We start from the raw sequence: 70,033 nt of genomic DNA, 5'->3' as shown, positions 1-70,033 counted from the left end.
GCGGAAGAAGTTGCTGCATTCAACAGTGAGGAGGAGGCTTTTCAAGAAGATAAAGATGATTATTTGTGATGCAATTGGAGAGAGTGCAGATGAGGTTATAGTACTTCTATTGCTTCTGAAGAGCTATGTTAGTTAAAACAAGCACCCACAACTTCCAACCAGTTTTTGCCTGAACATATCATGAAATGTTAGTTTGTTTCTACCAGATGGAACGTTCCGTTGCTGATCCACTGCCACTATCTGGTGAAGAGCATGAGACATTCACAAATGAAGGGATGAGTGATGATGCTACAAGCATGAAAATGCAGGATCATTCCATCAATCTTCTTGCTGATTCTTGCCAACTGCTTAAGCTCTCAAAGCAGCTCCAAGGGAAATATTTTGGGCGCCTGCTGAACGGGCACTATGCTCAAGTGTTTTTTAGGCAAAAACTCAGGTCCTCAATCAAGACGGACCTATGTATCTTTCAAGTCCTTAAAAATGGCAGAGGAGCAATTTTTGGGAGGGGTATTCAAAAGGATCTGTGATTAGGTATGACTGCTGAATGGCAAGTACACTTAATATACTCTTTTCTGCATTCACAGATCCTTGATGAACATGTACAGTGTAAGGCTATTAATAGGTCATGTGCAGGTTCTGGAGTGATAATTCTTGTACATCCCATTCAATCAGAGTTCTGGCCTTTCCCCTTTTTTATGTAAATAAACTTTCCAATTGGGACTAATGTTTTGCCACCTACAGCCTAGGACTTCAAGACTCTCTCATCCCTCTAACGAATGTAAAGGAAGCTGATCTCTGTACATGTTTGGTTTAAGCAATGAAACTTCTGTTATCACTTTAAAAAAAAAAGAATCTAATGTAACTAACATTTTACTTAGATTCTATAATAACAATATTTTCAGCAGCCCTCCGAACTCTGGTTTTGCTGAAGCCTTCAGCACTGGGTTTTCACTTTTTATTTTTTATTATTATTTTTAAATAATTGAACCTTTACATTTCACCAGAAAGGCCTTATAGTACATAAGAACCACGGAAGTTAAATCAAAGGCTTCAGATACATTTAGTAAACATGTTGATACCAGTTTTTTGGGAAAATAGTTGGGTAGTTTGATTAACAGACTGTTAAATTACATATCATTAAACCTTTTTTTTTTTTTTTTTAATTTAATATTTGAACTTTTTGTCCCATTGATCTTTGCTTCGAATCCAAAATAAAAGGGATCAGCTAATCTAAACTCCAAGGGAGTTCCCTTTTGAACCCCCCACCCAAAAGAAAAAGGTCTAAAATCCAAACTCCAAAGGAGGATCATGGTAATATTGGAGGCATAGTTATTCTGGGAAAAAAACAATTGTGCCTGGAATATTGTTAATAAAGAATCAACCCAGGAATTTCTAGGATATTACTCAAAAGAATTCACACCAATACATGAATGCTTGAGTCTATTGTCTCAAACATACAACTCAGGATCTTGGGGGAAAAAGGAAGAAATACAGAATGAAACAGAGTAAGGCATCACTGTGTAACGACATATGTATCCTTGTAGCTTCCAAAATTCTGTTTTAGCTTCTCTCGGCCCACCTTTCTGCTTGGTTCTTCACAGTTTCACTTCTCATAGCCTTCTACTTTTGGTGGCATTTAAGAGGGTCAAGAAGGCACATTCAATAATATATAAGCGAAGGCAATAGGGCAATGGAAATGCAGCCACCACATTCCACAGATGAAACAGATGCATCAGCAGCAGGACATACCAATTCTGGTTAAGAGGAATGAATTAGAAGACAACATATCCTCTTTTTCCTCTTCTGCTATCATGATTACAAATGAGTTGGCAAGGACGACATACAAGACGCTGTTGAAGTGTCTAACCTAAAAGCCTAATCTATTGACCAGAGTTATCCAACTGGTATATGAACTATGATGTCATTCAAGGTCTCATAGAATTTCCAGCCTGGGGTTTTTCCAACACTTCCCCATCAAATGCTGCTCCACTTTGGGTGGTAATACATGTGACATATGTTCCACTTATTTTGAGTGACTAACAAGATTTATTATAACGCAGTGCGACTCGATGAAACCAATACCAACTAATGCTTAAGCCAAAATTAAAAGCTTAAATCATTAGGTGGAAATGCTTGAAAAACTCCCAAGGTTCCAAGGTTTTCTAAGGTGAGATTTTCCCAAGACAACTAAAAGCCTAAGTTATTATCTAGATATGCTCAATTGATATATGATGGAATCCAAATTCAAATTTCCAAGGTTCCAGAGTTTTCTGAGGTAGAACTTTTCACAAGACAACTAATTGGATCTTGCAGGACAATGGGCAGATATAAATATTAGGTGAGAATCTGAATCAACCATGCTGTATCTACCTACTTAAACTCCACAAGTTATATAATAAGCCAGATGGTAAAGCAAGAAAACAATCCCTAGCAGGACGCTTGTGCGCCAGTAGGAATTTTTGGACCAGGAAGATCCCATGAGGAGGACTCATCAATTGCTAGGAGTCAACCAGGCAGTAACTACCTACTTAAACTCCACAGTTATATAATAAAGGATGAAAACAATCCCCAGCAGGCGCTTACGCGCCAGTAGGAATTTTGGGACCAGGAAGATCCCATGAGGATCACCTGCTAGGCCAATCCTTCATATGCATATAACAGATGAGGCAATCAATAATGATTGTTAGAACTTCAAGTAGAAGGCATCAAAGAATGAAAAGGATCCAGTAAAGATTCTAGACCCTTTATGGCATGGGAAAATCATAAATAAAGGTTTAGTGAGAAGTTAATCATCATTTTACATGATTTCTATCAAGACTTGGGTTTTCACCACATTCATCCCTAATTTGAAAGCCATGAAATACAGAAATACCAAACACTGAAATGAATCCAAAAATTTGGAACAAGACATGGTGACACTGAAACAAAGGAAAAACAAGTATACTATGATGGAAAATAGTGTATACTAAAACAATCTTATAGCAAGAGTGTATTTTTTTCTTCATCTTTCAGTTGGGTTCTTTATGAGTGCATACTTTGTCACAAGCACAAAAGATCCAACAATATGCAAATACTTCTTCTAGGAGGGATAACCACAACAAGTCCTCATATGATTTCCCCTACCAGATATGCTGCAAACTTGAAGAACTACACATCAAAGCTCAAGTACACCTTCTCAACTACAAAATCTACCTAAAGGGGCTAACTCATTTGAATTGATATAGCATAAGATTCTAAAATATTTATGCTTTGGCTCTTTCTGATGCATACAATATCATTTGAGAGTTCAAACTCTTGACAATTTCTAGTTTCTTAAATACAGTTCTGCTTTGAGATTAAAAATATTTTGCAGCTGAAAGAGGCAAGATATATTACTTCATAGTACATGCTAAACCAGAAGAGTTGGAAATGCATAACAAAAAAGAGTTTTTTTCAAGTCCATTGAAATGATTGAGAGGTCAACATCAATGCATGATTAATGTATAAACTCATGATAACTCATATAAGCAGATTGATCAAATTGAATGGAAAAGTGCCATCAGCATTAGGCTGTCAAACATAAGTGAAGACTATTTATGTTAAGATCATAAAGGCAAAGAACAGTCACTTGAAGAAACTATACAATGTTGGTTACCAACTGATAGAGATCATTGAAACCATAATCATGTAACAATTTCTTGGCACAGAAGTTCAAGCTTTCAGGTATGAAGGTACATATCAATATCCCAACCAGTTTCACTTCAGTGGGTAATGAATAACACAAACGCCATTTGAAGTTATGCTGTTTATTAAATTTCAGTGAACCATGGGATCAACATGAACACAGAATACAAACATTTTAAACTGCAACACCTTTTCAACCTTCTCAATTCAATGAAGGGCGAGGAAAAACAAAACTGTGAAAATCTCTTTTACAAATAATCGTAATCGGGTCCTACCCATTTCTCAAACTATTCTCGCATTTCGAATAACTTCAAGACCTCATCTTCTCAAATCCGCATTGTCTGTTTCACGAAAAAACCCACCAATGAATTCTCTTCACAGACCCAAATAAAATATGCAACACAGAGTAATCAAAATAAAATTGATAAAAACGCTACCATTGTTTTGAGGGTTTATCGAGCGTTGATTTATCAACAGATGTAGCCGCTGAGTTTGCAGATTCTTCAGCTTCAACAAGCTTTCGGAGTCTCTCTTGAAGAACTCGAACCCTGTCCTCAGTTTTCCGAAGCTTTCTCCATCTATATGTGGACCATAAAGCGAGTCCACCATAGACGAAGACGTAAGAAGCCCAAACGTAAGGATAAGTCTCTGCGTGTTCTCTGATCTTCCGATACTGTTCTTCTACCTTCCCCTTCCACTCCGCTGGTGATGACAACTTCGCTATTTGCTGTTCTTCTTCTTCTCTCTTCTCTTCAGTGGCCATTTTGTAAGATACAGTTCTGCAAGTCCTTTTCTTGGGTAAGAAGACTCAACTGTGCTTTAAAACTCGGAGAATCGACTCACAAAGCCGGCTATTATCTCCGAGTCAACCCACCGAAATACCTTCACATCAGTTTACTTCGTAGTTCATACTTCGCAGACAAGAACAGAGAGAATAGAAGATAGGGTTTTATTTGGGTGCGTTTGTTAACTCTCTCAGAGAACGTTTTCCTTGTTTTCGTGTGCTGTGAGAACAGAAAACAGTTGAATTGTTTTTAATAAACTGGTTCGTTTTTGTGTGCTAGAAAAACGGACAAAATGAACCGGTGATTGCGAAACATGTCCGAGTTGCTTCTCTGTTTTCAAAAACAATTTTAAAGAAACTGTGCCCGATAATTCACTGCAACTCTGAGGTCTCTCTTGTCGATATGCTTAGGGTTCAAACTGGTTCTTCTTCTCCTCTCTAAGTCTCATCTGGCGACACTTGCATTCCAACTTGGGGCGAGATATTGCCTTGTTTGATCGTTTTTCACTGCACCTGAGGTAAGACTTGAGACATTCTTCCTCTTACTGTTTTAAGTTGTTGGTTGCGTCTCGTCTCTCCCCCAATCTCTCTCTAATGAGGCTGTAGCCATAGTTTAGATAATGTGAAACTAAATTTGAAACGTGAACTGACTCTTAAGAATAGGTTGGTTCAAGCTGAGGGTTTCAATTAATCGGCTTGATTTTATTTTTAATCTGTCTAATTAGTTATGATCTAGCATTGGGCTTTTCTGAAACCAAGACTATAAAAGAAATTGTCAGTTTTGATTCAGGTCTGCTTTGAATTTTGCATGCATACATGACCTGAAGGATTGGCGCCAATTCTACCATTCTCTATTCCTCCATATTCACTTTCGTCAATATGATCTGAGTGAAATTGAAGAGCCTTTTATGACGCCGTCACCCTCCTTCCAACATTTCTCTGAATCTAAGGAAATTATCTGACATTTAATGTTGCTGTACTCCTTTTATTTTCTTCTTCCTTTCTTGATATTTTGCCTCTGCCGTGTTCCATAAAGTATAACAACCTTTTTTCTTCTTCATTCTTTTGATTGGGTAACTACTTACAAACCCATCTTACTTAAGTTTCTAATTTATGGGGGGAAGAAAAAAACAAGTGAGGAAGAACATATTTTCTTAGCATATGAGCATAAGTATGTTGGCTGGGAAGAGGTCAAATCTTCTAAATCCTACATGTAGACTTTTCCTTACCCACCAGATTTACATAGTATGTTGGCTTGAACAGTCTTCCCATTTTCAATAGCCATCAGGCTCAAGGTGGTTTGGCCTCCTGATAAATTTGAGCGACCAATGGAGAGAGAGAGAGAGAGCCAATCTTCAAGGTGGGGGGAGAACAATTCTTTTATTGTCAATTATTTCTAGCCTTTAAGTGAGGGCGCAATTGTCCTGTTATGAATTGATAGAGTCATTTTAAAAGTTGGCAACCAAAGTAAATGAGCGCTAGAAGGTTTACCTAGTTACTTAAAGAAATTGGATTGAAAAGGAGTGAGAGTTGGCTGAAAGGCTTAGAGACTTGAAAACCTTTCCAACTTTATGAATCCTAGTTTCTATCCATTGTCAGTTTAGTTTCTACTTGTAACTAGGGAGTTTATCCTCGTCTCTCGTTATTTTCAATATGTCCTTGTTACTTCCTAGATGTCCATCCCACTACATCATACCGTCTTGTATGATTGTCTGTATATTTCCCTGAGTTTTAGGGTTTTTTGTTTGTGGTACACTCTGTTTGTGCCGCTCCCCTTCACCTGCGTTTAATTTTAGTGCAACACCATCTGCTTTGTCACCTTCCTTGTTTATGATCGAGCCCTGGTGTTTGAAATAATCACTTTACTAAGTTTCTCATTTATTTTTGCCATTTCATTAGCCATCCTATTGCAGCTGAAGTTACACAATATATACTTTGTCTTTGTTTTACTTATCTTAAAACCTTTTAATTCTAAGGTTTTCTCCATATTCCAACTTGTTGATACTCCTTGCCTTTGTCTAATCCATCAATGCAATAACGTCAACAAAAAGCATACATTGAGAGACTTGATCTTTTTTTTTTTTTTTTGGATGAATAAATAATGAAATTGAAAACAAAGAAGGTACAAGAGAAATCAACCTTCAAGAAGAAGGCCGGAAGGAAGATCTGAGGCCCTAGGAGACAACAATGAGCCTGTTCCTTGGGGTATCATCAACCAGGGGGTGGGGAATGGAAATGAGTCTAATCGAAACATCAAAATAGATGGCATTCCAAATCATATCTAAAGAGCGGGATTTGGGTTTCCATCTTCCAAAATTGCGCTCCCACCACAAATGGTGGATAGTGGCACAGAAGACTACCTTACCTATCCGGTCACAGATGGAGGAGCTAGAAAAGTTTCTTAAAACCTAAGACTAATCTTGAGCAAAGCCAAAAGAACGCTTTGAATGGGGCCAAATGGAAGCTAGGGCTTTTCCCCAGAGGGGACTAGAGAAAGGGCAAGAAAAAAAATAGGTGCTCAAGGTTTTTTGAGCCATTCCAACATCGGAGGCAATTGGGGCTAGCGGGGATGTGGCGGCCAATGAGGAAGGATTGGGAGGGCAAGGTTGAGGGTCCTCTAGAGGGTGAGAGAATGACGGGGAATGTGGCCTTTAAACCTAGCCAAAGGGGGCTAAGGGGGCTTAGGAGAAGGGGTACGAAGAAGTTTTCAAGCTAAAGAAGTGGAAAAGATTTTAGTTGGGGACGGGAGCCAAACAGTGAGATCAAGAGGGGAGTTCAAAAGGGAGGGAAGAGAATTCGAAACCAGTGTGAGACTGGGTGGGGGGAGGGGCACAGGAGCCATCGGTGATGAAGGTGGAAAGGTGGATGGATTTGGGGATACGGGTGTCATAAATAGCACGTGCACCAAACAAGGTGAAAAGAATGCCCAACGGATGCCACGGGTTAAGCCAAAAAGAGGTGGTATAGCTAGTGGAGATAGAGGTTGAGATAACAGGGAGAGCACACGATCTCAATAAGAGAAGCTTTCTCCAAATTTATGATGGGTTGGAGGGCATAGGGACGGTCCAAAGGGAGTCGAAGCGGAGAAGATAAGAGTAGACCCAATTAACCTAGATGGAATCATGCTTGGAAGCAAATTTTCAAATTAATTTAAGGAGACAGGTCATGTTGACATCAAGAATTTGACGGATTCCCATGCCACCTTTGGAAATTGGACGACAGATGGTCGACCAGCTAACATGGAGAATAAAGCGTGTGGCTTCCGGACCCTTCCAAAGGAAATCACTTAAGAGGGACTCCATGGCGTGGATGGTAGATATAGGGATGGAAAAAATTTCACACCAATAGAGATAAGAGGATTGGAGAACAGAGCGAATGAGCACCACTCTACCAGCGAAAGAGAGGAGCTTGCCTTTCCAAAGTTGGAGCTTCTTACGGATATGGTCTAGCATGGGGGAGCAGTCGTGACAAGTGAGTTTGCCAGGGATATAATCGGGAGACCTAGGTAGACAACAAGAAAGGAACCTGGCTTGAACCCCGTGAGATGGAGGAAGGAGGTGCACAACTGATCAGAGACACCAGAAAGAAAGAGGGTAGACTTGTTAAGATTGACCCTAAGGATAGAGAGGGAATCGAAGAGGGAGAGGGCTGAGAGAATGGAGGAAATGGACATGTGATCGGCTTTGGAGAAGATCATTAAGTCATCAACGAAAGTAAGGTGGGTGAGATTAAGGGATTTGCATTTGGTAATAGGGGAGATGAGAAGCTGGTCAGTTTTAGATTGGAGGATGCGGGAGATAACCTCCAAGGCCAAGGAGAAAAGATAAAGAAAGAGGGGGCATCCTTGGCGGATACTAACACCAGAAGGGAAGAACCTAACAGGGGAGCCATTGGGGATAATGGAGAAGTGGGGGGTGGAGATGCATATCTCAATCCAATGGATAAAGGGAGGAGGGAATCCCAATGGATAGAGTCAAAGGCTTTGTGGACGACCTTAAGAAGGGCAGCAGGGGAGTGGGAGGATCTGTCAAATCCACAAACAATCTCCGCATAAAAGAGGATATTATTTGCTATACTATGGCCAGAGATGAAAGCGGGTTGGTTCGAACTCACAAGGGAAGGCATAACCTTTTTGAGTCTATTTGCTAGAATCCTAGAGATGAATTTGTAAAGGAGATTACAAAGAGAGATAGGGCGAAAATTCGAAAGGGAGGAGGCTCCCTGCTTTTTGGGGATGAAACAGAGGAAGGTTTGGTTGATGGAAGAGAGTTGAGACGGGTTAAAGAAGAAGCTACGTATAGCACGTACAAGGTCTTCCTCGATAAAATTCCAAGTAGTAAGGAAGAAACCCATACTAAAGCCATCAGGGCCCAGGAGCTCGATTAACTTTATGGGATTGGATGGCTAAGAGAATCTTATCAGGGGAAGGGATAGCATGGAGAGAGGCAAGAGAAGAAGGGTCAATGAATTTATTGAGGTGGCCAGAAGGGAGGGGGGAGAGGAGACTAGAAAAGAAGGAGATGACCTCAACCTTGATGCTAGGAGGATTAGAAATCCAAGTACCATTACTGGCGAGGAGGAAAGGGATGGAGTTGAAGTTGTGGCGAGCTTTAAGCGATTGGTGAAAATAAGCGAAATTAGAGTCACCAAGCTCAAGCCATTTGATTCTAGCTTTCTAGCAGAGAAAACTTTCTTCTTGGGAGGTAAGGGAGGAGAGATCCAGGGAGAGGGCCTTCTCATCTTCTGCCAAGGAAGGGTTAAAAGGGTCATCTTGGAGGAGGGACTGAACCCATAAGAGGTCCAATCTACAAGAAGAGACCCTAGATGAGATATTACCAAACGAGGAGGAATTCCAAGAACGGAGATCATCCTTGGTATTGCGGAGTTTGTGAGCAAAGGCAATGAGGGGGAAGGAATGACAATGGACAGGCTTTAACCAAGCCTTTTTGACTATAGGAATGAAGGAAGAGTTAGAAATTCACACGTCAAAGAATTTGAAAGGCTTGGGACCAAAGGAGGCAGGGGGAAGAAGATGGACGAGACAAGGGGAGTGGTCGGAAAGACTAGAATGGGAGAAGGAAGTGTGGGAGGCAAGAAAGCAAGAAAGCCAGGAATCATTAGATAGGAAAGGGATCAAGTTTAGAAGCAATTTTGGTAGATCCTACTTGACGATTTTGCTAAGTAAGGGGTAGCCCGACCAACGAAGGTCGGAAATACAAGAGGCATCGATGCATGAGTTGAAAACATCAATTGTGGCAGGGTCAGGGGGAGAGCCTCCAACATGCTCATGAGAATACTGGATAATGTTGAAGTCCCCATCAATACCCCAAGGAAGACCCACAGTGGAAGAGGAGATAGAACGGTTATCCTCCCAAAGGGGGATACACTCGGAGGCTCGATTGAAGCCATAGACAATGTTAGAAAGAAGGGGGGGGGGGTAAAGTATGGGCTCAATTCAACAGCTAGCTATCAATCGCCTTTTCTTTCTTCGTGCTATTTTGGATTTTTGAAAAAAATGGTTGAAAAGGCTCATGTAAGGCTACAAAGTGCCACCACGGGAAAACTTAAATTGATCCTCCCAGTGCTTTAAAATTACTTGCATGTTACATCTAATATTAACTGAGGTTTTGTGTTACGAGTTTTAGCCTGAAGATGGATATACTTGCATGTCATGGCATTAATAAGTTATAATCCTTATGTTTTTATTTTATGAGTTTTAAGTGCCTCGTTTTTATTCATGTTGCAGTTTGATCATATTGCCATTCAAAGACCACCCTTGTGGTATCAAAACCCTTTAATGTCTACAGGGGATATTGACTCTTACGACGATAGAAGTCCGTATTATTCCACTGAATCCTCAAACAAGTACTTGGTTTGATCACTGCATGCAGATGAGGGTGTATGTTTGAGATTGTCTTTCCTTCTTTCATGGTCAATGTAGGAATTTGATGTGTTGGATATGTGAACTCCATACCAGTTCTTTAGTCCTAAAAAGGTCTATGCCGGGGCTGGATCTTAGTTTTGCTTGGGTTTCTTTTATGCTGCTATCTCATCCAAGCTCCTCCTGCAATTTGGAAGTCAGATTGTTTCAGCCATTCAAAATGAAAGGTAGTCATTTATTTCTTTGCCATTGTTTGTTTCATCCCCAAATACTTTTGATAACCGGTTCCAAATTGATGTGGACAGATGTCCTTTTAATTTTTTTTTCCTTTTTTTTTACGGGGATCTTAATCCTCAGTATTTGATTATTTTGAGTGTATTCAATAATGTGAAATTGCATAAATTAAAGGGGATCTACGCTGGGGTTGGATCTTTGTTTTGCTTGGTTCGGTCTCCTTCTTGGGTTTCTTTTATGCTGCTATCTTATCCAAGCTCCTCCCACAATCTGGAAATCAGATCGTTTCAGCCATTCAAAATGACAGGTATTCATTTATTTCTTTGCCATTGTTTATTTCATGCACAAAATACTTTTGATGACTGGTTCTAAGTAGATGTAGACAGACATCCTTTTAAAATTTTCTTTTGGCTCTTATTCCTCAGTGTTTGATTATTTTTAGTGTATTCAATAATGTGAAATTGTTTAAAATCAAAGTGGACATACAAACATCAGGGGTGGAAGTCCCTTTTCCTTTCCTCTTTCGGTTTAATTTTCAATTCTTCCTATTAGTTTAAGAAGATATGCATGTTTGCTGGTCATAGACCATTGGCCATTTTCATTGAGAATCCTGGGACCAATGTTTTTTTACGCAAGCAAGTCTAGAGGATATCTCATTACTAGCACCAGGTTTGCCACATGGAAAGTTGATGTGAAACTTCAACTGTGTAGAGATCCAGAGATTGATCTAGGCTGGCCAGATGTCTAATTTCAAACTCAGATCTACTGATGTAACCACGGATCTAGGGTTGGGGGTAAAACTGGAATTTCCCTAGAATGTGGCTGCCCAGGAAATTCCAGCAAAGGATAGATAACAATCCAAGCCTGATGAGAATGATTTTCAGATTCGAATTTTATCGGTTCTTGAAACTCAGATTTGAATTTTGAATTTTAGGGCAAGCTAGGGTTTCGGCTAGGGTTTGGGAATGGTCTAGGGTTGGTTGTCTTGCAGTTCAGATCTGAGATTACTGCTGTGTGCAATTCAAAAGTTATTTCAGAAAGTAGGGGCTGGAGTTTAGGTGTTTAAGATTTATCTGGAATTTCTCTAAATTCTGCAGATTTTTCTTGAAGAAGATGGAGTGCCGAAATTCTAAAAACCAAAAAATAGGACTGCTTTGGGGAAACTAGTGTTAGGACTGATACCTAGAGGATTCTGCAATTCTAATGAGGGTAGAATGGGTTTAAACAGAGCAGGGAATAGGGGATCCTAATGGGGTTGGGATTTGGAGGCAGTGGAGAAGAAGGAGAAAGGGGGAGGGACTCTCCGGTTGGAGGAACTGACTGGGGCTGCAGGAGATTGAAGGGGAAGGGGCAGGAGTGAGTTGTGATGGAGTTGGGGGGTTGGTCTAGATCAGACAAGGGGGAAAGGGCTGGGGAAGGTGGCATAAGGCAGGGGAGGGTGTAGGAAGGCTTGTGGACAGAGATGGGGGCTGGGGCTCTTGGACTTAAATACTTGCTGGAGTTGCTGACTGATGCTTCTGAGCTTGAAGATGGAATGCTAGAATTGAATTAGAAAGCTTCAAAGACAACTGCAGGGTCCCCCCCTTAGGAACCCTCCCAACAGTCAGGCAATTAATTTAAATTCTTAATTCATCAAATCTGAAAATAACTTACATGAAAAGGCTATTTATAGCATGAAAATAAGACTTACTCAAACTGGGATCTCCTTACTGATGGGTCCCATTATATATAGAACTGGACTCTTTATCAACACTTAAGAAAATGAATAAAATTACTACGAGTTTTCAACCCTTAGATTGGAAGCTCACTAACATACTTTAAGTTATCTTTTAAACACATGCTAATTAGATAATTCAAGATTGAAGCAAACAACTCAACTCAAGATAAAATACTCAAAACAAATCCTAACTGGACTCAAACTGACTTAACAAAATTCTGAAATAAATTCTAAATTAACTTCAGGAGTAAATTAAGGGCTAAAATGCCCAAAATTCCCCTCTTGTGGGGTTCAACCACTTTATGGAGGCTTCTTTGATCCTTCTTTGGGGCCCCACTTAGGGTTTAAGCCAGGGGGCTTTTTTGTTCAGTGTTCACATCATCTAATTTCATGTGTTGGTATATACCCCTGTATAAACTATCCATTTCCCTTTAGAAAATCTTGTCTTCACTGGATTTTCAAAGCTTTTTTTTTATATGAAAAGAGTTTTCAAAGATTTATTTTGCCAGTTGGTCAATGTCCGTTTGAGGTCTAACCATCCACAAAATTTCATCTCTCATAATGTGTTGTATGAGATATTTCCATTGAATCTCTAGACCTGCTGGACTACTTGCTGCATTAAGAAAATATCATTACTAACAAATGAAAAACAGTCAGTCTAATGACACTGCTTCTTCTGTTTACTCGTAGTCCTCAAACATGACCCTTTTCAATATGATTTTACCCAACAAACCTGCTTCTTGTAAACCATGCATCTCTTAAAACTGGTTTACCTCAAATTAGTATGAAAATTAAAAATATTGTTTCAGTTTTGCTTTGTGACGACCTCTCATTCGAATTTTACTTATTGCCAGACTTTGTTTTCTTTACACGTGCATTCGCTTTTGTATGTGTGTGAGTATGCAACACACAGATGCACACTCTTTTACTCTCTCTTTATGCACATGTATTTGCATATGTATTCTGACATCTTCTATTTCAGGTACTACTGCTTATTGGTTCCCTTGACACTCCCAGTGCTCGTAGTTGCTGTTTATTTCCATTGGCTTAGTATGAAACTCTTCAAGCATGCTTGATTTATCAATTTGTGTCAGGTTTGAAACTAGCCCATTTTGATATTTTCAAGTTCCAAGTTGAGAACTAATGAGAAAACTATTGTACTCATTTTGCCTTTCCTTGCCTTCACCTGGCTTTTGATTGTCAAGTAGTGCATCTTCCCCAAAATGACCATTCCCACTGAAATACTTTTCCATTTTTCACTACAACGCCTTACTTCTTAATATTTTTCGTCCATTTTTTTCCCATGTAAGCTTTCTTCAAGATGGGAATTAAAAATGAATGTGGTGATCAGTGCAAGATGAAAAAATAGTAAAATTCATGGTAGGTCATTATTTAATCCATGAGAGGGACAAAAAATTTGGGACAACCAAAAAAGGGGGCGGGGACTATCTTTGTAGGTCAGAGGTTGCGCAAAAGGAAACATTCTTATTGTACTCTGTACATACAACAAATAATCCATTTATATTCTTTAATGACTGTTTCAGGTTACATGCACCCAAACTTAAATGGTTGGCCTTTTCTCTTTCGGTTGGGGTATCAGGCCATCATTAAGCTGACAATATTGGGGATCATTTTGTTATGGAATGTCATGGCTTGCAGGGAAATTACATAGCAATTCATTTGAATTAACACCTACCCTTCACATCACAGCCATGCTCTTGTGGGTCCAGATGGGAAATTAAAATCGCTTTTCAACTCGATTTATGCTGTGTTGCTATTAAATGTTAGACATACAGCTACAAATTATTAAGTCAATCCAATTTCAAAGAAAAAGTACAAAAATAGAGTACATGCTGCAGTATCGCATAAAAGAAACAAGTTGCAGGCAAAGTCCATTGAGGTGCAGTGCCTTACTGTTTCAGCAGAAGCTGCTGCACATTTGTTAGGGTACATGGTATTTAGCTGTTGAAGCAATGAACTGCTGTTGGCAGGTTCACCTGTTGTGTTGGATGAAGGTTAAGCCTTCAGGACTGGTGTTCAGCTCTTGTATCATACTGGGAAAGCCTCATTGTAAATGTTATACCTACTGGTTTACGTGCTCTGCACATCCACCTGTAATATTTTCTCTAATTATTATGCCCGGTGTACATCCAGTTAAGGTTGAGCTGAATCCTTGCTTCCAGATTATTAAGGTCCTACCATTGTATAACCAGGATTTAGCTTAACTCTCAACAGAAAGGCTTATTCAATAGAATGGTCAATGTGTTTCTGTTGCCTGCAAAGTTGTTTTGAGTTCTTTAGTAGGTTGGGCAAATTGTTCAGGGCTGTACGGGTGACTACTGCTGTATTGTGCTGTTAAAAGATAGTTATTTATATAGTCATTGCTGCCTATGCGTACGATGCAAAATGGACTCGGATAAGTACTGCAGGAGCTCATCTTTGGTTTTGAAGTTGTTTGGTAGGTAGAAGTTAGCAGTTTCTTGGAACAAGTTAATTTGTACCTGCAGGGCTAAATTCATCACCTGCATGATAAACCCATTGCATAAGAAATTCCTAGAACCTCCTTATAATTAAAATGTTCGTCTCAAATATTATAAACTGAGATCTCTACTTATGTAAGTTTAATGCCTTAATCTGAACTCTATACTGACACTGTTTCCTGTTGCAGTGTAGTTTCTTGCCAATGTAGTTCCTATTTCTTGGAGGATGTCAGTCAATCCAGAGGCATGATTTGTTCCTAGCCACTGAAAGACTCGGAACACCAGGTACACCTAGAAATGCAATGCAATTAAAGACCATGGGGGAAAAAATTAATCAGATCGAAAAGGGTGGTCAAAGTGATTAGCTACGAAACTAAAACAAACATTACAGCAAATGACAAACAACTAGTATGAGGATAATGATTTTGTTAAATTCTTTTGTAGATCATTTAGAATAGTTCCTCCCCTCATTTCGATGTAATCACTCCTCTCCCCAGTTTGTTAGCCATAATGTGCATGAACCACTAACAATGTTCTGTGGTTTTGGATCATGTGGTCAATTTTATTTGTCTACTTGCCTAGAAAATCTGCAGTAAGTGTTGCCATTGCTGCATATGCTTGTTGGACCATCTGGGAAGTCCATGATGTATGGATTGTAGATCACTTTCACAAGTGTGTAAGGAGTATTATTGTGGCCACAGTTGGGAAGTGAATGTCCAAATATAAAAGTAGCTGGGGTAAGGGGACTTTGAGCATTTTGCTAGGAAGAGAAAAAGAAGCAAGGCGAAGTGACAGTGAGATGGCAAAGGTTTTAGCCATGTTCTATTGCATATTTCTCACATGGTTTTTGCAGCAATGAGAGGCTCTGATTATAATTGTTGTTTGTATCTCAAAAGTGAAAATATGTACGAATCAATGACTGGGTAAAACAGGCGCTTCAACTTCAGTGCTGCCGACAGTCGAGTTTCGATCTTTGGCAGCAGGTGCTACACCATTAATGTTGCAAAACAAGGAACACTGACAATTAGCTTGTACTCTTGTGATCATTTCTATTATTTCTTATCTAGAAATTCGTTGGTTTTCTAACCAAAAAAGATAAACACAATCCTCTCTGCTGGCTAGAATCAGCCCTTGAGATTTTTAAGATGAGGAAGTGGATATGAATTGGGTTTTGTTGGTTCTGTTAAATCCATTGGAATTGATGAAAAAATTTGTTGAGATCGGTAAAATTTGGAATAATTCCCGGCAGATATGCCCTACCTGATTTGATTTGAATCTTTAGATTAAACTGGTGAAAATAACAATAAATGAAGATTTGATCCTTAGACCAAATTGGTGGAAGAAACAATAACCGAAATTTTTTCTTTGAATCCTTAGACCAAACTGGTTAAAGTAAGAATAAGTGAAAATTTCTTCTCCCTTAGTATTATTTGAATAGACCAAACTAATGAAAAGAACAAGGAATTTTCCCCCTCTCTCCTGTGTATTTGCTCTCTATTTACTCTACTCCTCTCTCAAAAGCAAGGAAAGAAATTTCGGATATTTCGCCCGGTTCGCTACCCACAATTACTGAATTACGCCGATATCTCGGCGATATTTCGCCCCCTATAGAAATTTCGCCCTAATTTTTTTTGAGTATTTTTATGCAATAATTTTGGTAAATTTGATGCCTATCCTAATCTGATGCAAATATGTGGTAAATTTGAATTATTTCCTAAAAATTATTCCATTTAAATTCTCTTACCTAGTCACATTTAATATGTTACCTTATAAAGCGTACATCATTAGGACATAATTGGAACGATTATCAAATCACTCTGAAGATTATTTTATAAGATTCATTACTAATTTAAATTGTTTCCATAAATTATTTCATGTATACACTCTTCCCTAATCACATTTGGCATGTTTGACTTTGATAATTTAAATTATTTCTTAATATATATTTCCATTTAAATCTCCTTCCTAGCCACATTTAATGTGTTACCTTCTAAGGCCTAAATCATTCGGACATAGTTGAAAAGATTAACCGACGATTCTATTACAAAATATCTTCATAATTAAATTGTTTCCATAAATTATTTCATGTATATATTCTTCCCTAACCACATTTGGCATGTTGACTTTTGAGGACTAGATCACTAGAATATAGTTGGTAAGATTGCTCATTAATCTTGATGATTTTACTATAAAAAGTTTTTCTATTTATAAGTTATTCTATGTAGATTTTCTTCCGAATTACATTTAACACATTAACTTTTGAGTCTTGAATCATTGTGATAAAATTGGTAAGATTGTGATACAATTGCGAGAAATCGCCTAAAAAGTGCAAGAAATAGTATAAAAAGCATACACAAAAAAAATTAAAAAAATATTTTTTTTCCGAAATATCGCGATATCTCGCGATATATCCCCAGATATCGCCGATTTCTCGGCGATATCTGGTAAATGTCGGTTTCGCCCCTGGTTTCGTTTCGCCAGGGCGAAACTGGCGAAATTCGCCGAAACTTCTTTCCATGAATAAAAGTATTACCTCTAACATTTTAAAATTACTGAATTACTCTTTCATTTTTATTTGAACTGGAATTTTTTCTCTTTCTCTTGTATTTGCTTTCAAATTTTTTTTTCTTGATCAAATTCTTTTTCTTTCTTTTCTCTTTTTTTCCCCTATAAGAATTCATTATATGTGATTTAGGTGTGTTTTTATTTTTGTCCTTTCCTCTTTTTTATAATTTTTTTATTTTTAATTTTTATTAATATTTTCATTTTCATTTTTCCTTCAATGTGTTCTTACAAAAGAGGGGGAAATTGAAAAAAAATATGTAATTGACGTTGATAAAAGATGGAATAAGAACAAAATATATGTAATCACATTTAATGAATTCTTATAAAGAAAAGAAAAGAAAAACTAAAAAAAAAAAAAAAAATCTATAAAAGATAGATAAAGAACAAGTAAAAAAGTTTAAGAAATACATTCAGGTATGGATTCCTACAAAAAGCGAGAAATTGAAGAAAAAGAATAACAAAAAAAACTTGAAAAATCAATATAAATGTTTAAAAAAAAAAAGAAAAAAGAGCGGAGGGGGGCAATTTGGTTATTTTAAAATATTCGAAAAAGATATGTAAAATTACACTTTTTTTGGAGAATCAGAGGTAAAACTTTTGATAGGGAGTAAGAATAAATAGAGCATTTTTCACAAATTTTTTTATTTTTTATTTTTATTTTTTTTATTTTGCCCACTTAAGTGGCAAATATTTCAGGCCCGATTTATTAACTTGAAATATTCTAAAAAATATTTTTTTTATTTTATTTTACAAAACCTTACTTAATTTTTCAAATTAACAAAAAACACTCTATTGCTGGTAATTTTGAAGTCAAAGTTAACAGAAAATTAATATTGGGTTTTTTGTAATATTTCAAGTTGACAAAAATGGACCAACTAAAATATTTACTACTTAAGTAGGCAAATAAGAGTTTGGACCCAACTTGAGAGGGCAAAATGAAAAAAAAATAATAACTAGAGAGTAAGTATAGAAAAACATAGAAATCTTCCTTAACAACAAAACCTAGAATCGAATTGAACCGGTTGACATGCATCCCTAAAGAGTTGCATTAATTTGCATTGACCAAAAAAATGTAGTTGTGTATGAAAATTCCAAGAAAAAATGTTTTTTTGAATTCACTGATTCATGACTTTCCATTTACTGATAACCTTTTCAGTGCCATCTGAAAACTAGTCATTTATAAGTGTCCACATCCATTTTGGAAATCCAGCTTGACAGGAACAGAACCATTCTCATACCTTCAAGAGTCAATGAATGAAAGACTGGTAGATGTAAATTGGTGTAAGCTGGAACTTGAAACCTGGAACGACTAGTAATCTTCTGTATTTACCTCCTCAACAACAAGTCATAAGCTGCAACCTTGATTGCAACCTCATCCACCATGAAAGGACACTCTTTTAACTGTTTCGGTTGCAGTAGCACATGCTGAAATCTGTATATTGATTTTAATTTCAAGGATAAGAAATGATTAGAGTCTCTCTTTTTCATCTATAAAATCCTTTGGGCAAATCCTGAATATGCATGAGAAGCATGGGGAAGACTTCTTCTGTGTCCCTTCTCTCAGTTTGCTTACTTCTTTCTCTCTTCCAGGCAAAGTGCTCAAGTCCACTTGCCACTGCTCTTTACGTATTTGGAGATTCACTTACAGATAGTGGCAATAATAATTTCCTTGCAACGATCTCGAAAGCAAATTATTACCCATATGGCATAGACTTCCCAGAAGGTCCAACAGGCAGATTTACCAATGGCAACACATTTGTAGATTTTATAGGTAAGCAGTGTGTCTAGTTGACTAGTTCATCTAATGGGAAGAATGTAAGTTATTTGTTGCACTGTGATTTTAGTTTTGCAACTGAAATACTTGGCATTTTCCTCCTGATCTTATTAATCTTTTTTTTTTCTCTTGTGGTCTTTGTTGAAGCTCAATTTCTTGGGTTACCTCTTGCTCCTCCATACTTGGGTCTTTCAGTGGCTCAAAAGAGCAAAACGGTTACTGGAATGAATTATGCTTCAGGGTCAGCTGGTATCCTTAAAGAATCAGGAACTGCAGATGTAAGTTGATAGAGTGTAAGCTTTTAAATTTGAGATTTAGACAAGAAGAAATTGATGTAATGGGTTTACTGTGCAGGGGGAGGTTCTAGCCCTACCGACACAAATTGAGATGTTTCAAGAAACTGTTGAGCTTTACTTACCAGGGAACTTCAATACTAAGGATGAACTGTTGGAGTACTTAGCCAAGTCCATTTTTGTTGTAGATATAGGCAGTAATGACTACATCAACAACTATCTCCTACCAGAAGAGTACATCAGTAGTCATCTATACAACCCAGAACAATTTGCAATCCATCTCTTAGAAGAACTCAAACAACATTTGCAGGTAAGGAAACCAAGTTAACCCTTCTACTGATATAAGTCTTTCTGTTAACATTCTATCAATCATCTGGGCTTCACTTGTACAATGCCAGGACCTTTATAAGCTGGGAGCAAGGAAATTTTTGGTATTTAATATTGGCAAAATTGGGTGCACACCAGGCATGAAAATTATAGAGAACATTACAAGTGGATGTGCAGAGCATATAAACCAAATGGTGTACCTTTACGATGAGGGTTTTCCCAGTATGATACAAGAGCTGAGCAACAGTCTTGAGGGCTCAACTTTTGTCCAGGGAGACATTTTTACCACAAGCCTTCGCTTAGGCCAAAACCCTTTTAAATCTTCCCCTGTAGAGCTCACAGACGCAGAGCCCTGTTGCCTTGCAAAGAATTCAACTTTCCTATGCTTCAAAGATGTTCCACCTTGCATTGATAGAGACGATTTTAGCTACTGGGATGAAGTTCATCCAACACAAGTGGTGAATCTGGTTATTGGGATTGATTGCTTTAATGGCTCAACGTTCTGCAGTCCAATAAATGTGATGGAACTTGCATTGAAAGAAGAGGCTTCGTTGCAGAGTCTCTTTCATTCTACTTGAGTGTGTAATAATTTCAATCGTTGCAAAGTACTTGTCTCTCCTTCTTGAAGTCAATATCTATCAATAAAGTGTAGCCACCCATCGACCAAAATCTTGATTCAGAATTCCAGATAGTGAAAAGCTTTGCTTCAGGCATTAGCCTCGTGCAGTTCGACATTGAATCCTTGTGACCCCTACAATGTAATCGATGAAATTCCTCTACCACACATTGTGGAGTTTTCCATGTCTGTACCCCCTTGTCTAAATGTGGATTTAGCATTTGTATTTTTTGAAACAGCGACTGTATTGTACTTCTTTTCTTCTTTTGTCTTCTTTGGCGACTTTGAATGACAGATAAAATGTGTTTTTTTCACACAATAAGGACAAAATCCACTTCTGAGTGTTGTCAAAATAGATTAGAGATAAAACTGTTGGATCCATCAAGATTTATATAATTCTTATAATAATTAAAGCATAGGTAATGAATAAATCACGAAAGCATGGATAAATAAATACCTCTAGTGTTCTTGTTATAGATTCACCTTCTTTGATCCTTTGAATCTTCCGAAGCTTTTTACTATTTGGAATCCTTTGTTTGAGAGTTTGTGGAAACAATCTCAAACCCAAATATTACCATGACGGTTACGGGGACCCAAGAATTTATTTATAATATAAAACCCTAACCTTTAACCACTCCCATAATAGTAAAAGTTAGTAATACCCCTAAATGAATATAAGCCCAGATAAAAGACCAGTGTTAGTTAAGCCCACAAATCGAACAGAAATCCCATGTGAATTGTCGTCCTAATATGTGCTAGAGAGGTGTCAGAGGATCCAGACTCTTCATCGTGTCCAATTCAAACCCCTCTCTCCAATGTCACCAACCCCAAGCGGCTTCATCGGTTGGTTTCTCAGGCATTGCAGAAGAAGGGAGTAGAGGGCTTAGTACCCATAAAAGAGAGGTGTAGGGAGATGTAAAATTGACAAAGTGCCAAAATAGAAAAGAAGTTTGGGCCAGGGAGACTTGTATAGTTAAGTAATTATAAAGCTATCTTTTGAGGTGTAGTCAAGGTGTAGGTAAATTGTCCTAGACAAACCTCAGTTCTAGAAAAAGAAAAAAAGAAAGCTTCAATAGACCTTAAAGCATTGTGAATAATCTTCGACGAAGAAAACATAATGTAAGCGGTTGAAATCTGCCAAGCTGAAAAGGCCTAAAAGCTTTCAGATATATGCTCAAAGTTTATGAGTTCATTGTGAACCAAAAATGAAATACACAAAATTACAGCAACAAGAAGTCATACCCCAATTAAATGAGGTAGGTTACATAGATCTTGCCTTAATATACAAAACTAATTACTTTCAAAAGAGAGAACAAATTACATAAGTCAAGCTGACAAAAATGACAGAAGCTGTGGATTATGGTTTCATGGCAAGCCCTAGCAGATTAATTGGAATACATGTTACAGGACCATAGAAACAACTAATTGCAAGCAACTTGTTCACTGCTTGTGTTGGATGAATTCCATCCCAGAAGAGATGTCTATCCCTATCAGTACAAGGTGGTGTATTTTCAAGGCATTGGTGAGTTACATTGTTCGTGAGACAACATGGGCTTGCCTTTAGAATCCCTGCAATTCAAGGAGATATAGATAAGTAATGCAATACAAGAAGAATTGAGTTTCAGTAGAACTGAATCAAAATCGCAATTTCTCACCATCTTTAACAGGTCTATGATCCAAGAAAAAGCTCGACTTCATGTCTCCCTCAACAAAGGTTGACCCTGGAAGACACCTCAGCTCTTGTAGCATTCCAGAAAATCCCTTATTGTAAGAAGAAGCCATATCATTTAGATCATCTGCACATCCCTGTTGTATATTTCTTTCTTGTATCATGGCTGGTATACACCCAATTGGGCTAAGGTTGTATACCAAAAACTTCCTTGCTCCCAAATGATATAGTTTCTGCCATTGTATATACTGATGAGATTAAGTTGTTAACCAGAGAAGCTTAAATAAGACATCAGTTAACATCTTTCAATCACCTGTAAAATTTGTGTGAGTTCTTTTACAAGAAGTGCTGCGAATCTTTCGGGGTCGTATAAGCGACTACTGTTGTAGTTTTCTGGTTTCAGATAGTTGTTGATATAGTCATTGCCTCCTATACTAATGGCGAAAATTGAACGGCATAAATGATGCGAGAGCTTATCTTTGTTTTTGAAGTTTGGTGCCAAGTAATGATGAATTGTTTCTTTGAATGAATCAATTTGTACCACTAGAGGTACATTTCTTCCCTGCAAAAGATAAAACAAAACCATCAAAAGATCGTATTCAGTGCACAAGGCTCTCATGTTTCGCAGGAATGCTTACCAAAGCAGATCCAGATTCTCGAAGAATACCAGCCGAACCTGATGCATAATTCATTCCAGTTAATGTTTTAGCCCTTTGAGCTGCTGAAAGGCCATTATATGAAGGAACAAGAGGTAACCCAAGAAATTCAGCTGCCATTGAAGATCACACGAAAACAAATCAATAAGATCGGAAAGAGAATGCTATAAAGTAACAATGGGTGATTGAGAAATCTATGAACTTTCTTTTGTAAATCATGTATGATTCATTTACTTGTTTTCTTTTCTCAGTTACCTATAAAATCAACAGAAGTCTTGCCATTGGTGAATCTTCCTGTTGGACCATTTGGGAAATCTATGCCATATGGTTTAAAGGGAACTTTTGCACTTGTGTGGAAATTATTATTATTTCCATTATCTAGAAGGGAATCTCCAAATATATAGAAAGCTGGGGCTAGGCGAGGATGATGAGCTATGCATTTTCCTAGGAAGAAATGAAAAAGGAAACAAAGTGAGAAAAGGGATTTGGAGATAGTCTTAGCCATGTTTTCTTGCATTCTAAAGGAGTTTGTCAAATGGGTTTTTTATACTGAGAGAAGAACCAGATGATCTATTTCTGCATATTTATATCTGGATTTCCTTATTACATGCTTGTTTATCCATTTCTACCTATTTATATCTGGATTTCCTCATTCCATGCTTGTGTATCCTAAGTTATGTTTGTGGAATCGATTTGCTCGATTACAAGGGTCATTGATCTATGAAGAAATGGAAAGACTCCAGTCATATGAGCCGTATAAAAAAAAAATTCAAATAAGAAAGAAGAACGAAAGACTTATTCTTGGTCAATGAAGAAAATAGAAACTACAACAACAATAAAATCTTATCCTAACAAAATGGGTCAACAAAATGAGTTTTTTACATTCACTTGGAATTTGTAGAGTAAATATCATAATTTGTTCTTTGTGTTTATTTTTGAAGTTTCGAAATATCCTTCTTCAATCGAATAGATCAAATCCTCTTTGAAACCGATATTTGACCATGCTTTCATGGTTTAAGAGCAAATTGGTCGTCGCATTTGATTTGTGATTCTATTCCACTTGATTTTATCAACCCTACCGTTATTAGCAAACATATAAATCCACTATATAGAAAAAGGGTTGCAATTTTACAGCACTTGTAGCAAGAAAATCTGTTTGGTGGTTGACGTTTCTTCTTCCTGATTCGCGATGCATTACCGGCGATGTTAGAAAATGTTATACATGATCAGTTGCACAACCAGATGATCAAAATATGAAGAGGAGAAATGTCACTGTGGGATTACTCTTTATAGAGGAGGGCTAGGGTATCATGGGCTTGTCTTAAATCTTGATTATTGACAGTGATTAGACCTAGTTAGCTGGCCTTGATTGACCTTGACAGGTTTTATATTATTAGCCATTCAGTTCTTTAAACATACAAGTAAAAAAAATTAAATATGACACTTATGACATTATACAACCATCACAATTATATTTGATTAACTAAATGTATCTTGGATTAGGTTGGAAGAAGCTTTTCAATATCCTAATGGTTTCTTCATCTGCTTATTGAGAAAATTTTTCGAAATGACGACGAACACTACACTAGCATAAACATTTTGCCAAATCGTAACATTTACAACCTTGTCTGAATAATTGATCAGTTAATCGTGATTTATTTAATTCCATATATGTTTAGATTTAATGGTCAAATTGTACTTTTGGAATGCACTTTGTTTTTGATTTTTCACATCTCTTTAAACTTCCCTCATCCATTAATATTTCCAAAATTGTTGGTCCCTTCTTATTAATTTCCTATATACACTTGGAACAATAAATCAAGAAATAATCAGACCTATTATCTAAACCTCAAGTCACGAGGTCAAAACTTTTTTTAAAGAATGAGAAAAATTACTATACCAGAAGGGGTCTTAGGCTTGTTAATTGAAGAGGGAAAGAATGAGAAAATTACTATAAATTGGATGGATACAGAATACATTCACGTTTCATAAATTATTTAGGAACCCAAAAGAAGAAAAAGAAAATACAAAGTCAATTACCTTCATATGTTGGAACATATTTAGTTACTATAAATTTGAAAAATGAGTTTGTTGAGGAGCTATTTCCACTTTTTTCTGTGTAAGTTGGAACACATTTATTGGAGAACATGGAAGTGGAAGATAGAAGCAACCAAACGCAAGCTCAAAGTTCACCACCTGTGTTGGATGAATTGCATCCCAGAAGATATGTGTTAATCTATCCTTGCAGGGTTTTACATCTTTAACACATTGATGAGTTACATTGTCTGGAACACAACATGGGCTTAAGGAAATCAATCCTGCAAAAATATATTTCCATTGTCATTTTGAAGATCAATTGATGTGGATACTGTGATATGAAAAAAAATAGCAATCTCTCACCGTTGGGAGAAGGATTTTGGCTCAAGAAAGGAAAAGGATTAATGTTTCCCTGAACAAAAGTTGAGCCTGAAAGAGTAGAGCTCAGCTTATTTAACATACTGGGAAAGCCCTTATTGTAAAAAGATACCATATGGTTTATATGATTGTCACATCCAATTGTTATATTTGTAGTCATGGCTGGTATACACCCAATAGGACTCATGTTGAATACCACAAATTTCCTTGCTCCCAGATTATAAATCTCCTGTAGTTTTCACAAATCCAGAACTGAATATTAACTTCTGGACAACAAAATGCTTATAATCATCTATATAACCAAAGGTGATAAAACTGTTTGTCACCTGTAAATGCTGCTTGAATTGTTTTAAGAGAAGGCTGGAGAATTGTTCCGGCGTATATAGGCGACTACTTTGGTAATCTTTTGGTTTAAGATAGTTGTTGATGTAGTCATTTCCTCCTATGACTACCACAAAAATGGATTCGGATAAGTAATCTGAGAGCTCATTCTTGGTCTCGAAGTTCTGTGGCAAGTACTTGTTTACTGTTTCATTGAATGATTCAACTTGTACCTTTAGGGGTACATTCTTTCCCTGCAAAGCAAACCGTTTTGTGTAAGATATTCAAGAGGCCCTTCAGTGATGAATTTCAGGACTAAAACTCATATATTCTATACTTACCAGTTTAGAACCTGATTCAGTAAGGATGCCAGCTGATCCTGATGCATAATTGATTCCTGTTAATGTAGTGCTCTTTTGAGCAACTGAAAGACCATTGTAAGGAGGAACAAAAGGTAACCTAAGAAACTCAGCTGCCATTAAAGATCAAAAAATAAACAAATAAGTAAGGTGTGGAAAGATTGAATAGAATCCTACCCTCAAAAAAAATCAAGAAGAAAGATTGAGTAGAAGAGGATCAAGGAAAGTAGCTGAATTTGCATGAACCATGAAGCTAACTCTTCTCCCACTTACCTATAAAATCTACAGTAGTCATGCCATTGGTGAACCTTCCTGTTGAACCTTTTGAGAAGTCTGTGCCATATGGCTTGTAGTTTGCTTTTGCACTTGTGGGGAAATTATTGTTGTTGCCACTGTCTACAAGAGAATCTCCAAAGACGTACAAAGCTGGAGCAAGGGGAGAAGTTGAGCACTTTGCCTGAAAGATATGAAGAAATGAGCAAAGTAAGAGAAGGGAGATGGGTTGAGTCTTAGCCATGTTTTGATCTTTCATTCTAGCTCGTCTTTTTCAAATGGATTTTATAGAAAGGAGTGATTCATGATCCTTTCTCTTCTGATTATTTAATGTTTTCAACGGTTTATGCCTGAATTTCTGCCAATGCGCCCTATGCAGCTGGAAGTTTTTTTGGGTTGAAAGGATATTATATGAAAGCCCAATTTTTTAATCTTTGCATTTTCAACAAAAACTATTGGACCAAAAACCCTAAAATGACTTATGTCAGGTGACAAATGTGAATTCCAAAGATTTAAATGATAACAAATTTGACTATTGGTTTGGTCAGGACTGCATTTTCTCAAGAAGAAAATAAGCGTGGCATTTAATTATAAGTGTTTTTATTTTCTTAGTAATCAAGGGGTAATATTATATTATAAAATATAGTATCAATTCTGTCATTATTTGACTTCGATTTGAATATCTCAAATCGTTTAAAGGCTCAAATCTTTTAAAGGAGGAGAGTTGATGCATTAGGCCGGCAGCTAGTATCGAAAATAGATGCCGCCAAGCTCTTTTATTATTTTATAAAGGATTAGTGTAAAGTGATTTTCATTCTTTCATATATTTTATGATTAGTTATAAAGAAGATATTTCTTTTATCAAGATGATGCAACTATAATGCTCAGGTCGCAAACGTGAAATCCATTTAAATGATAAAAAAGTTTGACTTTTGATTTGGTCTGGTTATGATTGCATTTTTTAAGAAGAAAATAAACATGACATTTAATTATAAATATTTTATTTTCTTAGTAATTCAGGGGTAATATTATATTATAAGATATAATATCAATTCTTGCCAATGTTTGACTTCGATTTCAAATCGATTAAAGGAGAAGAGTTGGTGCAATAGGTTGGCAGCCAATATCGAAAATAGATGCAGCCAAGCTCTTTTATTATTTTATAAAGGACTAGTGCAAAGTGATTTTTCATTCTTTCATATATTTTATGATTAATTATAAAAAAATATATCTTTTATCAAAAAAAAATTTGACAAAAGTTCTTACGTGCTTGTCTAGAAATGAAACCCATGTCCCTATCTCTTCTTTGAACATCGGATGGAGATGACATTTCATATGGGATGTAAAGAGAGACTCGAGAAAATACTAACATATGCCAGAGTCTTTGATAGAGTTATTTTTCCAAAGTTTACGTAAATTCTCTTTAAATTTTTTTTTTTTGCTTTAATCACAGGTTGTTCCTTCGCCCTTTGTTTCGCATGTCTCTCACTCTCATTTTTACATGTGTTTTTCATTCATGCTTTTCACTTGTATTCTTTCTAAGTTTAGATCCTCTTCCCATTAGGATAAATACCTATGCCTCACACTTTCCACCAAATATTAGGAGAAATGAAACATGTGGGGGCCATTGAAGCTTGCTCTTTTAATTTATTTTGTTCATACTTAAGGTGGGCTCCATCCAATGTGTGGAGAAAGAAACTTGAGAAAATCCTATTATAAACCTCACCCCTTGATAGGCTTTTTTATTTTTTATATTCACATAAATTCTCTCTTTCTTTGCTTTCATCACAAATTCTTCCCTCACTCTTTGTTCCGCATGTCCTTCCTTCATTCTCACTTTTAACACATTTCTCTGATCCCATACTTTTCTCGTGTTCTTTCCTACTCCTCTCTCCTCCCCACTCATGCAACTTTGCCTTCCCCCCAAATGGCCCTTACCTGAGAACCTCCTCTCCTTCAAATCTCATAAACGTGATCCTCTCTCAGAGTCTCACACGTATATCCATAGGGAGAAACGTAATATTGTTGTAGTTTTCAAATCCATAGAGAGTCTCTCTCTCACACACGCATAACCATAGGGAGAAACATTGCTTTCAAATCTCTCAAACGTCTTCTCCCCCTCTCTAAGTTGCACCAAGAGGCATAAACATAGGGAGAAACGTTGCTTTCAAATCTCTCAAACGTCTCCCTCTCTCTCTCTCTAAGTTGCACCAAGAGAATGGTTAGCTTTGTGATAATAATATCACCTGCTTTTATTTTGTTGAAATTGATCCCATTAACAGTATAATTACATATCTTCTAGAATAATGAATAATTTAAGATGAAGACATGCAACTTCTTGTTTCAGTGCAAGTTACAACACATGAACATTTATTGGAGCACATGGAAATGGACCATAGAAGCAACTAAATAGAAGTAGCAAGTAAATCATATGAACTCCATCCCAGAAGATATGAACATCCCTATCCATGCAAGGTGATTCATCTTCAAGACAAAGTTAGGTTACATTGTTTGTGACACTAGCTACATGGATCTGCATTAATGAAACCTGCAATAATACATTGCTAATTATTAGAACGACTACGTAGAAATCACTAATAGAAATAAAAACAAAATAAAAAGAATACAGAGATTTAACGTGGTTCACACAACAATACGATGTGCTACGTCCATGGATGAAGAAAAGAATGACGTTACAAGAACTCCCACAAAAAACCCTAAGGAGAAAAATCTCAAACATCTCAATGACCTCGTAGGCGAACATAGGTTACATACTTATATATTTTAATTAGGTAAATAGGTCAATCCATCAGTGTCTTATACCATACCGAGGGGGCTACTCTCAAAATAAACCGAGATTAGTCATGGGCTCTAAGATTGGGCCTAGATAGGCCATATACTTCCTTCACAAATCTCCCAACTTGGATCATTCAGGTCACCTACCGAAATTTGTCAGTGTCAGTCCATCTAACAATTTAAGTACTAGAATTTGGGTGACAACATAACACAATAGTAATAAATAGAGAGATTGAAAAGGATTTTCTTTTACAAAAATGAATCAAAGTCATGAAATCTCACCATTTATAGAAGGATTTTGGTCCAATAAATAGCCTGCAAGAAACTAATATCTCCCAGCACAAAAGTAGAGCCATGAAGACTACTTCTCAGCTCTTGCAACATATTGGGAAAGCCCTTGTTGTAGGGGGATATCAGCTTGTTTATATCATGGGCACATCCACTTGCAACATATATTGTTCATTTTTACTATGGCTGAAGCAGTGGCGGAGCCACGTTGGGACCAGAGGGGCCATCCCCCCCCCCCACGCCCCCCCCCGATTTTGAAATTGTGAATATCGTTGTTTTTCCCCTTATTTCTCTATCTTTAAATGTGAAATACCACTCTTTGGCCCCCCTCCAAAAATTAAAAATAAAAATTTAAGATAAAGATGATGGGTACAAATGTCATTCATAATCTTAATCTAATGGTTGTCATTAAATCCCTAGTTTTAAGGAATAAAAGGTTAAATTTTAATTAAAAACTAACTAAAAACTAACTCACGATCCATGAATTTCTTCTTATATATTCTCTCATATTTTCATTTTTATTTATTCTCTCATGAATCTCCTCTTTTATTCCTATTTTTTCTCCTTTTTTTTTCTCACACGTCTCACAAAATATTGAAGCAGTTAGCAAACTTTGGAATTTTCCTAAATCTTCTCCACATCAGGTATTCACTCTCTTTCTCAAATTATTCCTTTCTCTCTCACACTCACGAATTTTCTATTAATTTACCTCATTTTTAATGTAGAATCCACATTAAAATATAATAACATATTCTGAGATGGGACCTACAGTGGGTCCCACATTGGCCCACATACATTCCCCCCCCCCCCCAATGTTCAATCCTGGCTCCGCCCCTGGGCTGAAGCACACCCAATTGCAAGAAGGTTGAATACCAAAAATTTCCTTGCTCCCAGATTATAAAGGCCCTGCAATTGTATAACCAGAACTGAGATTAACTTGGTAAAATAGATATACTTATAATCAGTAGAAGAAGGTTAATCAAGCTGTTTCAGTCAACTGCAAATGTTGTCTCAGTTCTTTTAAGAGAATGCCTGCAAATTGCTCTGGGTTATATAGGAGACTAGTGTTGTATTGTGCTGGTTGAAGATTGTTGCAGGCATAGTCAATGCTTCCAACGAACACTACAAAAATGGATCTTGTTAAGTACTGTAAGAGCTCATTTTTTGTTTTGAAGTTCCTTGGCAAGTAATGGTTAACTGTTTCTTTGAACAACTCAATTTGCACATCTAGGGCTACATTCTTTCCCTACATAACAATCCCATTCTTTGAATTAAATTAAGTTTGAATTTGAAAATCTAAATCACCCAATGATATGTGATATTTATTTCAAGACACTTGGCACACCGTCCTTGCTCGGCTGAAGTATGGCCCACACATCTATAGCTATAGATTATTTGATTCCTTCTTCACAAGAAAAAGGTTTCAGCATTTACCAATGCAGGATTGTTAGAGTAGTAAGATCCATACTTCTCAGTGGAAAAGTCATGGATTTGACCCTTACGGACGACATGTAATATCTCATATATATATATAAAAGTTTCAGCATTTACAAATTTCTTATTAACAAAATGGTCAAAATCGATATCCTATTATATCATAAGAAATATTATTTTTATAAAGAACAAATATATATATATTTTTTAATAACTTTAAAAATTGGAGATCAACCGATTTGAGTACTTGACAGTAGTTGACATGAGAAGGATTTTCATGAAACAAATGAATAGAAATCATAGTATTTCACCCTTTTTTTTCACTTCACACATCTCTTCCCCGTTTTGCATTTCACAGAACTGTTGCATCCCAAGAACCTCTTGGGTAGTATTTCCTATCTCAGTCTTTTGAGCCCATCTTACATGCATGATATTGCATTTTAAATAAACACTGTTACACAAATTTCGACACCTGTTGTTCATGACACTTTGCTCTACTTTCTCAAATCTCCCCATGCTTCATCTGCAAGCATTGTTCCTTTAGGAATGTAAAGGAAAGTCAAGTGAAAATTTTTAAAGCAGGAAAAAGGAAACCTTACCCACGTAATTACATAGATTATATAAACTTTATATCATATGTAATGATAATATATTTTACAAGTAATCTTTATTTACTGATTAAAATCAAAGGAAAATGGATGCCAAGCGAAATCTGATGACTCAATCATGGAATTTATAATTTTCAAAAATTTATACCTGAATTTCTGGTAATGCACCTTATGCAGTTGGAAGTTTTTTTAAGTTAAAAAAAGAAGAAGTTTGACATTTATTTACATATGACTCATTTTTTTTAATTAACCAAGTGGTAATGGATAAGCATTTTTGGGGGAAAAAAAGAAGTTTGAAATTTATTTACAAATACTTCATTTTCTTATTAACCAAATGGTCAAACTCAATATCATATTGTATTATAAGAAACATTATTTTTATGTAAGAAAATTTTTCATCAGTGCTTACTACTGGTCTTAAGTCCAAATAAATAAGGAGAGTCTGCATTAAGACGGCAGTTGACACCAGAAATAGACCTATCCAGATCCTTCTAGTATTTTATAAAGAACAAGTGTGAATTGGTTTCTGATTATTTGACATACTTGATGATTAAGTTAGAAAAATATTAACTTTTATCAAAAAAATTACTTAGTCAAAATTTCTTCTCTCATTTAATATATTTAGAGAAATAAGAAATGTTTTTCTAGGGATATAACCCATGTCTTTATTTCTTCGTCAAGGCAGGTATAGAGATGTCATTTCATATGAGACGTGGAGAGACTAGAGAGAGACTCGAAGAAATATGCTCTTTTTCCTATGTTCACTTAAATTCTTTCTTTCTTTATATACTTTCGTCACAGGCTATTCCTTTGCTCTCCCCACATCTCTCTATCATATATTAGAAGAAAGTGCCTACATAAGGACCACTGAAGGTCTTGTTATGTATATGGGCATATTATATGAAACTCTTTTCATAAATAGACATTTTTCTTCCTTCTTAATTTGTGCGTTCTCAACAAAAACTATAGCTCCAAAAACCCTAAAATGACTCGCAAACGTGAAATCCAAAGATTTAAATGGTAGAAAAATTTGACTTTTGGCTAGGTCATGACTGCATTTCTAAAGAAGAAAATAAGTCTGACATTTAATTATAAATATTTTATTTTTTTAGTAACCAAGTGGTCAAATTTAATATCAAATATAATATTAATTATGCCAATTTTTGACTCTAATATCAAATCGTGTTAAGGAAGAGAGTTGGCGCATTAGGTCGGCAGCCATCACCAGATATAGAACCAGCCAAGCTCTTTTAGTATTTTATAAAGGATTAATGTGAAGTGATTTTTCATTCTTTCATATATGTTATGATTAACTATAAAAAAAAAATACTTTGACAAAAACTCTTACATGCTTGTCAAGAAGGGTAACCCATGTCTCCATCTCTTCATTGAACATCAGGATATATAGAGATGACATTTCATATGGGATGTAGAGAGACTCAAGAAAATACTAACATATGCCACACTCTTTGATAGAGTCTTTATTTCTTCCCTTTCTGCGCTTTCATCACAAATATTGTTGCTTTCAAATCTCGCAAACGTGGTCCTCTCTAAGAGTCTCACACGCATTTCCATTGTTGCTTTCAAATCTCTCTCTCTCTAAGTTGCACCAAGAGAATGGTTAGCCTTGTGATAATAATATCACCTACTTTATTTTGTTGAAATTGATCCCATGCATTAACAGTATACAGTGATAATTACATATCTTCTAAACTAATGAATAATTTAAGATGAAGAATGACTTTGCTGATCAGAAGCTGTGCCTGCTTCTTGTTGTTTCAGTGCAAGTTCCAAAACATTTATTGGGGCACAAGGAAATGGAGCATAGAAGCAACCAAATGCAAGTAGAAAGTAAATCATTTGTGTTGGATGAACTGCATCCCAGAAGATATGAGTATCTCTATCCACGCAAGGTGATTCATCTTCATGGCAAAGGTAGGTTACATTGTTTATGATACAACATGGATCTGCAGTAATGAGACCTGCAATAATACAGTGCTAATTATTATAATGAATACATAATAGAAATAAAAACACAGCGATTTAACGTAGTTCACACAACAATATGATGTACTACGTCTATATATGAAGAAAAGAACATTCCACTATGTAGAAGAAGAAAAAAAGGGTGTTACAAGAACTCCCACAAAAAACCCTGAGGAGAAAAATCTCAAACCTCTGATGACCTCGTAGGCGAATATAGGGTGGGAGGACGTTGCAGATGTCTGGGACGGACACGACTTGTTCTAATGCTAGAAGACCAGAGGAAGACACCTGGACCAGAGCATGTCGTGATAGAAGCACATTGCCATATCGAGGGGGCTACTCCCCCACAATGAACCTAGATTAGTCATGGGCTCCAGGCTTGAGCCTAGATAGGTCCTCTACTTCCATTACAAGTCTCCCAAATTAGGTAATTTAGGTCATCCCCCAAAATTTGTCGGTTTATGTTTCTTTTCAAATTCAGGTACGAGAATTTGGGTTACAACATAACACTAATGGTCATAAATAGGGAGATTTAGATCAATTGATTTGAATAGCATGATTCAAAAGGATCATCTTTTACAAAAATGAATCAAGTCATGAAATCTCACCATTTATAGAAGGATTTTGGTCCAATAAATAGCTTGCAAGAAAACCAACATCTCCCAGCACAAAAGTAGAGCCATGAAGACTAGTTCTCAGCTCTTGTAACATGCTGGGAAAGCCCTTGTTGTAGGGGGATATCAGCTTGTTTATATCATGGGCACATCCACTTGTAACATTCTTCATTTTTACTATGGCTGGAGCACACCCAATTGGAGGAAGGTTAAATACCAAAAATTTTCTTGCTCCCAGATTATAAAGGTCCTGCAATTGTATACCAAAACTGAGATTAAATTTGTCAAATAGATAAACTTATAATCAGTTGAAGAAGGTTGATCAAGCTGTTTCAGTCACCTGTAAATGCTGCCTCAGTTCTTTTAAGAGAATGCCTGCATATTGCTCTGGGTTATATAGGAGACTAGTGTTATACAGTGCTGGTTGAAGATAGTTGCAGCCATAGTCATTGGTTCCGATGAATACTACAAAAATGGATCTTGATAAGTACTGTAAGAGCTCATTTTGGGATCTGAAGTTCCTTGGCAAGTAATGGTTAACTATTTCTTTGAACAACTGAATTTGTACCTCTAGGGCTACATTCTTTCCCTGCATAACAAACCCATTATGTGAGAAGTTCAAGAATCTCCTCAAAATGTTATGAAAACATTCAAATATTTGTAAATTTAGGTCCATACCAGTGCAGATCCTGTTTCAAGAAGGATGCCAGCCGTTCCTGAAGCATAATTGATTCCGGTGACTATTTCACTCTTCTGAGCCTCTGAAAGACCATTATATGGAGGAACAAAGGGTAACCCAAGAAACTCAGCTGCCATTAAAGATCACAAAAGAAACAAATCAATAAGATCTGCAAAAATTTCAGTAGAAGAGGGTGAAGGGAAGTAACTAATGAAACTTGCATGAACCATAAAGCTCTTCTTCCAGTTACCTATAAAATCTACAGAAGTCCTGCCATTGGTGAATCTTCCTGTTGGACCATTTGGGAAGTCTATGCCATAAGGTTTAAAGTCTACTTTGGCAATTGTGGGAAGAAGATTATTGTTGCCACTATCAACAGAAGAGTCTCCAAATACGTATAAAGCTGGTACAAGGGTATTTGAGCAGTTTGCCTGGAAGATATGAATAGTATGTAAACAAAGGGAGAGAAGGGATATGGATAAAATCTTAGCCATGTTTTGATATTGCATTCTACAAAGACTTTGCCAAGTTCTCTTCCTTATTTATTTCTATTCATGGATCTAAGATGACTTTCAATGTTCATATCATGGCTCAAAAGTTCAAAAAGTTGAATGATCAATAAATTGATTTTGATTGGAATATTCGTCTGCAGCCACAAGATGTGGAATTCAACTAAGTAACCTAAAGACACTTGGCACGCGGTCCTTATTCAGCTGAAGGATGGCCCATACATCTATAGCTGCAACCAATATTAAGTTCCACCATTTGCAAAATTTCTTATTACCCAAATGGTGAAAGTCGATATCCTATCATGTTATAGGAAGTCTCATTTTATAAAGGGCAAGTATATATTTGTTTTTTTATGTTTTGCTAACTTTAAGAATTGACAAAAATCTAGAGTCAATGAACATATTTAGGGAGCAGTTTTTCTTCTGGGTAGAGCCTAAGCTCATAAGATTTATAAAAATAATCCATCATCGAAGTCATAGCTATGTTATGTTTCATTGTTTATGATACAACATGAGTGTGTGCAGTAATGAAGCCCACAACACTAGATTGTTAATGGTCAATTGGTAGGAGCAGATGGAGATCAACTGACTTGAGTACTTGACATGAGAAGGATTTTCATTAAACAAATGAATAGAAATCGTGGTATCTCACCATTTCGTCCCTTCACACTTCTCTTCCCTGTTTTGCATTTCACACAACTCTTGCATCCTAGTTACCTAACCTCTACTATCTCCTTTCTCTCTCTTTTGGGAACCATGTTACATGCATGATATTGCATTTTAAATAAATACTCTTAAACAAATTTCAACACTTGCTTAGGTTCATTACACGTTGCACTCCTTTCTCTCTTCTCCCCCTCATGATTACCGGAAGTTTTTATTTTAAGCATAAAAATTTCCCTTCCATCCCCTAAACTCCCTTGATAAAATCAATAACAAATATGTAAAGCTTCAGCCTCGAGCAATTTCCAAATGACCAACCAGTCAGGATCTGATCTGATAGCCTTTGAAACTTTGAACAATGCACAGGGTTAAAGGAAAAAATTAAACTAAACTAAGCTCATCTCCTCTATATAAAACTCAATATTTTGCTAATGCAGAGTTGATAGAGTAGTAAAGCCTCATACTTTTTAGTAAAGAAGTTGTGAGTTTAACCCTTACGTATGGCATATATAATACATTCCCCTATATAAGGAGCTTCATCAAAACTGAAAAACAAGCTGCTTCAAACTCTTAATGTCGAGCTGCAAATGACCGCCGGGTTCTAGCTCCATTCTCCATCAATTGTTCCAATGCTTTCCGCAACAGAACTTACCATTCAATATGATGATGAGTCTTGGCCTCTTGTTTGCACCATTTTATAATATACAGCTCAATTTAGTTTACATCAAGGATAAGACAAAATTGTGATATATACCACATAAAAATTGGCTTTACATCACAACAGAAGCAAAATGGTTTCCAAAACCAGGTCCATCAACTGCAGGTTAGAATTCAGCAACTTTGTTGTTCATGCTTGATATCCAATCTCCAATCTCGAGGTTATGGTTTCAAAAATGCTTACCTAACAAAAATAAGACAAAATTTAGAAAGGAAAAAAACAATATTCCAATTGCCACTGCTGATAAAACAACCATCGTTTCAGGGCAAGAATAATCATGTCTTACCCAGAAGCAGGAATGGCAGATGTCCAAGTGCTATATATCCCATGCTCTTTTACCCTACCATAAGACCACCATTCATCAGCTCAACACAACTACTTAAATTAAATAGATAGCTTCAAGTAGCAACCACATCAAACTGCAAGTTGGACTCTACTCTGGCCCTAAGTCTGTCACACAAAATGTGCACATATAAATCCCCATGTTCTTTTGAGGAAGCAAAGCCATATCTTGTCCCATTTCCCACTACATAAATACCTTTATTATAATTTGTCTTGAGAAGAGAAACAGATGACATTTTGGTCCCGTCATGAGTAACCAAATTCCAATTGCAATGAAATCTTTAGGAGGAATCAATGAAAAGATATAAAAAATTGACAGAGTATCTGATTTTTGTTAAACCGCAAGGGGTCCAGATGAAAATATCATTTTACATAGAGAAAATTGCAAATCAATAGAATGAGGTATACAGATTTGTTACTTACGAGTGCATATTATTTGGATCAATATCCTTGAACACATTAATGAAAAACCGGAAGCCCTCGGGGCTGATGTCTCGGCATAGTAAACCTGCAGATAGTAGCAAAATATAAGAAGTTATGCAAATGTAAACAATTTATCACACAATAAAATGGAAAATAGTACCTTGGCTTTCAGCAGTCAACAAATGCTCCTTGGCTAGTGCTGGAGCAATGCCCAGTGTAATTGCAGCATCACTTGGACTTATGCCAGTCCAGAGGGCACTGGGTTTTAGAGCAAGAGACTTAATTCTAGCAAAAACCTGCAAGGCATATAAACTTCATTACCAGGTCATGCCTTTGAAGGGTACCAAGTACAGCTGTCAAAATATGACAATAAAAGGCACCAGATCACATGCATGCACGATGGTCTGTGGATGGTGACAATCATCAGAAATAAAAAGCAAGAATAAAGAACAGGTTCAAGATAATAAACCGTACCTCCTCATCACTGTGGGACTTATTCTGGATGACCATGACTCCACTCTCAAACTTCCTAAGGATTACAGAACTGTTGAACAAAACAGATTATGAAAATTAAGGGCCACAAGTGAACACTTATAAGCAAATGAAGAGAACTTGCACGAAGTGGACAATTTAGAACTGTTAAATAGGGAAGCCAACAAAGAATTTATTTTCAAACATCTAAAAGACTTGATCAAATGACTGAAAGACTGAAGAAGATTGAGTTATACATACACATCAATTTTCTCCCATAGAGCACAGGCTTGTAATAAGTCCTCCGGTGAAATCAATTCTACAAGAAAGGCAGAAATAACAATCACAAATCACTTAAATGTTACAAGCAGCAACATGAATAAAGATACATCAAGACAAATACCTGTTCCTCGAGCACGATTGAAGAGACAGTAGACATCTACTACAGCAATCATACCTCCACCTCTTTCCAAGGGTATCTTGACAAAATCTGCCAACTGTAAGCAGGTCCGTTGGTTTCTTTCTTTGTGATGGGGGATAGTGTTGAGGGAAGAAAGAAGGAAATAGGAAACAGAAAATATAGAAGAAACCAAAGAATGACCTGACGTGAAAGCTGCTGATGATATTGAGCACCAGCAGAATCTTTTGTAACTGGAGACACAATACCAACACTCAACAACCAATCTTGCATATCTTGCTTAGAACCTATTTCCTCATCATTAGCTGCATTTGCTTGGCTATTTGAGCCAGATAAGAGCTTCAACCTCATTTTCTCTGCTAGCATCACCATCTCTTTGGCCTTACTCTGAAAAATTGTATACATATAAACAGATAATCTGTTAAAAGCAAGGAGAAGCAATGGAGAAAAATAGAGTGAAAGATGTATCTGACAATTCCATAAACACTTAGTATGGCATAGAATCCTACTTTCGGCAATAAAAATAATGACAAAGTGACAGAAGTGTGTCAGATTTTTTATAAAAAAATCGATAAAAGTTCCATGATATTACTAAAGGCCTTACAGTAAACATGGACAATGACATACAAAAATGAATGGACTTTTAAGTACTATAACAGATCCAAAGGATAGGATGCTGAAATCTAAGAAATGTAACTCCAAAATCCAAGTTCAAAAGTTAGAGTTAATGCAAGAGACAGAAGCACAAAATGAGAAGCAAGAAAAATAGTTTTTCTTGTTTGGAGAAAGTTTTCATCTCATCTAGGGTAAAAGCACAGAAGGATGTTTTCTCGGTAAATCTATGGTCCATTATCGTAGTACATCACTTGTGACGTTCTCAATAGATCTATGGTCCATTATTGTAGAACATCAGTGATCTTTTTCAGTAACTTTTGTTGAGGCTCTGTCAGGTTAGATTAAAAATGTTTAAAACAAATCCAAAAATGAAATTTCCGACTAATTCCTTCCAACTTTATGTTTTTTTAAACTAGTAATCTTCATATAAGCATATAAAAATGATTATTTTACTTCGTTTTTCAACTGCTATATGACATAGTACTGTTTTCTATGACGCAGTTGGGCTGCTCATCTTGAACCATATTACTTAGGACACTAACATCCAACCAAACAAAGCCTAAGTGTTTCCATAATTACAAATTGTGGGATCCATGGGCGGCTCAAGAAGGTTTGAAATTTGGAAAAACATGAGCAAAGACTATTGCATAGAAACTTTTCTAACAAAACGCAAAAGCTAATGCAAGTTTGACCACGTGCAGTAAAGAACTAAGTAATAAGAGAAGGGAATAAAAAGCAAAAATTAGATATATGGTGTAAAAAACATGCCTATGTCGGCTCCTAAAGAGATACTAACACTCCAGAGGATTTCCTTATCTCAATCACATTACTTGGTAGCATTATAACCTACAAATATGGTTCTCAAAATGCCTCACTGTCAACCTTCAAGAGTGAATTCTTTTTGGGGGTGTACTCAATGATCACCTTAGTAATTCTATTTGTCTAGGACAAAGTTGACAAACAAGGACAGCAGTCTTTAGGAAGGAGTACCACAATAATAACCCTACAAAGGTAAGTTGTAACAAGTCAAAACGCCTCATGGCTTGGACGGCTGTCAGCAAAATTGTCACAAGTTAAAACAACTTTTGGCTTGGGCGGCTGTGAGTTACTGCAGCCATCAGGCATGTCCTGTGGACAACCATGACAACTCATGTACATACTTCAGATAGAGAACCTCAAAGTTTTTATTGACACTCTCCTTGGTTCAAATGCTTGTCCCTGTCACTATCATCCGCGAGACAGAGGACCAAGGTCCAAGCTCCTTTTATGTCACTAGGCCAACCTCCTAATCTGGGGTATTGTTCCACTTATGATTCATATTGACTTACTTGTGAGCGTTTTAGGCAGGGAAGAGATGCATATAAGATTATACAAGATTCTCAAATCAAAGTACAGGTGTGTTATGTGTATGAAGCTTGAATTCACAATAATGCTTCCAAGTCTAGAAATCTTCAACCATTTGGATGTGAGAGTTGATGAAGTTTTCCAATGCTACTCCACAAGCTTTGGCAACACCTTGCTCATTACATATGGAATGGCCTCCATTTGGTCAGCTGAATTCCAGTTTGATGTGTGTACGCTTGGGATTGCATAGAACTTATAACACTTACAAATGCATAAATAATCCCATATACCACATCCCTACGATAGTTTCATCACCAGAAGCCAGGTAGAATTGTTGGACACCAATATGTCAACACAAATATCCATTACCATTAGAATACACTGAAAACAGTAATACTATGGCAAAGTGATTGATACAGGAACCAAGCCTTCCTACACCAAATGGAAGGTCAAAACTAGAATAAGTTCCTAACATTGCTTCCCAGCATCATTTTTTTTTAATGCTTAGTTCGATTGGGGGGTGGCAGTTTTGTAGTGCTGCCCAATTTGAGGGTTATTTTAGCAAATCTTTAATTAGCTTTTTAAATCATTAAAGGGGCCATGAAGTGGGCCCCAGTTCATGTATAGGTCTAAGTTGCAAAGACCTTTTACAGTTAGTATTTTTATTTCCGTGTCTAAAGCAATTACTTCATATTTTCGGTTAGAGTTTACTTTGGAGTTCTGTTCATATTAGAATTCAGCTAGTTATGTATAAATAGTCCCACTACTCAAAAATGTCCTTATTGAAGAACAGTAAAGTCCCTCTACACAATGGGAAAGGCACCCAATTTCAGATCATCAGTAAAGTCTTCTCAATTTGAGAATCTCTTACTAGTGTTGATGCTATGTCTGTTTGTTCAATTTGGAGAGTCCAAGATTGAAGAACATTAAGGTTCAAGGTGCAGTCAAGCCTCAGTTCTTGCTTTGGCTGAGAGGACAGCCTTATACAACACCGACTCCACCTGGTTCAAGCACCTCCAAGCCCCCCCCTTCCTGTGATGCCCCGTGTCTTTTTATATTATTATGTTATTATCGTATGTGAATGTGTCAGTCTTTAAGATTATTAACGGATTCGATAATTGATTTGACGGTTTAATTAAATGATTTGAGTATAATTAAATGATAGTTTAAATGAGGCTAGATCCAATTGATATTGGGTCGAGGTCAGACATCGCTCGTGGATCCCACAGCAGTGGAATTAGACTGAACTGAAAACGAGGAAATGATCGGCATGATCTTCTGAACCTGGAGGTACTAATATTAGCACCTCAGTGTGGGCCCTGCATAAGATATTACAGCGGGCCCACAAGCCCATAACAAAGCCCATTAGTCATATAATAAATGTATACTATATGTATTATATATATTATATATATTATATATATTATATGTATTATAGATTAACCGACTTAAGAGGACCGACTTAGGAAACTTAAAGGAAAAGGTTGATTGTTGCGTAGGGGAGAAGCAAGAGAAGAAGAGTAAGAAAGGAGAGAGAAAGAGTGGAGAAGTAAGGGAAACAGAAGAAGAAGCCATTAAAGAGGATTCAGAAGAGAAGATTCAGGTTTCAGAAACGTGTAGAAGAGGAGTTAAGGTGAGAGAGAGAGCTAGCATAAGAAAGAGAAAGAGAAAGTGGGTGAGGTCATTAAAGAAGAGAGAGGGTAGAGTTGGGAGAGGTGAGTTGTGTGTGAGGTGAAGTTGAGGAACAGGGGAGAACGTGGAGAAGAGAGAGAGAGAGAGAGAAAAGGAAAGAGGAGAAAGCCTAGAGGAGAGAGAAGGAGTGGGGAGAGAAGAGGAAGACAAGAAAGAAGAGAGGAAAACCGTGGGGAGGAGAGAGAAAGTAGGAGAGAGAAAATAAAATAAAATAAAAGGGGAAAATCTACCGTTGGTTCCTACGCTTTCGAAATAGCCAGTAATTGTTCGGAGTACCGGAGGGAAAGCGGTTTTATCAGAATCAGGGTCAAATCACACACACATGGGACCGGGGACAGTTAAGTAATATTGACCAACCTATGTATGATAAGTGGGTGTTTCCCTTTAATAGATATGTAGCATGCACATGATAACATAAAAGCTATTTTATGTATTCATTGATGCAATGTGCATGATATATGTTTATGTGTATTGTGCGAAAATGCATGGATTGGATGACGACTCAATGACTTGATTGAAGCTGCTTGAAATGGAATGTTGATAGCATTCTTGAACTGTTAATTATGCATTTGAAAGAATGATTATGCATGTTAAATGTAAATTATCATGCTCTCATATTTAAATGATGGAACTACATGAACTGTGTTCAGATGAGATTGAATGATATCATGCTCTCATGTTTAAATAATTGAATTGTATGGAATTGTGTCCACCTTTTACTCATATGAGACTGAATGATGATTGAAATGAAAAATGTATATTGAAATTGGCGAGTATGGTAATGCAATACTGAAATGCGAGATGAAAAGAGTAAAAGAAAAAGGAATATAATGTAATGGCTTCTGTAAGTCCTGGTGCCTATGTACCCAAATGGGAAGGCATGAAGCAAGACTGAAAAGTGAAAAGATTGAGTCTGTGCCGATGGCAATCCACGAGGTGTACAAGGCCTTGTGCCTAGAAGCCACTTCGGTGGTGAAGAGACAGAAGCCACTTCGGTGGTGAAGAGACGAAGCCACTTCGGTGGTGAAGAGATATGTGCATCCTCTGGATTTGCCTAGGCTCAAGACTATAATGTCAGATAACTGAAATGCAAGTAAAAGAAAAAGGAAAAAGGAAAAAGAAAAGAAAAGGAAAAATGAGCAGGAAAAGGATAATGGAAAAGGAAAACGAAAGAAAAAAATTGGAATGTATGATGTTATATGATTATTGATGCATGATGAACTGCCTGACTTACTTACATGGTTGTCTATATTGCTTACATGGGGCATAAAGCTCATTATTGAAAATGTTGACAGGTCCTCAGACACGCGATAAGGGCAAGGGTGCTGCTACTTGACAGTACCTTTAAAGTTGAAGATGGGAACATTTTCTTTTTGTTGCAACTAATGTTAGTTTGAATGAACTGTGAATGTATATATTTCTTTGAGACTGTATGTACTTTACTAAACACTGTTGTAAGGTCAAATGTAAGTATAACAGGACTTTAGACTGTGTACATATGTGTATGAGTCAAATTATCAGACAGGTTGTTTGTTTGTTCTAAAGAATGTTTAGTCTGGTTTTAGTAGTTAAAAACAGGTTTATTTTAAGGAATGAACTGTCACGTGCCCCAGTTAAATGTCCATAATGAGGGCCCCACCAAGCCTGTGACAACTGGGGTCGTGACACTTCCCCCTTCTCATTCCCCTTTAATTTCTGTTTGAAATCCCCAACAGGTTCAGTTCCCACATTCACACCACAAAAGATGACATCATTAACTCCATACCCATCCACCATAGGGGTGTAAACGGACCAAATTCGGATCGGATAGTGGTAATACCATATCCGCATCCTATTATATTCAGACGGATTTAGATAATATCCTATCAGTTTTTGGACAGATTCAGTCGGATTCGAATGATAATCAGATAGTTATTTTCTTAAGTAGATTCTTTTAAATGGACATGAATATAGATTGAGTACAAGTTTTTGACTACTTGTTTACATCTTTACCATTTTATTTGTGAGGGCCAAGTTTGAAATTTAAGAATTTAGCAATTTTTTTTTTTTTTTGGATGAATGAATAATTATATTAAAGCAAAGAAGAAAACAAAGCGAAATGAATAAGAGGGGAGGGGGGAGGGAGAACTTGCAAGAGGAAGCAACACTCAAGGGGGGGAAATAAAAGAGCAACTGAGCCCCAGGGTGCTAACAATGAACATATTCTTGGGGTTATCATCAATAGGGGGATGGGGAGAGGAGAGCATCTAGAAGACACATCAAAATAGATGGCTTTCCAACTCAAATATATAGATCGAGATTTGGAAGTCCATCTTCTAAGGTTATGCACCCACCAAATGTGGTGTATGGTGGCAATAAAGACTAGCTTGCCTATATGGTCGCAAATGGAGTGTCCGGCAAAGTTCCTCAAGAACCAAGGTCAATCACTAACAAACCCAAATGAACGTCTCAAGCGAGGCCAAATGGAAGCAATAACTATTCCTAAAGGGGACGAGTAAGGGGACAAGAGAAGAAAAGGTGGTCTATGTCCTCGGAACCATTCCAACAAAAGGAACAGTTAGGGTTAGCAAGGATGTGGCGGCTAATAAGGAAGGACTGGGTTGGAAGGGCATGGTTGAGGGCTCTCCAAAGGGTGAGGGCATGACGGGGGATGCTGCCTTTGAACCAGACTAAGGGGGACTAGGGGGCCGGGGGGTTTGGGGAGCGGATAAGGTTCCAGGCGGAGGAAGCGGTAAAGGATTTAGTTGGAGAAGGGATCTAAAGGGGGGGGGGGGGGGGACTAGGACCCATTAATGATGAAGGTATCAAGGGTGGAGGATTTGGGGATATGGGAATCATACACCGTACGAGGGCCAAGAAGGGTGTAGAGAATGCCCAAAGGATGCCAGGGTCTAGCCAAAAAAGAGTGGAAGATCCTTAAGAAATTTGTATAGAGATTGCAGAGAGAGCTCTAGGCCGAAGGAGCAAGATCTTCCTCCAAATCCAAGATGGATTTGAGGGACACGCAACTGTCCAAACGGAGTCGTGCCTGAGGATGTAAGAATAGACGCAAGAAACCCAGATAGAATCATGCTTAGAAGCAATCTTCCAAATGAACTTAAGGAGACAAGCTAGGTTAACGTCAAGGATATGACGAATACCTAGGCCGCCCTCAGATTTGGGACCACAGACTGCAACCTAAGAAACAGGATGGAGGAAGCGGGAGGATTATTGACCTTTCCAGAGAAAAGCACAAAAGAGAGCTTCCATGGACCGGATGATGGATTTGGGAATGGAGAAAATGCTACTCTAATAGAGATATGAAGATTGGAGGACGGATTGGATGAGCACCACCCTACCCACAAAGGATAAGAGCTTCCCCTTCCAAAGTTGGAGGTTTTTCCTGATGTGATAGAGCATAAGGAACGGTGGTGGCAAGTGAGCCTACCAGGAATAAGGGGCAAGCCAAGATAGGTCACAAGAAAGGACCTAAGATTGAATCCCGAGAGCTGAAGGAGGGAGGAACGGATGGAGTCCGAGACTCCAGAGAGAGGGAGTATATTTGTTCAGATTGACACAAAGACCAAAGAGAGCTTCGAAGGAGGAGAGACAAGAGAGAATGGACGAGATGGAGAGGTGGTCAGCTTTGGAGAAGATCATGAGATTGTCAGCAAAAGCGAGGTGGGTGAGATTAGAGGATCTACACTTAGGGATAGGAGAGATTAGGTGTTGATCCATTTTGGATTAGAGGATGTGGGAGAGGACCTCGAGCCCCAGAGTGAACAAGGGGAGAGGGGATAGCCTTGACGGATTCCTACTCGAGAGGGGAAGTATCCAGTGGGAGAGCCATTGGTGATGATGGAGAAGTGGGGAGTGGAGATGCATACCTCCATCCAGTGGACAAAGGAAGGGGGGAAATCCATGGCCAAGAGAACCTTGCTAATGAAGTCCCATACTCCCATCAGATAGAATCAAAGGCTTTATGAAGGTCCACTTTCAAGAGGGCAGCAAGAGAGTGGGAAGCCTTATCGAATCCTCGGACAATTTCCACACAAAGGAGGATGTTGTCTGAGATGCTACGGCCCAAAATGAAGGCAGATTGGTGGGAGCTCACAAGCAATGGAATGATCTTTTTTATCCAATTGGCAAGGATTTTAGAGATGAATTTGTAAATGACATTGCAGAGGGAGATAGTGCGGAAGCCAGAGAAAGAAGAGGCCCCGGGCTTTTTAAGAATAAGGCAAAGGAAAGTTTGGTTGATGGAAGAGAGTTGGTATGGATTGAGGAAAAAGCTATAGATGGCATGGACGAGATCATCCTTAATGAGGTCCCAAGAAGTCAGGAAGATTCCCATGCTAAATCCATTTGGACTAGGGGCACAATTGGCTTTGTGGGAGTGGATGGCGGAAATAATTTCTTCATGGGAAGGAATGGAGTGGAGAGAAGATAAAGCTAAAGGAGGGACAAATTTTGTTGAGGAGAGAGGAGGGAAGGGGAAGCCGGGAGGGGAAGGAGGACGGGGCAAGAAGGTTGGAAAAGAAAGAAACAATCTCGACCCGATTATTGGGAAGATCAGTGATCCAGGTGCTATTCCTAGAAAGGAGACAGGGAATGGAGTTGAAATTCATGCAAACTTTAAGGGAACGATGAAAATAGGTGGTGTTGGCATCCCCAAGGTCAAGCCACTTGATTCTTGCATTCTGTTGAAGGAAGCTTTCCTCCTGAGAGGAGAGAGAGGAGAGGGAGAGGGAGAGGGAGAGAGATCTTTCTTCCTCAGCAAGGGAGGGGTCAGAGGGGTTGCCTTGGAGAAGGTGTTGGATCCTAGAGAGATCACAACGACAGGAAGAAACTTTTGATGAGATATTGCTGAAGGTGGAGGAGTTTCAAGAACGAAGGGTGACCTTATTGTTTCTCAACTTTCGGGTGAAAGCAATGAGGGGGAGAGACTTGCAGTGAACCAGCTGATTCCATGCCATAGAGATGGTGGGGAGGAAAGAAGGGCTGGAGGCCCACATATCAAAGAATTTGAAGGGCTTGGGGTCGGAGGAGGGAGGGTCGAAAATATGGAGTATGCAAGGGGAATGATCGGAGAGGCTAGGAGGGGGGAAGGAGGCATGGGAAGTAGGGAAGGCAGAAAGCCAAGACTTGTTGACCACAAAGCGATCAAGCTTGGAATTAATACAGGCATCTCCAATCTTGCAATTCTGCCAAGTAAGAAGATGGCCAGACCAACGAAGATTAGAGAGGCTCGTATCCTCTAGGCATGAATTAAAGTCATTCACAGCCGCTAGGTTCGGAAGATTCCCACCCACTCTTTCGTGAGAGAACCAAACGATATTGAAATCACCCCCGATTCCTAGGGGAATCCCTCAGTGGAAGGAGTAAGAGAGCAGAGATCATCCCACAGAGGGGATTGATCGGAAGATCGGTTACAACCATAAAAAATAGTGAGGAACATGGTAGAGGGCGAGATGGGAGAAGAGAGTCAAAGATGCATAAGTTGAGAGGAAGAGGAGAGAAGATTGAGATGGAATTTTGAGGGGTCCCAAAGGATCCAAATGCGATCATTGGGGGCAAGATTAGAATTAGAGAGGAAGGACCAAGAGGGAGCTATAGACTTGGCACTCCGAAGGGCGTTGTCGTTATGAATGTGGGTTTCAAAGATGGCACAAATGGAGGCTTTTGCATCACGAATGGCAAACATAACATCGGCTTGTTTGGAGAGAGTATTTAATCCTCTAACATTCCATATGTGATGATATTGGACATAATTACTGATGGGATGAGAGAGTGGCTTCAAGTTTGTTGTTGTGGGTAATGGTAGCCGCAGGAGAGGGGGGAGGGGACACAATGGGCCAAGCGTGAGGGGTTAAAATGGGAGTCTCACACAAAGGGGAATGCAGGGGAGATAGAGTTTCAAAGAGATTTGGGTCAATGGAGGAGTTTGAGTTAGGGGTAGAAGGGGAAAAAATGGAGATTTTCCACTTGGTTAACCAGCGTAGGTTCACTGGGAAAGGAAGTGGAAGAAGGGGTTGGGGTGGTCTAGTTCGAACGACACTGGTGGTTTGGTGAGGGAAGGTCATTCGGTTTACTGGTTTGGTGTTGGGGAGGGCCAGACTTAATAGAAGGGTGATGGTTTGGGCCGAAAGTCTAGCTATTTTTGTAAAAAATCTAGAAAAATAATCATACATCTCAAGTAAATTTTTTTATAAAAATAAGAAAAATAAATTTAAATAAGTGACTTAAACGGATAATTTTATTGGACGGATAACAATCGGTAAGAAAGGGGTATACCATATTTGCATCCTATTAGTAATCGGACGGATTCGGATACCCCTAAACAGATGTGAATACGAATTTGGAAGCAAATTTTGGTTATCCATTTACACCCCTAATCCACCACGCCATCATACGACCACCATACCACTCACCTTTGATCCCCTCTGCAGCCCCAAACAATTAAACATACTGAAGACTCACCAATTCTTGATTTTGGCATCCCTTTTTCCCTCCAAAATCAAGATTAATTACACTTTACATTCCAGCATCCAAATAAAACTTGGCGAGCATCTCCTAAGCAAATAGCCCTAGACTGAACCCAAGTTTCATCCCAATCATCATCATTGGGTCCCTTTAACCATCTCAAGAATTTTATCTCAATTGGAGCTAGACTGGATCCAAGTTCACCCCATTCCATCATCATCAGGTGCCCCCAAATTATCTCAAGCTTTCACCCCCAAACCTGTTGTCATATTTCTTGAAGCAATCCCTAAACCCTCCAAACCCATCCAACACTACACCACATGAACCAAATACAATCTCTCAGCCCAACCCAGAGTTTCAGAGAGCATTAGTTCAAACCCATTTGGGATCACCCCAACCAAAATATCCAAAATTAACTAAATCCTTTGTTTTTGGGCCTGGAGATAAGCTTGACATAAAGATCTTGGAAGTTTAGGGTCTCATTCAATTGGAGCTACTCATTGCTTCTAGATATCATATAAACACTACGTAAATGAGCATCTACTGGACTCTGGATTAAAATCCATATAGTAATAAGTCTACTGAACTTAAACAATACGAAAGCAACGTGATGAATGGAAAACTTAAATTTCTTAAAGAATTTCATGTTCACATTACCGATAAAATTACCCAATTCACAGCATTCTCACATACTAACCCTTAGAGAATTAATAATTTGAACTTTTTATAAGAGCCAAGCAGCCTACAAATTAAAGGTTGATAGTCAAACAGCCAGAGTTCTTTGACACTAACATCAGCAGATTAATCTTCAGCCTTAATGTTCCATAGGACCTTTACTACCACATTTACGAATGCTATCAACTGCATAAACTTAATTGCTATACACTAGAACCACAGGAAGCATCTCCTCCACCAAGCATTCTAAAATCACAAACAGTAATCTGGAACAAGATGGAGTTGTCCAGGTATCACGTGACTCAACCAAACTAGTAAAAACAGAAGTCCATAAAAGAAAAAGACGGTTCCAAAAATAGAATCCAAGAAAAAAAATACAAAATGATGAGTTAACTTCACCAACCGCATACACCTCATTTTAAACAGAATACAATCCTAAAGACTTCAGCTGTTAATCTTTCTCTATGGACATTAACCTAAGTCATTTACCAACTCAGACAGAAATTTATTTACCTCTGCATAAGCAATGTTCTAAAACTTTTGGTTATGAGATTTTCAAGTGAACGCATAGAAATACACATAACTAAAATAAAATTAACAAGCACATGACCAAAGTCCAATCATAGAACCCTAGGTAACCCCAAAAGCATCTGTGCTGGCCGGTGTTCTTCCAATAGCTGATGCATTGCCACACCAGTACTCCCACCTCCTACTCTGGTAACACTAACACCTACTTAAGTCGACATCCCATACTACTGGAAAAATGACACTACTAAATAAGGAAAAAGAAAATTAGTCTAATGCGAATTAGTCTTGATTACAATATTAAAAATGCCATAGATTTCGAAGTAAAAAGAGAGTGCCATAATTTCGAAGTAAAAAGAGAGTAAAACAGAAGTCAAAGTCACAACTTCTATCGTTTGGTCTTCATTCATTACAAAACTAAGAAACACTCATTCCCATATTTCAGCAAAAAACCACATATGCAGAAGTTCAAATGTTATGGCAACAAAAGCCTTAAGCAAAACAGAAATTTATAGCCCCATTTACGGATAAATACATACCATGAGAGCATTTAAATCCTGAAAAGCATCATGCAAGCTCTTATCAGTATTCTCCCAAGTCTCCTGCTCCTTCCTTAGAATCCCAGAAATACCAACAACCGGCATCCTCACTACACTAGAACCTTCAATAGAACCCCCACTTCCCTCAAGCCTCGATTCAGAACTTCCAGATACATTCACAACCTCCCATGATTTCGACTTCCAAACCTCCCAAAACCGATTGTAGAAAGATTCAGGATCTGACTTGCCTCTCAAAATAAGCATGATCACCATCGATGTCGATCCTTTCTCATCAATTCGCCCGTCCGCCAAGGTAGATACCTGAAACCGAACCTTAGGTTTACCAAACATGGTTTTAATCGATTTCTTTAGTGAAAATATGTGAGTAACAGCACCAAGAGGGATCGATGCTGCACCTTCCTTCTTCGTTTCATCGATCCATAGAATCCGATGCGTGGTCAGAATCAAAATCCCGGTTTTCAAGTGAGGGAAATTAGGGTTTTCTTCACATACGAGGTCGACGGAAGAGAGTGTGGAGCGTTCCAATTCGCCGGAAAGGAGAACCGGTCGGCCGCTGTCAGTAAGTTCTGCCGGTGGTAGCCATTTTCCGGCGGCCATGGAATCGCCTGAAAAGAACTACTGAATCATCGCCTGGTTGTATGAATTTGCAGATGATAGTTTTTTTTTTTTTTTCGCGGGGAATTTGAAAGAGAGAGCTGAGAACGGATCGACTTCGACTGAGAGTTATGCACAAAACTACGGAAGAACAATAAACACATAAACGTGGAACAGAAATGTATCAAAACTTTCGGAAATTAGATGATTAACTACTTTTAGTTTTTTTTTAAGAGTTGTTTAAATTGGGTCACTGTAGATCATAAACTCCTGTAATATATATATTACGTGTGGGTCCCAAACAAACTAACACGGTTAGTTACCATTAAATATCCTTAAATTTCAAATGTGAATGGACCATAGTGCTCCTCCTGTTTGGTTGCATGAGTCTAGAAATTTCAAATATTTAGAGATTTCGAATCTATAGATTTTAAATATATGGAGTCATAATTTATAAAATTAATTGTTTGGTTAACCAAATATGTGGAATGAAATTTGTGGATTCATTTGTGATTTTTATGAATGCACAAATGTTTAGCGTTTTTTTAGTAGGGATGAAATCTCTAGATTTCACCCCATATCCATAAATCTACATATTCACATTTTTAGTGTAAAAAGATGAATCTCTAGATTTCACGAATCTAAAGATTTTCACAACCAAACGGGTATAAATCTCGCATTCATGAATTCAGAGATTTCAAATCTTTGGATTCATGTAACCAAACAGGCCCAATTTTGATCCCTTCACGTTTGAAATTTGAATATATTTAACAGCGATTATCGATGTTAGTTTGGTTAGGACCTATACCTAATACATTGCATGTAAAAAACTCTTTCTTTTTTACAAACAAGTAGCCATTATGTTAGCTGATAAGTATCTATATTGGATATAACTGCTAATGGAGGAGTAGTAGGATGGTTAGGAACCTGACTTCTCAGTGGAGAGGTCATGGGTTCAACTCCTACCGGGGGCATATGTAATATCCCTATCCCTATATATAAAAAACGCCTTTGTACCAAAAAAAAATCTATATTTGATATAACTGATATGCTACATATCGATACCTCTTGCAGTAAACTACAAAACCTTTGAACAAAGTGTTTGCAAACCCACCACGAATATTAAGGCTGTGTTTGTGGGGAAAAAAAAAACATATGGGTCCCATGTGTAGTGGGGTGAGGGAAAAGGAAAGCGTTTTGTGAAAAAGTGATAGGGGTGGGTCCCACTTTTTACTTTTCCCAAGTTTCCCACAAAGTCCCACCAAATATGTGGGGTTTTAAAATGGCATGGGGTGGGAAACTTGGACTTCCACATCAGCAAAACTTGTCTCCAACTTTCCCACCCCAAGAAACCAAACAATATACAATTTTGGGATTTAAAGGAAAAAGTAAGAAATCTATACGTTTTTCAAGAATTTTCCCACCCCATCTTTATTCCAGCAAACAAACACAGCCTAAAGTAATGTGCTTCACATAATATCAACCGTTTGCATATTATTTGCATAAGCAAAATGTGCATGTAGAAATTGAGAATTGCCATGAAAGTCAAGAGTATTTATTCGAAGTTTATGGTAGAAAGAAGCATGATAAAAAAGACTGATTTGTAGTAGCACAAACCAAACAAAGATGTGATCGGGTACTCTTCCTAAAAATGAGTCACCTAAATACAAGAGCCTCATGAGAGGTTTTCTATAAAAAGTGTTTGATTTTTAAGAGAGTGGCCTGGTATCCCAAATTAATTTCTAGACTGAGGAGCTCAATCAGGAAGATGCTACATTACCATGAATATCAAAGATTGATAAACATAAGTGGTATGCTGAGCCTAGAGTGAATAGACCTTGTTTTGCCTTAATCCTGATCCAAGTATTTGGGGGATCAAGAGAGAGTATTCGAATGGCTTGAATTGCTTCCCTTTCCTGTGGCGTGAATCAAATGGGGGTTATCCCTTTTGAGAGGAGATGAGGGAGCCAAGGATCAGTTATCCTCTTTCCTCTTTTCAGTTTTACAGCAATTGGGTTATCGTAGTCATGTTAGCAATCATATCTATAATCCCTTAACTCTATTGTGTAGTTCCAAGTAAAGCTTCCAACAAATCAATTAAAATAGCCTTGTTTTAAATTTGACTATCTTACCTAACAAGCTGGTAGATCATAGAGTGCCACGTGTACGGTGCATATGGCTTGGTGTATGTTGGTTTATATTCTATAAATTGATCTCCTGTACTGAATCAAAACAATAAAGAAGTGAACAGAATTATCTCACATGGTATTAGCTTTACACAGTTTTGATTTCTCCCAGTTCGGTGTATTGTTGGAGGTCTTCAATATTTGACAATAACTAGACTGGATATTTCTTATACCGTGCATCATGTTTGTCAATTTATGCATGCTCCATCTATTGCTGATTTTTCCTTGGTGAAACTTTTTTTGCGGTATGTTAAGGTACAATGGATCAAGGTCTTTGTATTCATCGTCATAGTTCCCTACAATTGTATGGCTTCTCGAATGCAGACTAGGCAGGTTGTCCTCTAACTCGTCGTTCGACAACGGATTATTGTACTTTTATTGGTTCGAATCTTATTTCTTAGAGTGCCAAGAAACAACCAACAGTGTATCGCTTTAGCACTGAGATGACATGGTTGGGTTTTCTCCTTCGTGACATTGGTGTCCCTCAACATGCACCGTCTATATTGTTTTGTGACCATATTGGAGCCTTTCACATGACTATCAATTATGTTTTTCATGCTCGGATGAAACATATCGAATTAGATTATCATTTTGTAAGGGAGAAGGTGGCTTTGGGTTTTCTAACGATCATTCAATATGTTTTCTCTTCACATCAGCTAGCGGATTTGTATACTAAGCCATCGTACCCAAAGGAATTTCAACGCTTAAGTTTCAAACTTGTCTCATGGGTCGGCCAAGTTTGATGGAATTTAAGATCATAGATTGCCACGTGTACGGTGTACGTAGCTTGGTGTATGTTGGTATACATTCTATAAATAGACCTCTTGTACTGAATCAAAACAACAAAGAAGTGAACAGAATTATCTCACACAAGCAACCTAGAACATCCTTTTGAATTCCTTTTAAGATTATCACGAATTCGTTCTAGTATTAATAGTTTTAAAAAAGAATTCTTAAACAAGGAACAGTTTAGTAGGAAATTACACGAACTTCCAATTGTTTAATAGTTATGGATGGTTATCCATGATTGAGGGAGCTGTCGGTGATTGTCCCGAGGACAGTTATATGTAATGTATAGAAAGTTAGGTTAAGAGTGAGAGACGTATCTGTTTATGTTTGGCAATCATATGTTGTCTCATCGTTCGTCCCGACCAAGTAGAGGGTCTGTATGTGCCCGAGTTTGTATGAGTTGGAGATACCGAGATACTTCCAATTGTCAAGTCAAAAACATCTTGTCCCGAATGTTGTTCTACTTTGTTCGGGAGAATAAGGGAGTTTTGCCGTCGGGCACATTAAATGCTTGGTATTAAGTGACTAGCCGTTATCGTAATGGTTTTCCTCGAAGCCCTTGTCCAGTCTGGCCTTGCCACGTCAAATGGCTATGCCTATAGTCATAATGATTACCTTGGGGAGTTACATGATTACATCGTCTCTCTTCCTAAACCATCGATCACGAAACGCAGTAACCGTTCGATCAGGAAGAGTAACACTTCTTCCGATAGTATAAATAGCACATTTCCTTCTTTGTTTTGATCTACAGTTTCCATCGCTCTCGACTAAGAATTGCCCCTAACTAAGCTCCCGAGATCCTTCAAGTCTTTAAGCAATAAGTTATTTTCTTTCCTTCCATGGCTCCGAAGAGACCTAGATTGAGTTTGAGAGGTTTTAGGCATCAGCCTAAAGTTCCCATCCCAGTCTATTGTGAGAGGAGACGTTCCCATCCCAGTCTATTGTGAGAGGAGACACCGTCGGGGCGAGGGGAATGCGAGTGAGGGTGATAGTGATCAGACTAAACGGCTTAACTTAACCGGGGATCGTGTGAAAGAACTGGGCGAGGGGAATGCGAGTGAGGGTGATAGTGATCAGACTAAACGGCTTAACTTAACCGGGGATCGTGTGAAAGAACTTCATGAGCAGTCTTCGGACGATGAGAGTTCTCGTACCTCTAGTGATAGTTTTCCCGATGATGACCCTAGGATTCTTGAGGAGATAAGGGAGATGAATCGGAAGGATAGAGAACTTCAAGCCTCTCGGGCTCAAGCGGTAGTGCAGTGTAATCAAAATTCTACTGCGTTAGAGTGTGGATTTCCGTTGACAAGGAGGCAGCAGCCACCTTAATATCAACCAAGTTCTTCCTTGCATCATTAGTTATATGTATCAATGAGGCAATCAGTTTCATCTCTACTTGCAGCGTATCTTCATAATCTATCCAAAATGAATCAAACCATTAAAGAATTTTGTAGTCAACAGTAGAAGTAGAAATTTAGAGTCTGTTTACCTACTGCCTTTCCACTTTATTTTATTTTATTTGTATTTTTATTTATTTTCAGTAAGAAGGAACGGTTTAATTTAGAATCTGTGTTGGTATATTTTTTATTTTAAATATTTTAAAAGTCGGATTTCTAGAATTTTAGTTTCCTAGTTTGAAATGGTTTCTCAGTTAGGAGAGTTGGTCTTAATTTAGGAGTCATTGTGTTCGTTCAACTTCTTCGCATCAGACCATCACTCACACAAACTGAAAAACTGAGCAAAATTGCAGGATCATTTCTTCTGTCGTAAGATCTTTTTCGCTTATAACTACTGCTAGAGTCAAAATAATCTCTCTTCTGTGATATATTGCAAGAAGAATGTCGCCTCTGAGATTACCCAAAAAAAAGAATTTTGCCTATCAATTCTTTGTAAGTCTCTCTGGCAGGCTTCAGGGTTCTTTCTGTTTCTGCTTTTTCTTCACACAACAGAAGCAAAACTTCGCCCCAATCCCTATGACAAATGAGAATTCTGCCCAGTTCATCTGTCTGGTTAGTAACCAATGGAAAGCTAAGAAAGACAACATCTCATCTTAAAATAAAAAATCATGCACAGATGCAATAAAACGTAGAGGAACAACAAAGCTGAATATATAGAAATAAATAAATAAATAACCTGCAAACATGGTTTCCCAGAGAAGAAAGAAAAACAAAATGGAAGGACCCTTTTAGAGGATTGAGAAAACAAAGAAGCTCTAGAGTTGGTTCTGATGGTCGACTTTCCCCTAGCTTCTTAGATTTATAGACAATGGAGGTCGACCTCAGGTGTTAAAAGAGCATTGAGATAATGGAAAATATCACTTACCTCCCTCTTTTAGTTGACTAAATGACACTTAGACCCCTTCTTAGTTGGATAATATCACTTATCTCACCTCTTAATTAACATAGTTATCAAACACTTCTTTTTGTTAATTTTTTGTTTTAAATTTTATTTTTACCTTTTAAATTTTTTTAAAAACTCCAAATTACCCTCAATTAAAAATATATTTTAATTTACATTTTAAATTATCTTTAATAGATAAAATCTTAAAATATTCTTAGTTAATATTATTATTAAATATAAATATCTTCAATTATTTTAATAGTTAAAACCCTAAATTATCCTTAATTAATTTTTTTATTAAATTTTCAAAATGCTCTTATGCTCTTTATCTATACATTTCTTTTTGAATAGAGTGAAAGAAAGAAAAAAATCAATCAAAATAATTTAAACGTCTTTCTTAGGTTTGTTTCTTTTTCTTTCCTAATGAAAAAGTGCATCTAAATTAAAAGACATTGGGGTTTTGTAGGTCTTGGAATAAAATTAATTAAAGTTAATTTAATATTTTAACTACAAAGGTAATTAAAGGTATTTTGAGATTTTAATAATAATATTACTTAAAGATAATTTGAAATTTAAACTAAAATATTTTTTAATTTAAGATAGTTTGGAATTTTAGAAAAATATTTAACGGTAAACTTAGAACTTAACGGAAAAAAACTACCAAAAGAGAAGCATTTGATAACTTTCCTATGTAAAAGGGGAGGTAAGTGATATTTTACATCTAAGAGGGCCCAAATGCCATTTGGTCAACTAAGTGGAGAGGTAAGTGATATTTACTCTATTTATTTTCATTCTACTCTCAAAAGTTTTATTTCTAATTCTCCAACAAAAGTGATATTTGGGGGGGAAATTTTTATTTATTCAATTGAAACGAACAAGAATAAAGTATAATGTGATTATTTTAAAATACCAAACGAGAAACAGAGGTAATTTTTTTTTTTTGTGGAAATTAGAAATAAAACTTTTGGTGAAAAGATCCCGGTAAATAAAAACAATAAATAAATAAATATAAAAGAAAGATAGAAAATTTTAATTTAAAATGTACTATTATTACATTGTCTAATGTGTGATAGAATCTAATCAACGCATTCAAAGTTCATGACCCGGAGAATGGCGGTTCATAAAGAGAGAACAATAGGAGCGATTCATTCGTTAATGTTCTCTCGGTACAAAATAAATAAATAAATAAATAAATATAAATATATATATATATATTTAAAACAAAATGGAAGGATAATTATATAGTCCTCTTATCAAATTAAAGTTATACCACAACAATTTCAATATAATTTTACTTCACAATTGCAAATTTGTAACTTTATTCAGCTAATTTATATAAAAATACTCAAAATTATAGTTCTTTTTTCTATTTTAGTTAAACTTCAAAGTTATAATTCATAATAAATAAATAAAAAAAGGTTAGAAGCACCTAATATAATATTGAAATACGTTACATTTTGTAATTGAAGAATTTGAAAATCATTCAACTAATTAAAACTAAATAATATAATTTAATTCATATTGTTATGACATTAGAAATAAAATTTACCTGAGATTTTCTTCTTATAGGTTAATAGCATTTCAATTTCCTTCAATTTGTCAATCATATTCTTCAAAAAAAGATAAATTGAAAATCATTGTGTTGAATCATAACTAAATACATAAAATAACTAAATATAATAGCCGCAAACATTTTGATTATTAATGTGATTTTTGTATGATTATTTATTATCCTCAATCATGCATAATATATTTCTTAAAAAAAATTTAAGAAACACCTCAAAACATTTCGCAAAAAATGATGTATACCCCGAAACGATATCAACTTGACAAAGACAACCAAAGAAGTCTCTTAAATTTTCACAATGGTACACTTCCGTTAGCGAATTTTGTTAAGTCATCCTTAGATAATCTCATTATTCATACTATACTATTAATTTCTTGTTATTTTACAATGTTACCCAAAAAAGATTGAATCCTTAATTTCATCTTGTTGATTTATTTTTAATTCTTCATTTTATATTATAAGATCTAGAACAATGCAACTAATGTATATTTGTCACTTATTTTATCTAATTAATGTTTCTAATGAAAAAAGGAAGTCGTTGCCAATTTGGCATAGTTTTGGGGTAATATGTTTTTTGCCAATTACCTTGGAGTGTCCTTAAAGTTTTTCCAATAAATATCATGCATAGTGTATGAACAAAGACTAAAGTAGTTCAAAATTACTAAGAAACAATAAAAAAGAAATGATATACTTTTAAAATGTCTCACGTGATTAGCATTTATAATAAACATCATAATTTTAAACTTTTTTTTTGTGTTAATTTAATTCATTATTTCACATTATACAATTCAAAATATTATTTGCCTTCATAATACATCCAACAACCTTCTAACTAATGTTATATATTATTATTTAATTTAATTGATTTATTTAGTTGAGAGCTGATCTAATTTAGTTTTGACAAGTTTTATCGAATGATCGAATACTGTAGGCAGAGTATTATGATATTAGAAATTTTATAGGATGCACAGCCACATTTACGGGGTTCCAGAGCCACTCAGGAATGAGATTACAAATCATCCATTAGTGTTTTCTCTTTTTCCTGTTTTGGCTAATGAAAGCATTCTCCCTGAGATTGTGTTTTGATCAGCATTTTATTCTTTTGCTGTCAATGTTGATCAATAGATTATCATCTTAAATTTAGAACTGAATGTATTAACGAAGAGTTCCCATTCTATGGGTTGTGCTGGTGATTGGAAATTCAATGAGTGGATAAAATACATCAATAGAACTTGTTGAAATAGCCAAAGAAATTCATCTCAGTGCAAAAGGGGCGTACCCAGTGCCGAAGCTCCCACACTGTGGGGTCTAGGGAAGGGACTTTCTCAGTGCAAAATCCCTGAAAATTTCAAGGGGCTTCTAAGCTAAAGTAACAAACAAATATGACAACTAGCACCTATATAAATCCATAGGTACTCACTCCCTCACTCTGTTTGCTTCCATTTAAGAACAGTGTAAAGGAAAAATCTCCAGGAACTACACTTGCTTGCCCTGACTACATTTCCATTGAAGGAAAACTGTAATCAGAGAAAATTGGATATGCTGAGATGAGTTCAATTTGTTGATGGCTCTTGGGTAATTGCAGATTCCATCATTTACTGTACTGGCTAACTATCATATTGACTATAATTGGGTTTCTCTCTCTAAAAAGGTCAGTAAAATGTATCATCCAAACTTCAACATAGCTAACTCCTTCAGACTATGGGGAAGAGAAAAGACACAAGAATTGTATTAATATGAATTTGATTATATGAGCATGCATTCCCACCATTACTTGTCCTTCTCTCTAATTTGTTGGCATACCCAGGAAGGTAAATATCATTACCTGTGAAGTGTGAACTGTGTGCTTTCAATTCAACCTATACTAAAATGGGAGATCTAAACCATGCATCACTAAGGAGAAGTCATTGACAAATTCTCTTCGACTTTGAATAAATAGATCATAGGCTTCCCTTTCTTTGAATCACAATCAAAATGAATTGCTCAACTCATGTGCAGGAAAAGAACACTGCCATCTTAGGATGAAATGATGCATTCCATCAAGGAATTTTGTCACTCAAGGGAAGTTGCAGGCATACCAAAGCACAATACACATGTTACTGGTGACTTTGAGGTAACCAATTCTCTTCCCTGTTTATTCATTCTTTGGTTTTGGTTCTTGCAAGGACAATGCTTGATACCTAGCAAACCATATACTTGTGAGTACACATCTCTATATACGACTTCTTATTGATAAAAAATTGTTTTGATAAAGTCTGAAGCAGTGAATCATTAGTTCAATGAGTAGAGCACTTGGAACATAAGCATCTTACAAGAGGATGGTGGTGCAAATCCACCAAGATTCTTTTGATTCAATTACGTATTTAGATTGCACTTCGGTACAAAGAACTGAAACTAGAACAATGAAGGCGAGAAACTAACATCTAGACGTACTTCCTAATTTTCAATGAAGGGATTCATTTCAGTTCTTGTTTTATGGGTAAACCAAAGATGCTAGAATTTCGAATTACACTGATACTTTGTTAGGAACCCAATGGCAGCAGGGTTATCTTTCCTTTAGAATCACTTACAATTAGACCTTAGAATGGATTAGTTTCAGCCCAGAATAGAATAAAACAGCAAGTACAGATTATAAGATTATAGTGTTAACAGAAACCAAGTAACACCACCTTGCCTATGAGAAGCCAGTACTCTCCTGCAAGTCTCCTTGCCCAAACCCAATTCTAAGAAATCTCCCCTCTCTCTTTCCCCCCAAACAAAAACATCAGAAGCAACTAACTCCCTGACTCCCAGTAAGACCATGTAACTGACAGCAAAATTAGTTTCATTCATTGGTTGGCCCTGCTGCTGTGATGGTTCTTTCTGGTGTAGACTCGAGTCAGGGGCCTAACATACTTCAGGAATAATCAGCCAATTTGCAGGGCTTGAATCACGACCAACTGTTCCTTGAATACCACAAAAGAGGAAGCATGCTATATTTTCACCCCAAGAAAGGATCCAAAGAAATTCTTTAACTTCTTAAATCTGTTTCTCCAATTATGCTTATGGCAAGTGTTTTCACAAATTCTAAACCTGACCACAACTTGTTAATATGCAGCATCAATAACTCTTCTACATATTAAAAACTGCCTCATTCCAATGGGATCCACCATAAAATTTCTCTCTAACCTGGTTAGGGTCCATAAGATACATCAGCCATGCAGTGTGCCCAGTATATCATCATCTCTATACAGATGGTACTCTTTTATCACCTGAGTTTACTGTTGTAGTCTCCCTCTTTTACAACAATAGGAATAAGTTTCCCATCCTTATCATGATATCCAGGATCCACCGCAACAACTCTACCAAAGTTCAGCTTGGATGTTTTCTCAGGAAGCAAAATTCTGGCCTCTGTTTTTGATGGAGGAACGGTTTTCACCACCAACACACAATTCAAAGAGACCATTACTGGACTGATGAAGATGTATGGCTCATCTTCTGAACCAGAAACTCTTTCCCTTCTAATGCCGTAATCAGCAACTCCACCAAGAGACAAGGTCTTTTACTTGATGTTACTTGAATCTATGATGATCTCTTTCAGATTGCAGTGGCTTTTGATCTTACTAATGTTAATGAAGCCCCAAATCCACCTACAAATACACCTAGTACTGAACAAAGACAGCAGGAATTACTTCAAAGTTTCTTGCTCATTGCTCATGTGTATGGCATTGAAATGCCAAGGTTCTTTGAAGAAAAAAAACATTGAGAAACCGGTTCATGAGCATTGCAGCTTCTGTGGTGAAAATACTGCAGAGAATTTCTTCAATGAAGTTCACAACATGGAGGACTTTTACTATGCACTGAATCCTTACATGAAATAATGGGGAAGGGATTCCCCCCTTCACAATCTTCTTTGTTCTCTGACTTCCAACAAAATAACATTAGAAGTATTGCTAATTCAGTTCCTAAGGAGAAATCTGCAAGTGGATTGGCAGAACCAGGTTCACTGAAACAGAGAAACAGGACTATTCAAGGACAAAACTGATAAAACAGACAAGTCATAATGATGTGACTATCTGATCCAATGATCTTTCTCTGTTGAACAAGTCTGGCAAATCTCTCAATGGCTAGATGGTAACTTGAGTTAGGAAACAAGTGGCAGTACTAAAACAAGTTAGATCAAAAAATGAAATGAAGCCAAACAAAACAGAATTTTAGAGAACGGATAAAAATGAACTACAGTACAGATACAGAAAAATGGATGCAAAGAATCCAACATTGCTCAACCAGAAACATAAAATCCTACTAAGCATTGCTGAAATCTTACCATCTACAGCTTTCTTACAAATTCAGAATTAGCATACCTGTGTGACTGAGACACAACAGTGTCATACTCAAAAATCCACAATGCCTAAATGGAGAATTAGTCAAGTGCAACACTTGAGAGTACAACTGAAAATTGTCCGGCAAACATGAAATGCTAAGAAATTATTAGCAAACTATAGAACTTAAAACCTTGGTCACTAGTCTCAATTGACAACATTAATACTGTTCTTCAAAACATACAAATGTGATTTCAGACACCTAAGACACTTAAAAGAAGGAGGGACCTTGAACACAACTCAAATGCTTATCAACTAGTATCATGTATGAGGCTTTATATACGCAATTTCTGCTCTTGGTGAGGCTCTACCTTATGAATTGACGCAACCAGTCCCAAAAAGTAGTAGTGTCCATATACGTGATTTCCACTCTTGGATAGGCTTTTCTGAATTGCATTAACTCGTAAGAGAAGTTGAACACTGCGTTAGTGCCTGTCTTTGGAAGTCTGATTTTCATTTTCTCGAGCGCTGGGGAATTGGCAAGAATAAATTGAACAAGTGCCAACTCAATATCCGTGCCACGGACATTGAAGAGATGTACAATCCGGAGTCTATTGAATGAAGACACCAACTCTAACCGATCTCTTGTTTCTTCCAGATTTAGGAGAGGTTTATGACCATGCCAGAGCTGGAAGATTAAACAAGTTAATGAGAAGAAAGAGCAATGAAAAAACAAAAAGGAAAAAGGATAGTGCTGCTAGATGTAAGTTACCGAGATGCCAACATAATCCAAATTAGGGCAGCTGGTAAGTAAATATTTAGCAACTGAAATCTGTTTCATATCATCTGCATTTAAATGGAATAAGATGCTCCTCAAGTGAACATATGTAGATGGGCTCCTGCTTGCCACATTACTATCGGCTAGGGCCTACAATAGAATGCAAGCAGAAGTAAACATAAAGGATTTTTGACAAATTACAGAGTGAATATGAAAACCACATGTTCTATTACCTTCATATAATGGCCTTCCAAGCAGAGCACTTGAGCACTAAGTAGAGAGCCCAGAAACTTACTAAAATTGAAGGTTGCCAGTTGGTGGGGGGGAGGCATAGATGATGCAGTGAAAATCGCACGAAGTAAACCACTTAAATTATTGAGGTATACAACAATGAACCCTCCACGTACAGCCAGGAACCTGAGTTGTGGATTGCTGATCTCCAAATGAGTAACACCATCAATGTCATTCAATTCCAACCTTTCTAGTGCAGTGCATGAAGAAATCAAACATTTCAGTGATGTATTACAGACTGTAACGCTTCGAAAATCCAGACTTCTGAGACGGCTAAGGCTATTGAATGATGATGAAGGAGGTATGATTACTTTGCAGTGAACCAGTTGAAGACAAATCAAATGATTAAAGGAGAACAAGCACAGAGGAACAATATGACGATGAGGGGAGTTTTTAGAAATATGTAGTTTAAATTCTTTTAAAGAACTACTAGACAATGAGAGGTAAAGAATCCAACTGTTAATCTCCGGGCAGGCTTGCAAATGCGAACTAGAGATAATTAATGTCTGAATTGGACCTTTATGAATTAGGAGAACCTGATTGATAATTCTCACAAGCCTAGCATGAGCCTCTAAACCACTGAAACCTGGTATACACTCATCATTGAATATGAGATGAGGCACTGAGGTCCATCTGTATCTCCAGTTAGTTGCTAGAACACTGGTCCTCACCACATCTCTGATTAATATACGCGAAAATATGTTTTCTATTATATCTTCTGGAAGATCACTCAATCTGCAAGTGAAAGTAGTATGACAAAGAAAAATATTAGGAAACTGAAACCAGATTTCTAATATGATAAAAGACAACATCAAACCAATGAAAGCTTCTGCTACTCTTAGCATCAAAACAGCTATTGCAAGTATAATTGAAATTCAAGTTATTAAAAAATAGACCCATCTCTCCCTCTCTGTTATGCTTCATCCAGCTTAAATAAGGAATCCCATAAAAACTAGAAGAAGAAGCAGAAACAGAAAGAACCCTGAAGCCTGTCAGAGAGACTTACAAAGAATTGATAGGCGGCATTCTTCATGCAATATATCACAGAAGAGAGATTATTTTGGTTCGAATAGTAGTTGTAAGCGAAAACGATCTCAGTTTTTCAGTTTGTGCTAGAGATAGTCTGATGTGAGGAAGTTGAACGAACACATGCACTGCTAATGGGAAGCAATTAATCCTTCAAAACCCAAAGAAACCTGATGCAGAAAATGTAACTCCAACAATCAATTCGGCACAAGGCATAAGATCTTATACTAAGCTTTGTAAAGCTATAATTACAAAGACTTCTAAATTAAGACCAACTTTGCTAACCGAGAAACCCTTTCAAACTAGGAAACTAGAATCCTAGAAATTCGACTTTCAAAATATTTAAAATAAAAAATAAACCAAGACAGATTCTAAATTAAACTGTTCCTTCTTATTTAAACTAAAAAAAGAAAAAAAGAAAAAAAGAAAAGCAAAAATTAACCAGGTGAATGATTTAAACGATATAGGCCCATTTCCTACTTATCTCGCTTAAACTTGGACCAAAGCCCATTTAAATAGCCCATGCCACACTATATGGCCATGGCCGTTACTTTTTGTTTTATGTTGGTTTATTTGGTTCAGTTTCAATTTGAGAAAACTAAGTGAAGAGTTAATACAGAAGAAAGATTATAAGAAGGGAAAATTACATATAAACCCCATGTGTTTGTGGTCAACTATATCTACTATTCCAAAAAATTATCAATTACAAATGCCCCATACTGTTAAGAATTGAAAGCTATAAGTGGACAGCTTTGCTGAAGCAATAAGGGGACATCTGTAATTAATTTTTTTTGGAATAGTAAATATAATTGATTGCAAATAGAGGGGGTTTATATATAATTTGCCCTTATAAGAATGGAGCTAAATCAAGCTAAGAAGCCTCGAAATGCTTCAATTAAAGAGAGTGTTAATTAGAATGATTATCTCTTAACCATTTACACAATGAGGAAGTAGGCTATTGTGGACTACTTCTTGTTATCAGTTATCACCTCCCATTAATAAATAGTTCTACATAACAATTACTAACCAATCCCCTTAACGCAAAAGGCATGTAATTATACTCGTAATCACAAAGAGCTAATTCATGCATGGTGTCTCATACGTTGTTTAAGCCTACTATTACACCAATGTGTGTCAAGTACTTGAGCTCGGTTCCGAACTAATGCCATTTGAATAGCCAACCCATGAGTGAACTGAGGGGTTCAACCCTGAACTTTGGAATATAGATCGAGTATGGCGAAAAGCTCGTGTAGGGAATGTATGTTTTTTTTTCAAAACTTCAATCAAATCAACCATTAGTAAGTTCATGCACACCATGAGAGCTAGGGAAGGGTTCCATCACCCGAGGTTCCCATACCCAAAATCAAATAGGTGATACATTGACATGTGTGATTTTCTCACCATACCCAAACCACCCCAACTAGTACAATCATATTTTTTTTGGCCAGAAAAAAAATGGAATAATATTGTATCTAGTAAACTGGGGTAACAGGGTATAAATAACATTTCACATTAAAACTTAGGTCAAATTGCTATTACACCCCCGAATTAACCTTGCTTGAATTGTAATTAATCTTGAGCTTCATAGTTAATCTCTTTCTTCATGCATCTAGAACGGTTTTGGTTTCCAGATGTTTTGTTCTATCTTGAATTGAATTTTATAAAAATCTAAATATAACAATGATGTATGTCATCAGTTTTACTGGTGTCATTAAGACAATAAATGTTGTAGCAGTTTTGCGATTAGTTACTTAATTTCTTTATTCATCCATCTCATATGGTTTCATATTGCAACATAATTGCACTTTTAAGTCAATCATTTCTATTAGTTGTTTAATATTTATTTTATTATTAAATATTTTATACTTATATAAACCTAAGTAGTAGTAGCAGTGGGAGTACTTGCAAGTCCTCACTTTCAACCCACAAGGTGAGAGAAAAGAGGGGGTTAAAAAAATAATCACTTGTTAGGGAAACAAATGAAACAAAAGTTTCAGTTTTCTACCGTGTTTTCAAGTTCTGAGCTCATATTTCATTTCTGATTGATCAGTTAAATTCCTTTTCCATTAAAATATTTGATTTTGTCTCATCCATATATACACTCTGATAAACAAAAGTGATGTTCAGTAATTTCAATATTTTATTCAAAACAAACTACTTTTTGCTCAACCAGAAAAAAAAAAAATTTGAAGCAGTAGCAGGTTCGGCCGCTGTTGGAAGAGGAAGAAACAGAAAAGAAGAAAAGAAACAGTAGCAGCGGTGGTGAGTTGGAAGAGGAAGAAGTAGAAGAGAATCAGTATAGTAGCAGCGGCGGCCGGCGGGACGATCTCGAAACTTCGATATTTCAGGCGAACTTCGACGAGATTTCGCCATTTGGCCCAATTCGCCGGGCGGCGAACCGGCGAACAGGGCGAAACGAACCGGCGAACCGAGCGAAACGAACGAAATTTAGTTCTTTGGTTATAAGTTTGGCATTGATGGCTAAATTTGTCCCTAACTGTCCTGAGCACAAATAGAGTTTGTGCTTAAAATTTCGGCTCTAACGGGCTAGGATGGGCCTATATTAGGGTCAAGGTTGGGTTATGGTAGAGTGAGCTAGTTTCGTCTAGCCTTGCCTAACTCTACAACCGTGTAAGATATTTTTGGATAAATATAAAGCGATAATATGCAAATATGTATTCTTTTATTATTTTGTACTTAGAGTCATGGACAAGGTTAATTGAGTGTTTGACCTAGCAACCTATTCGAATCGTGTCAAGGTCATGCTAAAGCATTCAAAGTAGACTCAAGGTTTTAACTAGTTCAGCCGAATCCGACCTGTTGTAGTCCTATACACTAAGCTTTTATGACCTTGGTCGACCGTGTTGCAGTCCTGTACACTAGGCTATTAGGACCTTGGCCAAAGAGTGACCTTGTTTCAGTCATATTCACTACACTGTTATGACTTTGGCCAAACCCGACCCTGTTGCAATCCCACACACTAGGCTATTATAACCTCGTAATGGTTTTTTGAAAACAACACACTAATCCAAACAGTGGAATACAAGATTGTTATCGGTATAGAAACAATTCTTAATCAAATATAGAAATTTTATTTTATTTTTTTAAAGAATATCAAATATAGAAATTAGGAAAGTCACCATAACAATTATTTTGATGGATTGAACAACACGAGGCACAAAAATCTTGTAGCTCATCCATGGTTTTGCCTTCCAATAAGGCATAATTACAATCATTACCACCGATCTCCCCCCCACAAAGAAAATTGATCTTTTAAGTTTCTTCGTACATCCTATGAAGTTCATGTAACAAGCAAAATTAGAAGTAACTAATTAAAAACCAAATATAATTGTAATGGAAGCTGCAAAACATTGTATAGTGTTAAAAATGATTTACGGTAGGAGATTAATTTGTGAAAACTAGAAAAATATTTATCAAAGAAGATCTTGTTACCAATATAATCGATCATAAAAAACCATTGGAGCATCTTCCAGTAAGGTTTAAATTAACAAAGAAATATCATAGGGGAGATGGGCAATCACAGAAGCTGCTAAAGATTCACTTTAATGGATGAGGTTTCCTGTATCAGGTACAAAATCACCCAGTTGATGTATAGCATATATCGGTGTGGCATAAATGAGTAGCAGAAGATGGAAGGAGAAAAGGAACAAACAAAAAGCGAATTTCATAAAGAAGAAGAAGAGGAAGAAGAAGAAGAAGAAGAAGAAGAAGAAGATCAAGTTTGTCAGAGAGGGTGGCCATGGTTGTAAAGTGAGACTAAGAATAGTGTGAGAACTCAATATACACAAGGTCTGGTTAGGCTTCCCTACCTTGTCTTAACTGAGTTTGGATCTGATTTTCGTACAAGAGTCATTCTTGTATTAGTCTGAGCAACACAGTGCGAAATATGCCATTCAATATTCTCCAAGTATGACAGTAAACTCTAGTTAATTACTAATAGCTAATTAAGTACTCTAGCCATCTCTAGTGTCCAATTAAGCTTATTTTTATTCCACTTTTCTCTTGGGTGCTAAGTATGTAATGTAATTAAAGTACCACATAAATACAGTTTACTGGCAGTACGTACAGGTTTTTATGTGAATTATATTTTCAAAAAAAGGAGTAATACGTACACCTCTTTCTTATGTGACGTGAAGTGCTATATGGATAAAAAAAAGAAAATGTGATGGGTATTCGACTTCTGCTCTCTCTCTCTCTCTCTCTCTGCAAAATCTCCATTAATTGGATGGATGCGTGATTTCAGGATGGCTAACAACTTGATTAGCATCAATGTGACACCACAATCCAATAATCTAATTCAAGATTACAGCCAGGATTTGACGCTAACTGAATCAATGTTATCGTCAATGTCGGCTTAGCCTCCATAATTGAATCGATAATCAGAAACTCCCCGGATATCACGGAGCTAATTTTTATGAAAATGGGCCATATATATGTTTTTCTTTACACGCAGTCATGTTTGAACTTTCTCTTCATAATGTATCTTCTGAGAGATGCTCTTAAAAGTGGTCAGCCACTTGAGCTCTTAAATCTCGACCCTCGATCGTTTCTATCTCCACCGTACGCACGCAGCACCCAAGCAATTTCAACACTGAAGTTTTGTCACCATGCATGCATAAAAGCTTTTCCTTCCTTAGCCCTTATGATGGATCCCAACGCAGGCATCCTCCTTCCACCTTATACCTTCTTTGCAGTTGCCATGCTTGCTTTTATTAAAGTGGACACCATATATGGTTCTAGATTTGATGAGGACAATTGATCAGCAAGAGTAAAGCAGAGGCTCTGCCCATCTTTTAGTGCAAATCCAATTTGCAGTACACAACCCAGGTCGATCGAGATGATCTCAAATTTGCAGGCTTTGGAAGTGGGCTGGATTAGAAAGAAGTTCTTCTTTGAACGGTTTTCCACGTTGACTCACTGAATGAAGGTTACTGCAAACAGATCCATGCATCCCGCCAGAGCTGCAGTTGGATTAGAAAAGAATTAAGTTCTTCTTTGAACGGTAACTTGGAAACAGCTGAAGCACCAGCATCATCGGTTCATGAGAGGAAGGACGTACGGCACAGCGAAGAACAGGGAGGCGGAGCTAAAACGGAGGAGGACGGCGAAGAGTGCTGCGACTTAAGGAGGTATACATACAGGTTTTTCTTTCTTTTTCTAAAAGAAGGACGTAGGCTTTTACTGTTGCTTTTGCAGGATCCCAAATACGAATTTAATTTAATTTAATGGCACCTTACATTGGGCGATTTGATCTCGACCATTGAATTTGGATATTCCATGCACTCTCTCTCTCTCTGTTGCATTATTATGGGTTTTTTTTTTTTTTTTCATGAAAGTTGAATTCTTGAAAATAGATGGGATAACTGAAGAAAGCAGAAATCAAATAACTAAAGAGTATGTTTTTTTTTTTTTTGGTTAAGAAGTTAAAGACTTCATTTATAAATTCCACAGAAAATACTGATATACACAAAAAAAAGAAAATACATACAACATACATATCGTTCATCACGTACCAACGCCTAAGGAGGCCAAGACATGCCACAAGGGTGGAAAGAGTATGGTTTCTTTCAACACCTCCTGCGGCGGATGGTTTCTTAAGCCATTCGTGTATTCACCTTTGTCTTGTGTAGATGAAGGATTTGGCATATTCATTTACCGCCTTCAAAACAGTCGTTTGAGCACTCTCAACATTTTGGGTGCATCTCTCAAAGTTTCCAGTCACATCTTGAAGGACTTCAGAGAAAACCGCGGACGTATGCTCGATCTTCTCCACTAAAATCTTCATTACTGCTTCCCCATATTTTGGTGTAGTATGATCAAAATTCGGCATTAGAGTTTGGATCTCCGTCGACAAGGAGCTAGCAGCCGCATTAATCTCAAACAAGTTCTTCCTTGCATCCTTAGTTATACGTATCATTGAAGCAATTAGTTTCATCTCTACTTCCAAATAGCATCCTCATGGTCTGTCCAAAATGAATCAAACCATTTATAGACAAATGCCCCACACCATCCTGAAATAAGTGTTGCCGCTACAGTAGCAACATGAGGCGGCACTCGAAAAAGTAGCGCAAGTGAGATAATAACAGTGACCAAAGAAATTCCACCAAAACAAAGAGTGACGAAAGATATAACTTTTAACATGCCCCTCGAGAATTTCATGGACGCGAACTTATCAACAAGTGTATCCATTTAAAGTTGGAGCTTCTCCAACGTCAATTGGTTCAGGAAGAGCTGCAAGTCGTCCAACGATGGGTTGACAATAGCCTTGAAATTCTCCAGTTTCTCCTCCAA

At 37.1% G+C, this 70,033-nt stretch overlaps 6 protein-coding genes, 1 long non-coding RNA gene and 2 pseudogenes across 13 annotated transcripts in view; 3 read left to right on the top strand and 6 right to left on the bottom strand.

Moving 5' to 3' along the window:
* LOC149008330 (P-loop NTPase domain-containing protein LPA1 homolog pseudogene) overlaps positions 1-809 on the top strand; it is a 3,263-nt pseudogene extending 2,454 nt beyond the window's left edge. The window contains exon 3 of the transcript XR_016175003.1: positions 1-809. This exon is cut by the window's left edge and continues 22 nt beyond it. The product of XR_016175003.1 is annotated as a P-loop NTPase domain-containing protein LPA1 homolog pseudogene (transcript).
* Positions 810-1,189: 380 nt separating this feature from the next.
* Positions 1,190-4,606, bottom strand: LOC149008329 (uncharacterized). Its single transcript, XM_089166262.1, has 2 exons — positions 4,101-4,606; positions 1,190-4,004 (listed from the first exon to the last, which is right to left on the bottom strand). Coding segments are annotated over exons 1-2 (327 nt in total). The 5' UTR covers positions 4,427-4,606; the 3' UTR covers positions 1,190-4,003.
* A 43-nt stretch (positions 4,607-4,649) lies between these two features.
* On the top strand, positions 4,650-16,244 carry LOC149008328 (uncharacterized). 3 transcript variants are annotated; one of them, XR_016175128.1, is made up of 5 exons: positions 4,650-4,965; positions 10,194-10,555; positions 10,737-10,869; positions 13,262-13,373; positions 14,948-16,244. It is a non-coding gene; the product is annotated as an uncharacterized LOC149008328 (long non-coding RNA). The 3 variants fall into 3 exon arrangements; XR_016175127.1 differs by having other exon boundaries at positions 4,842-4,965; positions 10,194-10,869; positions 14,953-16,244; XR_016175126.1 differs by having other exon boundaries at positions 4,842-4,965; positions 10,194-10,869.
* Positions 16,245-18,854: 2,610 nt separating this feature from the next.
* LOC149008327 (GDSL esterase/lipase 7-like) lies at positions 18,855-20,630 on the top strand. The gene is made up of 4 exons (XM_089166177.1): positions 18,855-19,095; positions 19,246-19,376; positions 19,453-19,701; positions 19,790-20,630. Exons 1-4 carry the CDS (start codon positions 18,855-18,857, stop codon positions 20,294-20,296), a joined length of 1,128 nt encoding a protein of 375 aa, XP_089022303.1. The 3' UTR covers positions 20,297-20,630.
* Positions 20,631-21,691: 1,061 nt separating this feature from the next.
* LOC149008326 (GDSL esterase/lipase 7-like) lies at positions 21,692-23,176 on the bottom strand. The gene is made up of 5 exons (XM_089167224.1): positions 22,915-23,176; positions 22,642-22,772; positions 22,317-22,565; positions 21,990-22,236; positions 21,692-21,903 (listed from the first exon to the last, which is right to left on the bottom strand). Exons 1-5 carry the CDS (start codon positions 23,174-23,176, stop codon positions 21,692-21,694), a joined length of 1,101 nt encoding a protein of 366 aa, XP_089023350.1.
* Positions 23,177-24,601: 1,425 nt separating this feature from the next.
* On the bottom strand, positions 24,602-26,278 carry LOC149008325 (GDSL esterase/lipase 7-like). Its single transcript, XM_089166442.1, has 5 exons — positions 26,028-26,278; positions 25,737-25,867; positions 25,401-25,649; positions 25,060-25,303; positions 24,602-24,977 (listed from the first exon to the last, which is right to left on the bottom strand). The coding sequence occupies exons 1-5, from the start codon at positions 26,269-26,271 to the stop codon at positions 24,727-24,729; spliced, it is 1,119 nt and encodes a 372-aa protein (XP_089022568.1). The 5' UTR covers positions 26,272-26,278; the 3' UTR covers positions 24,602-24,726.
* Positions 26,279-28,314: 2,036 nt separating this feature from the next.
* Positions 28,315-30,489, bottom strand: LOC149008324 (GDSL esterase/lipase 7-like; annotated as a pseudogene).
* A 2,213-nt stretch (positions 30,490-32,702) lies between these two features.
* On the bottom strand, positions 32,703-34,926 carry LOC149008323 (GDSL esterase/lipase 7-like). Its single transcript, XM_089166603.1, has 5 exons — positions 34,683-34,926; positions 34,432-34,562; positions 34,094-34,342; positions 33,748-34,003; positions 32,703-33,135 (listed from the first exon to the last, which is right to left on the bottom strand). The coding sequence occupies exons 1-5, from the start codon at positions 34,924-34,926 to the stop codon at positions 32,879-32,881; spliced, it is 1,137 nt and encodes a 378-aa protein (XP_089022729.1). The 3' UTR covers positions 32,703-32,878.
* A 1,359-nt stretch (positions 34,927-36,285) lies between these two features.
* Positions 36,286-50,648, bottom strand: LOC149008322 (vacuolar protein sorting-associated protein 36-like). Of its 4 annotated transcripts, XM_089166602.1 has the most exons (10): positions 50,245-50,362; positions 49,829-50,149; positions 38,160-38,363; positions 37,962-38,055; positions 37,820-37,877; positions 37,562-37,631; positions 37,248-37,383; positions 37,088-37,172; positions 36,609-36,662; positions 36,286-36,500 (listed from the first exon to the last, which is right to left on the bottom strand). In XM_089166602.1, the coding sequence occupies exons 1-10, from the start codon at positions 50,260-50,262 to the stop codon at positions 36,452-36,454; spliced, it is 1,089 nt and encodes a 362-aa protein (XP_089022728.1). In that variant the 5' UTR covers positions 50,263-50,362; the 3' UTR covers positions 36,286-36,451. The 4 variants fall into 4 exon arrangements, with proteins under 4 accessions (XP_089022728.1, XP_089022726.1, XP_089022725.1 ...); XM_089166600.1 differs by having other exon boundaries at positions 36,286-36,505; positions 49,829-50,648; XM_089166599.1 differs by having other exon boundaries at positions 49,829-50,648.
* Positions 50,649-70,033: the final 19,385 nt, after the last annotated feature.

This window comes from Hakea prostrata, chromosome 8 (assembly GCF_041222555.1).
Source record: "Hakea prostrata isolate BN-2017 chromosome 8, UWA_Hpros_2, whole genome shotgun sequence".
Classification (NCBI taxonomy): Eukaryota; Viridiplantae; Streptophyta; class Magnoliopsida; order Proteales; family Proteaceae; genus Hakea; species Hakea prostrata.
Note: the sequence above shows the minus strand (reverse complement) of the source record. Positions and strands in the feature narration are given on the sequence as shown.

Excerpts from the sequence above, each read along its gene's own strand:
- LOC149008329 (XM_089166262.1), bottom strand. The coding sequence starts at position 4,426 with ATGGCCACTGAAGAGAAGAGAGAAGAAGAAGAACAGCAAATAGCGAAG.
- LOC149008327 (XM_089166177.1), top strand. The coding sequence starts at position 18,855 with ATGGGGAAGACTTCTTCTGTGTCCCTTCTCTCAGTTTGCTTACTTCTT. Across the intron at positions 19,377-19,452 it reads AAGAATCAGGAACTGCAGAT|GGGGAGGTTCTAGCCCTACC; the intron begins GTAAGTTGATAG and ends TTTACTGTGCAG. Across the intron at positions 19,702-19,789 it reads AACTCAAACAACATTTGCAG|GACCTTTATAAGCTGGGAGC; the intron begins GTAAGGAAACCA and ends GTACAATGCCAG.
- LOC149008326 (XM_089167224.1), bottom strand. The coding sequence starts at position 23,176 with ATGCAAGAAAACATGGCTAAGACTATCTCCAAATCCCTTTTCTCACTT. Across the intron at positions 22,237-22,316 it reads AACTCACACAAATTTTACAG|AAACTATATCATTTGGGAGC; the intron begins GTGATTGAAAGA and ends ATACAATGGCAG. Across the intron at positions 21,904-21,989 it reads TCATAGACCTGTTAAAGATG|GGATTCTAAAGGCAAGCCCA; the intron begins GTGAGAAATTGC and ends CTTGAATTGCAG.
- LOC149008325 (XM_089166442.1), bottom strand. The coding sequence starts at position 26,271 with ATGGCTAAGACTCAACCCATCTCCCTTCTCTTACTTTGCTCATTTCTT. Across the intron at positions 25,650-25,736 it reads CTGAATCAGGTTCTAAACTG|GGAAAGAATGTACCCCTAAA; the intron begins GTAAGTATAGAA and ends TTTGCTTTGCAG. Across the intron at positions 24,978-25,059 it reads CCAAAATCCTTCTCCCAACG|GATTGATTTCCTTAAGCCCA; the intron begins GTGAGAGATTGC and ends ATATTTTTGCAG.
- LOC149008323 (XM_089166603.1), bottom strand. The coding sequence starts at position 34,926 with ATGGCTAAGATTTTATCCATATCCCTTCTCTCCCTTTGTTTACATACT. Across the intron at positions 34,563-34,682 it reads GACTTCTGTAGATTTTATAG|CTGAGTTTCTTGGGTTACCC; the intron begins GTAACTGGAAGA and ends CTTTAATGGCAG. Across the intron at positions 34,004-34,093 it reads AACTGAGGCAGCATTTACAG|GACCTTTATAATCTGGGAGC; the intron begins GTGACTGAAACA and ends ATACAATTGCAG.
- LOC149008322 (XM_089166599.1), bottom strand. The coding sequence starts at position 50,446 with ATGGCCGCCGGAAAATGGCTACCACCGGCAGAACTTACTGACAGCGGC. Across the intron at positions 38,056-38,159 it reads ATCAGCAGCTTTCACGTCAG|TTGGCAGATTTTGTCAAGAT; the intron begins GTCATTCTTTGG and ends ACCTGCTTACAG. Across the intron at positions 37,632-37,819 it reads CTATGGGAGAAAATTGATGT|TTCTGTAATCCTTAGGAAGT; the intron begins GTATGTATAACT and ends TTTGTTCAACAG.